The 68,433-nt window shown below is 54.1% G+C and overlaps 4 protein-coding genes and 1 long non-coding RNA gene across 7 annotated transcripts; 2 read left to right on the plus strand and 3 right to left on the minus strand.

Moving 5' to 3' along the window:
• Window positions 1-5,205: 5,205 nt before the first annotated feature.
• On the plus strand, window positions 5,206-7,059 carry VGF (VGF nerve growth factor inducible; the record flags this gene model as incomplete). Its single annotated transcript, XM_080830633.1, has 1 exon — window positions 5,206-7,059. The coding sequence occupies one exon, from the start codon at window positions 5,206-5,208 to the stop codon at window positions 7,057-7,059; it is 1,854 nt and encodes a 617-aa protein (XP_080686759.1).
• A 1,414-nt stretch (window positions 7,060-8,473) lies between these two features.
• On the minus strand, window positions 8,474-14,525 carry AP1S1 (adaptor related protein complex 1 subunit sigma 1). Of its 3 annotated transcripts, none has more exons than XM_080830122.1 (6): window positions 14,415-14,520; window positions 13,907-14,017; window positions 12,436-12,614; window positions 11,685-11,793; window positions 10,535-10,672; window positions 8,474-9,256 (listed from the first exon to the last, which is right to left on the minus strand). In XM_080830122.1, exons 1-6 carry the CDS (start codon window positions 14,415-14,417, stop codon window positions 9,209-9,211), a joined length of 588 nt encoding a protein of 195 aa, XP_080686248.1. In that variant the 5' UTR covers window positions 14,418-14,520; the 3' UTR covers window positions 8,474-9,208. The 3 variants fall into 3 exon arrangements, with proteins under 3 accessions (XP_080686248.1, XP_080686249.1, XP_080686250.1); XM_080830123.1 differs by having other exon boundaries at window positions 13,988-14,017; window positions 14,415-14,451; XM_080830124.1 differs by lacking the exon at window positions 13,907-14,017 and having other exon boundaries at window positions 14,415-14,525.
• Window positions 13,809-26,678, plus strand: LOC308359246. Its single transcript, XR_013968410.1, has 4 exons — window positions 13,809-13,914; window positions 14,519-14,651; window positions 24,744-24,934; window positions 25,896-26,678. It is a non-coding gene; the product is annotated as an uncharacterized lncRNA (long non-coding RNA).
• SERPINE1 (serpin family E member 1) lies at window positions 23,157-30,488 on the minus strand. Its single transcript, XM_080830121.1, has 9 exons — window positions 30,339-30,488; window positions 29,435-29,706; window positions 28,621-28,854; window positions 27,890-28,084; window positions 27,091-27,289; window positions 26,043-26,143; window positions 25,838-25,924; window positions 25,190-25,273; window positions 23,157-24,842 (listed from the first exon to the last, which is right to left on the minus strand). The coding sequence occupies exons 2-9, from the start codon at window positions 29,703-29,705 to the stop codon at window positions 24,805-24,807; spliced, it is 1,209 nt and encodes a 402-aa protein (XP_080686247.1). The 5' UTR covers window position 29,706; window positions 30,339-30,488; the 3' UTR covers window positions 23,157-24,804.
• A 21,449-nt stretch (window positions 30,489-51,937) lies between these two features.
• Window positions 51,938-54,478, minus strand: TRIM56 (tripartite motif containing 56; the record flags this gene model as incomplete). Its single annotated transcript, XM_080830460.1, has 2 exons — window positions 54,370-54,478; window positions 51,938-54,254 (listed from the first exon to the last, which is right to left on the minus strand). The coding sequence occupies exon 2, from the start codon at window positions 54,251-54,253 to the stop codon at window positions 51,938-51,940; it is 2,316 nt and encodes a 771-aa protein (XP_080686586.1). The 5' UTR covers window position 54,254; window positions 54,370-54,478.
• Window positions 54,479-68,433: the final 13,955 nt, after the last annotated feature.

Consider the following 68,433-nt stretch of genomic DNA (forward strand, 5'->3'; position numbering starts at 1 on the left):
GTGCCCCAGAATCAGGTACTCCAAGTGGCTTTTTGATGAGGAGGATATTTGATATGTCACTATGTATGCGTGGATGGGGAGGTAGGCAACTGTATCGTCGTGTGTGCAAGGCGTAGCCTGTGAGTCCCTGAAACCGCATCTTGGATTTTTGAAGTCACATTCCCTTAGGGTTTTTACCCCCTCCCACCATCCCATGTAAAAGGAACGAGGGCTCTCAACGCAAATCTCCATTACCCTGGTCACATCTTCAGCATGTGTCTGAGTGACACTGCCATGCTAGGTGTGATATTGTGTTTGTGTAAGTGGGTGTGTCTCAGAACATCAGTGTAACTCTGAATAACAGTATGTCTGTGTGTGACAGGTGGATGTTGGAGGAGGCTGGGGCAGAATTATGAAAGTACACAATTTGTTATCTCTGGTTAGTTTGTGGATATCATCTTCATGGCGCGTGTGTTTTTCCTTCTCTGTCTCTCCAGAAGCTGTCTCTCTTTGTGTCTCCCCTCATCTCTGTCTCTTTCTCTCTCTCTCTCATTCTCTTGGTGACTCATCTCTGCGGCTTTGCCCTCCCCCGGCTTGCTGGGTCTCCCATCCCCCACTCAGGAGTGGGTGGGGGTATGAGAGAATGGGACCCTGGGACTGAAAATCAGGGTGAGCACCCCCTTCCTACCACTCATCATTCCCACACCCACCAGTGGCCCCCAGCCCCCTCTTAGTCCCCTCCCCAGTACTCCCCACTGTACTGAACTGGGCTGGGCAGGGGATAGGGCAATGATGCTTTTTAATGGAGCCATTCTCAGGGGGTACCTTCAGCACCTTCTTTCAGTTCAAACTGGAGACCCCTGCCCCTCTCATAAAGTGCCCCCCTCTCTGCCTGTCCCCCCATCGCTGACGCAATGAAAGGCTGCAGAGGTGAGTCACCGGTTGGGGGGAAGGGAAAGATGGGGGGACGATGAGCTACGGGGTCCCCAAGCCCCTGCCCTCTTTTTCTCTTCCAAACCTTCCCAGGGAAAAGACACAGGGGTCTGTCCACCCCCCTCCCCTGGCTTTCCAAATCTTCAGTTTGGGTCACTACTCCATTGGACCCCATCTTCTCCTGCTGCCCTCTTGGAGAGTATGAGAGATTCAGAAACAAAGACAGAGAGAAGGATTTATACAAATAACTCAGAGCAAACACCAGGCATCCCCTCCAGCTCTCCATCTCAGCATTGCCTTTTCCAGCTCTGCCTCTCCATTATCTTTCCTCCCTTCTCCTTCCTCTACCGATTCCAGCCAACTGTCCTCAGGTCCAGCTCTTTTCCAGAAGCCCCTGGAGTCAGCAGGGTATGAAGGGCACAGCACATCTCTGAGAGGTGGGGTGTGTGTGAATGAGCACACCCAGGTAGGAAACTGAGATGAAGAGAGGCAGAAATAGACCCAGAGATTCAGAGTCCATACAGACGGGATCCAGATTGTGGAATCACCAACCCTATTGTGGAGGGGGGGAGGGAAGGGTGCCCTGGCTTCCACCTTGCTGCCCCCCTCCCCCACCCCATGGTGGCTGAGATTCTTGGGATGTCAGTGTCTGAGAAGCTCCCTTGGGCTCTGGGCTGAGTGGAGGAAGGGAAGGGGTGAAGAACTAGAGGAAGAAGGAAGAATAGAGGAACGCTCTGAAAACAAGGGGGCAAAGACCCGAACTTGGGGACTGCGGATGAGTGGCTTTACTGCACAGAAATCTAGAGATGGTGAGCGTGGGGGAGGGGCAGGCAAGATCAAGACACAGAGACATCCGTATAACTTCTAACATAAATCAGAAAGCATGGAAAGATTCAGAGAAATAAACAAAGATGCATATGTATACACACACACACACACACACACACACGCATGTGACACACCAAGCCAGGCTCACTTTTCGGACAGCAGCAGATACCCAGACTGGACACACTCAAAGCTTCCCAACCACACAGGTATACAGACACTCAGAAGGATTGGAACCCACATGCACTCATACTTATACAATGACATCTGGAAACAGGCACAAACATGGCCACATAGATTGCAAGAGATTTCATATTTAAAGTGGAACACTATCATGCCTATCCCCTCTATCTGATTAAATACACAACTGGTCTTCCAATTCCCTTTCTCCGCCCCCCCCCATGTTTCATTAAACTCTGCACACACGCAAACACACATGCACACATAGGTGCGTGTGCACATACACAAGCCCACAGGAACACAAACCGCTTCTCTAGGTGCCTGTCTCCCCTCATCTCACACTTAGTTCTTAGCCCCATCAGCCTCTCAGTCTGCCCCCCTTGGCTCTTTCCCTCCCCTCTTCCTTCTCTCTTGGATGGCTTCCCCTCCCCTCTCCAGATGTCTGAGCCATCTCTCTGATTCATCCTCCTCAGGAAGGTAACGTGACCCCCTCCCCATTCCACTGCTCACAGTAACCAGGCTGGGAAGATAAAGAGGAGGAGAAAAGAGGAATGTGGGGAGCCCCCAGGTTAGGAAGTGGTCCTACATAGTTGCGTGTGTTGGGGATGAGGGGGCGAGGCACAGCCTTGGGGTCTGCTGCCCCCTCCTCTCTCTGCTTTCTGTGGTATCTCCACAGTCACCTTGGTTCTCAGTGCTGTGTTTTTTTTTTTGGTTTTTTTTTTTTTCCTCCTTTAGCCTGTTCCTTCTACCTGTTCCAGATTCCTTCCTTCCTCCCTCCCTCTCCTGCTCCCATCTCTTCTCTCTTTCCTCTCTCTCTACTCCTCCCCACCTCTTTCCCTGCAGAGCTGATGGGCTTTCTTCTGGGAAAGTCGAGCCACTGATGGAACCAAGAAGCCACTGCTGGCTATAGAGGAAAGCACGTGAGTGTGTGTGTGTGTGTGTGTGTGTGTGTGTGTGTGTGTGTGTGTCAGAGAGAGAGAGAGAGAGAGAGAGAGAGAGAGAGAGGAGGGTCAGTGCTAGGAAGAGATGAGGAGGGGGTTGAGGACTGGCTCTGAAAGAGTCTCTGAGCCCCTGAGAGACAGCCCTGATCTCGGTTTCCAGAGTCTTAGGGTGTGGGTGCCCTGCGTGTGCCCACAGGCACCCCTGTGTCCGCAGTTCTTGTGTGTCTGGCATGTGTCATTGTCACTCCCCCCTTTCCCTGCCCACGCCCCCGCACAGCTCTCTGCCTGCACCGCAGCCCCCTCCAGCCTCCCTCCTCCCCTTCATTCCTGCAGTGGCTGCTCCCCTTGCCTTCCTCCCTTCTCCCCTGCCCCCTCCCCATTTCCGTCCTCCCTCCACCCCCGCCCACGGGCTGGTCTCCCTTCACTGGACCCGGCTCGCTGATGGATTCTCTTTGCGCAATCTGTGCGTCATCGCCCCCCCCCTCAACCTCTAGCTGTCCAAGCCCCCAACCCCAACGCCTTTGGCAGGAGATACGGACGAGGGGTCTGATGGTTAGAGAGGGGCTATCTCTGACGTTGCACACTCACCCCCCCCACCCCTCTGCAACGCGTTCAAACCTTCCCTTTAAGCAATGGAGAGAGCTGGAGTTGAGTCACCCCCCCCCAACCTGCACAACCCCCTCCCCACCTGGTCTGCTCTCGCCCTCCAAACGTCCTTTGGGGGGAAGCAGAGGGAGGGGAAGAAGCAGGAGGAGGGTGGGGGAGAGGTGGGCTGACAAGGGGCAAGCCGGGCCGCCAACATAAGCTACAGCGTGAGCTGGACAGAAGGACAGACACACCTTTTTCTCCAAACACGCACCGACTGTGAACAGACACGACATAGAGGCACACATCCTCAGTTTTTCCCCTTTCTTCAGACTCGGACCCTTTCCAACGGGATTACCAAAACCGCAAGATCCACCCATCTGCCCCGGCCCAGGGCCGGCACCCCGCACCGCAGATCCGCGAACAGCGCCAGCAGGCGCCCAGATCCGTCCCTCCTCTCTCGGGTTCACGCCGTCCTTGGGTGTGTTCCCCGTGAACCGTGCGTGCTGTCGGGGGGTGGGTAGTCCAGCCCCTTCCTCGGCTTTGGAATCTTTATCCTCCCCCTCCCCAGTATGGATCTCCTATTGATGCCCAGTCAGACCCTGGGAGTGCCCCCATTCTGTTCGGCTCAGCGACGCGGGCTCCCGCAGCTGCAAGTTGCTCTGTAACCCACCCTCCCGCCTTGGAGCGTCTCAGCATTCACCCTTCCATTCATTCTCCCATTCATTCATTCATCCTTTTCTCCTCGTCCCTCCTTCATTCATTCATAGCCCCCTGCCCCGCCCGCCCCGGCGATTTCATTCATTCATTCATTCATTCATTTCCCCGGTGCTAAGCTAGCGCACGCCCCTCCAGCCGAGGCTCCCGGCGCGCAGGCGCGGGCCGGGAGACGAACACCTTCTCCAATCACTGGGCTGCCCCCCACCTCGAGGCGCCCGCCCGCTTCCCCATGAATGAACATTGACGTCAATGGGGCGGGGCGATCCCACGTGACCCTGCGCTCTCCCCTTTATAAGGCGGCAGCGGCGCGGGCGCTGTCCAGCGTGCTGAAGCCGGAACGAGCGAGTCTCCCAGAGCCGCGCGGACCCAGCTGAGCCCAACCCACTGGACGCCAGAACTCGACCGTCGCTCCTATCCCAGCCACTGCTCGGAGCCGAGGCGGACGCGTCCCGATCTTCCCCTGTCCCCACCCCGCCCCGACCCTCCTCTCCACCTCCCGCATCGTGACACCAGCTGGTAAATACTCCGCTGTCCATCCCTCAAACCCTCGGCAGCCGTGGGCGTGAGGGAGGGTTCTCTCTCCTCCCGGATGGGGGTGTTAAAAACACAGCGGGGAGCCCCCGGTAAGGGTCCCTGGTAAATGGGGGAGTCGCCGCTTTTCTCTTGCCGCTGAAGTCGCCCACGCACCATCCGGGGAGTCCTGTGGGGAGGGAGCAGAGATTTTTTTCCCCTTATCTTAGCTGCTTAGTACGTGGGCGCTGGCAGTGAGATGGCTTAGGCATGGGGGCGAGGAGGCACTGGGGGGAGCGAGGGTTGCGGGCGTTTTCCCATTTACACGACTCCAGAGATCGGCACAACATCTCTCTCCTTTGCACCTAAACGTCCCTCTTCTGGGTAAGGTTAGGGGGATGAGGGAAGCCCTGGATTTCCTGATTAAAGGTGGGGGAAGGGGATATAGAATCAGAGAGCGGAAAATTCTTACAGAAACCCTCTCTTTCTTTGGTCCCTTCTATTTTTCACAGTCTCCGGCAGTCCTTTGGTCATGAAATCGCTCAGGTTGCCGGCTTCCACCCTCTTCTGCTTCCTTCTACTGATCAAGGGGTTGGGAGCAGCGCCCCCGGGGCACCCTGAGGCGCAGCCACCTCCCCTCAGCTCTGAACATAAAGAGCCGGTAGCTGGGGACGCAGTGCCCGGGCCGAAGGATGTTAGCGCCCCAGAGGTCCGAGCCGCTCGAAATTCTGAGCCTCAGGACGAGGGAGAGCTTTTCCAGGGCGTGGATCCCCGGGCGCTGGCCGCAGTGCTGCTGCAGGCACTTGACCGCCCGGGCTCGCCTCCGGCGCCCGGCGGCTCCCAGCAGGAGCCAAAGGAAGAAGCAGCAGAAGCTCTGCTAACCGAGACCGTGCGCAGCCAGACCCACAGCCTCCCGGCGCCAGAGACCCAGGCACCTGCGGCCCCGCCTCGCGCTCAGACTCAGGAGAATGGTCCCGAGGCTGGCGACCCCTCCGAAGAGCTCGAGGCGCTAGCTTCCCTGCTCCAGGAACTGCGAGATTTCAGTCCGAGCAACGCCAAGCGCCAGCAAGAGACAGCGGCAGCAGAGACGGAAACTCGCACGCACACGCTGACCCGAGTCAACCTGGAGAGCCCCGGGCCGGAGCGCGTGTGGCGCGCTTCGTGGGGAGAGTTCCAGGCACGAGTCCCGGAGCGCGCGCCCCTGCCACCCCCTGCTCCCCCGCAATTCCAGGCGCGTATGCCGGAGAGTGGGCCCCTTCCTGAAGCCCACCAGTTCGGGGAAGGAGTGTCCTCCCCCAAAACACATCTAGGTGAGGCATTGGCACCCCTATCCAAGGCGTACCAAAGCCTGGGTGCCCCTTTCCCCAAGGCGCGCCGTCCGGAGAGCTCACTCCTGGGCGGCTCTGAGGCGGGGGAGCGCCTTCTACAGCAAGGGCTGGCGCAGGTAGAGGCCGGGCGGCGGCAGGCAGAGGCCACACGGCAGGCCGCGGCGCAGGAAGAGCGGCTGGCAGACCTCGCCTCCGACCTGCTGCTCCAGTATTTGCTGCAGGGCGGGGCCCGGCAGCGAGGCCTTGGGGGTCGGGGGCTGCAGGAGAAGGAGGAGGAGCGAGAGAGCGAGAGGGAGGATGCGGAGGCGGAGCAGGAGAGACGCGGCGGGGCGGAGAGGGTGGGGGAAGAGGATGAGGAGGCGGCGGAGGCGGAGGCAGAGGCGGAGGAGGCTGAGAGGGCGCGGCAGAACGCGCTGCTGTTCGCAGAGGAGGAGGACGGGGAAGCCGGCGCCGAGGACAAGCGCTCCCAGGAAGAGATGCCCGGCCACCGTCGGAAGGAGGCTGAGGGGGCAGAGGAGGGCGGGGAGGAGGACGACGACGATGAAGAGATGGACCCTCAGACGATCGACAGCCTCATTGAGCTGTCCACCAAACTCCACCTGCCAGCGGACGACGTGGTCAGCATCATCGAGGAGGTGGAGGAGAAGCGGAAGCGGAAGAAGAACGCCCCTCCCGAGCCCGTGCCGCACCCCCGGGCCGCCCCCGCCCCCACCCACGTCCGTTCCCCGCAGCCCCCGCCCCCTGTCCCCGCCCCCGCCCGAGAGGAGCTGCCCGACTGGAACGAGGTGCTCCCGCCCTGGGATCGCGAGGAGGACGAGTTGTTTCCCCCCGGGCCCTATCACCCTTTTCCCAATTACATCCGGCCGCGGACACTGCAGCCGCCCGCTGCCTCGCGCCGCCGCCACTACCACCACGCCCTGCCGCCTTCGCACCACTATCCTGACCGGGAGGCCCAGGCGCGGCGCGCGCAGGAGGAGGCGGAGGCGGAGGAGCGCCGGATGCAGGAGCAGGAGGAGCTGGAGAATTATATCGAGCACGTGCTGCTCCGGCGCCCGTGACCTGCCCTGGCTCCGCCCCCGTGCGCCGCTGCCGCGTGCGCTGCCACCCCCCTCCGTGTTTCTCCTCTCCTTTCTCGGTGTTTGCATGCACCCCAGCCCCGCCCCTGGCCGCCTCCCGGCCCCGCCCCCGCGTCGCCCCGCCCCCGGGCTGCGCCGGGACCCGTCAGACCGCTTCCCGGATTCCAAGCCCGAACACCCCAGACTCACTCAAGGAGACCCCCCGGGGCCACCCCAGGCGGGCGGGTGGTTTGTGCGAACCGCCCCCCCCCCCCGCCACAACGGGCCTCTGTCCCCACCTAGTCCCTCTCGGGACGTCCCCGTCCAAAACCGGAAAAAGCTGTTCCAGTTAATTGTGTGAAGAAGTGTCTGTCTCCTGCCCTTTGGGCCTCCCAGGAGCCTCTCCACCCTCTCCAGATCGCTGTGAATTTACCTATTCTTTCCCTTCTCTGTTGTAAATACCCCTCACGGAGGAAATAGTTTTGCTAAGAAATAAAAGTGACTATTTTATTAGGACTTTGTTCTCCGTTATTCACCCGTCCCCTTGGGCCTCCGTGGTCCTTCCCAAGGGGCGGTGAGGGAAGCGCCGGCCACAACACCCATCGCCTCCTGTTCAAAAGCCAGGGTGGTGGAACCACTTTCAGCCGCATTTCGGAGTAGAATATGGCCCATATCTATGAAGAAAGCCCAAATTCCACTTTCAGCCTGGCGGGGGTGGTGGTGGTGGCCCGTGGCCGGTGGCGGTGGGTGCCTAGGGTGGGGCAGCTCCAGGCCACTTAGAAGCTTCTTCCAGCCATGATCCTCCAGCCTCTTAGGCAGTCCTGGTGGCTCCTCACAGCCCGATTCCAACCTCACCCACTCGCCTCCCTCCCCGGACCCCTAAATTCCCTGGTCTTGTGTATTTCACAGCGTACAGGGAGGAGGGGCCTCCAGCTACAGGAACACCCTGCTTTCGGCCACTCCTCAACCCTTTGGTAAGCATACGCGGTTGGCTATACCCTTGACCCCCTGATTGCGCTCTCCAAATAAAACTAAACCCCCTGAATGAAATCTTCCACAAAGGAATCTCCCAGGAGTGAAACCATGTCCCCAGGAGTTGCCCGTCCCTGGTTGAAGGTGGCTGGGGAGCTGGAGGTTACCAAGTTCAGAGAGGCACTGAGCTCACACATCTGAATGGAACAGGGGTGCTCAGCACAGGTTAAATTTTCACTTTGGATAAACAACGGATGTATTTTCATAAGAGGTGAATCCTAAAAATATTCATTATCATTCAAATTGAACCGGAGGTCCTCTGTTTGTTTGTTTTTTCCCCTTTAACGCCAGTATCCCAGTTGCCAGTATCCCAGTTCCCGTCCCCTCCTGACTGATCCCAGGGGCCTTTCCTTCCTTCACAGAGCCCAAGCAGACAAAGTCCAGAAACGCTTTTCCTTTTATTTCAGAGGAAAGGAAATAAAGTCAGACGCTTCCCACACCCCACCCCTTAGCTCCTCTCTGGAGCTTAGCTCCTGCCTCACCCAAAACACGGAGTGAAGGAGGGACAGTCTCCCATAGAGCCTGCCCTCCCCCCAGCCCTCACTTCCCGCAAAGTGGCAAGGTTAGAAAAAAATTAACCATGTTGTTCCTCCCCTGGCACTGGACAGAGTCCCCGCCGCGGCCGAGGAGGAGGAGGGTAGATGAGGGGAAAGGTCTTCCCTCTCAGTACTCAGAAATCCCCCCACCCCTATCCCAGGCAGAGGGGCTGCCCTAGCTGGCTACTGGGGCAGGGTGGAGGTAGGTTATGGGGCAAGGGAGAGGAGAAGAGCCCTGAAAACCTTTTCCCTTTAACCTGACGTATTTATATATTTACAGTTATAAGGGAGGGGAGAAAGTCTCGGGTAACATTAGTTCTTCAAAGGCAGGGAAAGAAAGCCAAATAGCACCCCCATCTTGGTCACATTTTCCTACCTCCTAGCTCCTAAAACCTTCGTCGGGGAAAGGGGAAAGAGGAGATAGAGGTGAGGGAAGGAATGTTTGAGGGTCCTGAGCCCACAGCTCACTCCAGAAGGTGAGGCAGCAGAGGAGAGGCGGCTGAGTCCCACCAAGAAAAGGGGCACTCGTGCCCTGCCTCTCCACCAGCTCCCCACAGCTCCACGGGCCCAGGCGGGGTGGGGGGCTATGCCAGCCCCATCTCCTCCAGCACACTGCGGGGCGACTCATCTTCCTAAGGCAGAGACAGACAGAGGGTGACGCAGAGACACCAGGAGAGGCAGACAGGGAATGAGGGAGAGGAGGGTGGGTAAGACAATGACAATCACGAGTGGGGGGGACACAGAGAGACAGGGGGAGGGGAGAGAGAAAAGCCAATGTGAGCTCCAAGCTGGAACAGTCTCCAGTCCCCAGTCTCCAGGGACCGGCCCCTAGAGCCAACTGTGGCAAGTAGGGGTTCCAGGTGGGGTCTGCCGCCACCCAGAGAACCCCAAACCAGAAGCTTAGGGCGCAGGGGGGCTCCGTCTCTGAGGCAGAAGGGAGTGAAGATGGGACTGAGGGGTGGGAACCCTGCTTCCTGGAGACTGGGGGTGCCAGATGGTTGGGTCCTTTGATTCAGAGTGGGGGCAGGGAGTAATAAGTTGGCATCAGGTCCCCGAGGGAAGGTGAACCAGACTGCAGAGAAATGAGTCATTAGGGTCTGAGCAGCGCACTAGTAACAGGGGTGGGTGTGTGTGCCAGGGCATGTGCATGTATGTGTGTGTGTGTGTGTGTGTGTGTGTATGTGTGAGAAGGGGAAGCTGGACCAGTGAGGTGCCAAGTTCAATCCTGCCCTTTCTCCTACCGCAGAGATGAGCCCCCATCTCTCCCCCTCCTCAGAGCCAGCCCAGGCCAGCTTGCTTGTCATTGCAGATTCTGGTGACTCATCTCCCTGCACCAAGTCTCAGCAGTGGCACAGCAGAGAGGGGGCAGGCAGTAATGGGGTGAGGGCGGGGGCGTCAGAGAGCAGAGAACCAACACCCAGGCACCCTCTACCCCAACCCCCAAAGCCCCATAGCCCCTTGCTTCTGAGGAGCAGAGGCATTTGGGTGTGTGTGCGCTGTTAAAAAAAAAAGGGGGGGTGGGGAGAGGGGACCCCACCTCCATGAGACACCAGGGAAAGAAGAATTACCTATCATGTGCCCCTCTCCGATTCCCTGAGCAACCCCAAATGCCAAGAAAAGTACGGGACCAAGGAGATCTGGCTGAGATGAGACACCTTGGGTCTCGGGAGAAGGAGGGAGAGTGGGCACAGGCAGGCTGCCTGCCAACCTGACCTCCCACCCTGAGCAGTCAGTCAGTGCTTGAGGGCAAGCTGGCCAACCGGGCGCCGTGGGGGCCAGACACCACAGGGAGGGGGGCTCCCTTGGCGGCCGGAAGGTGGCAGCTGTGGCTGGCAGGTGAGGTGTCCAGGGAAGGAAGGGTCCCCTGTGCCATGGCACTCTTCCTCCTCCTCACTGTCCCGGGCCCGTACCTCCTGCAGCAGGTCGGCCTGCTCGATGGCCTTCAGCACGCTCTTTTTGGAAGTGTCCTGGACATCACCCCCCATGAGAAATTCATCCAAGATGAAGTAGGCCTTCTCAAAGTTGAAGATGATGTCCAGCTCGCACACCTGGGGGGACGGGGAGAAGGCAGAGTTGAATGTCAAGGTGCATTCCCACCCCACCGGCACCCCAGCTGCCCACCTCTTTTCTTCTCATGGCTCCAAGTCTTCTTTGCGACCACTGCTCCCACCTTGCGCTCCTGCCCCAGGCCTATGAACCCCTGAACCCCAAAGCCTTAGTACTCGGTTTAACTTTTCTTTCTCCTTGTCTCGCCTCTTTCTCTGTGAACGTGAAAAATGAGTTGCCCTAATCTACCCTTGACTGTGATTCCTGCTGCCTTCCCCCCAAAATCTGTGTCATTGTTTCCCACCAGGGGCCGGGCTAGCCTCCCTCCCTGGGCGCTACGGGGCCGGGAAGGAGGAGATTCTGGATCACGGCTGGGAAGACTTGAGCGCCAAGCAGGGCTCTGCCACTACGCCACTAGATGGACATGACATTTCATTTCTCTGAGTCTGGTTTCTCATCGGAAAATTGAGATAACACCACCTACTCACAAGATAAAATGAGAAGCAGACATGAGAGCCTGAAAGCACTTTGTAAACTGTTAATTTGGAATACAAATGAGGGAATTATTACTTCTCCCCGTCTAAGGTCTGAGCTGACTGTCCATGCCTGGGCTATCCCCGCTCTCCCCTCCCATCAGTAAATCCAGACTTGCTGGGCATGGGACCCGACATCACTAATTAAAAAAAAAAAAAAAAATCAACTCTCCAGAAAATTCCAATGCAAAGTCAGGAACCACTGATAAAATCTGAATGTGGACTCCGTCCTTTTGTGAGACCTCAGAGCTGAGCTCTAGATGTACTGAGTGGCAGATTCTGGTGCGTACCGCCCCCCCTACTCCTGGCTGATTAAGGGATACGGCTAATAGGCTTAAGGCTTAAAGAGGGGAATTAATTACTGTTCTCACTGTTCCAACTTCGCCTCTCCCAAACCTTCCAGGCAGAGACTGGAAGGGTCCCAGGGTTTGGTAGAAAAAGGGGACTGCTGGGTACGGACAGGGCGGGTGGGGAGACTTACGCTGCCGAAGTACTTGTCCAGGAGCTCCACATACCGGTGGATCAGCTCCAGCGTGATGAGCTCATTGTCTTGGCCTTCGATAGCGCAGCAGAAGTAGAGGCTGGCGTATCTGCGGGCAGGGGCACAAGCGGGGTCGCTGGAGGGGCTGCTGGGCCTGCTTCAGGACCCAGGTGCTGTGCGCCCAAACCTCCCATTTCTCCTCATTCCCAGCGCAGGGTCTGTGTCCCTACTGGACACAGGTGGGGTGGCCCCAGGGTATGCAAATAGTAACAACTCACTCTGCCTCTTGGTGGCTCTCACAAGACAGGGGCAAACATGCAAGCTCTTTCCCTCTTGCCCTCTGACCTGCTCAGTTTGACTCAGCAAAACCCTGAGCCAACTAATTCACCTGCTCAGAGAAGGAACTGGACAGGGCGTGTGTGTGTGTGTGTGTGTGTGTGCACGCGCGCGTGTTTGGGGAGAGGCGGTGCAGGATCTATTATTGTTGAATGAGGCTGCAAGGGACACGTGTGATGGACAGGATAAGGCCTTGGTGACAGAGGCCGGTGTCAAGCACGAGCGAAAACAAGTGGGGAACCAGAATTTCGTCCAGGTAAGTTTGGAGAGTAAAGGAAGCTGGAGTTCCTCACTGCCCTCCCGATGGCCTTAGCTCCCAGTTCTCCCCGACCTTATTGCTCAGCCATTTGAACCCACTGCCAGATCCCCCCTCTGGCAGGATCCGGACAGCTATGGAAAGGAGGTGGCGAGTCACCTCTTATAGACGACTTTGAGATCCCTCCACTCCAGGAAGCTGCACATCTTGGGCTTGCGAGCCAGAACAACCTGCATAAGCTCCCGGACCATTTTCTTGCGCTCCTTGTCTGATGTGGCCAGGTACCATTTCTGCAGCCGCAGCTTCCCCTGCCGGCTGAACAGCAGCATGAATCGCATCTAGGGGCAGGAGGCAGAGCTGAGGGTCAGAGAGCTGGTTCTCGGAGTTGGGTTACTCCAGAAACACAGCTACGGATGCATCCCACAAATGCCTCTAACTCTTCTCTATTCACGGCTCCCAAGGGCTTCAAACAGCAGCCCTTGCTGTCTACTCTGGGTATGCCCAGCAGCAGGTGCCTTTCCTTCTGGGGCCTGTCAGAGCTTCGGAGTCTGTCATTTGGGTTCAAATCCTGGCTCCGGTAGTGGAGAAATTTGCCTCGGGTGATTATTCTATGTCTCAGGGCCTCAGTTTCCTGGTCTGTAAGATGGATGTAATAAGAGTACCTACCTGTTTGGAGGGATTAAATGAGTTGCTATACGCAATTGTGCCTGTCACATGGTAAGGGCTGTAACACCTTAAGTGTCACTATTATTATTCCTACTTCTATCTTCCAAAGGTCAGTAAAATGCCTAGTACGGTGACAAGCAGCTCATAGCTGAAGCCACAGAGATGTCTGCTTTCTTCTGTAGTCCCTCTACCCACCACCATGCTGAAATGGGGTATTTTGTCTCTCCAGAAGCTACCTCAATTCTCCACCCTATTCCTAGCCATACACCCTTGCGGATGTCCCCAGTGCACTGCCCTCCAGGGCCAGTCGTATGCCCAGGGGTAAACGGCACCCTCTTCTCTCCTCAGCCAACCAGGCCTCTGGCCACCGTCAGTCCTGTCTTTCTTCCTTTTAGGGTGCCTCCAGCTATGCACCCACTCTTCTCCAGATACCAGGTGACCGAAATTAATTTCCCTCTCAGTTCCTCGGTTAGGACACCGCCATCCTGGGTGGTTCCTGGAGCTTTGTGGAACAAAGTGCACGCTGAGTAGAGTGGGGAGGAGTACACAGCCCTCACTACCCCATGCACCCCCAGTTTCCCAGTTCCAGGGGGGCCAGTCTACACCCCGGAGTTAGCTCCTTCTCCCCGCACTTCTCCTCTCCCTGGGCATTACCAAGGGCTGGAATCCGTGGGTGTTTGAAACTGTACTTGTTTAGGAGATTAAATGAGAAATCAAGGGGGTCTGGTGGTGGGGAAGGGGACTGGCTGCTAGCGTGGCAGGAGGGCAACAGAGGGGCGCAAGGAAGCCCTTGGCCTCTGAGATTGGGGGGCGGGGGAGCGGGAAGCCAGCAGGAAGACGGAAGGCCTGGGCTCCGGAAAGAGAATGGGATGGGGGGCGGAGAGACGAGAGCACGGGAGCCGGGGATCTGAAGCCTGGGTCCCGCAGAGCAAGACCTCGAGCCCACTTGGCTTTGCCACCTCACCCCAGCCTGTAAGCGAGCAGGGCGATAAACCGAGGCAGGACATCCACTCCTCGGACCCGGAAACTCTCCGTTCCCACATACCGCTCTCCCCGGGCCCGCCGTTCCTCTGGGCTGCACGGGAACAGAGGGTCTTGGTGACCCGCCAACCCCGCCGCCTCCCTTCGCCGGCAGGCCCCCGCGCCCCTCTTCCTCGGGCCACTTCCTGCGGCAGTGGTCGGGACCCCCTGGACCGCCACCCGCGCGCTACCCCCGGCTCGGGACGGTTCCGCCGCCCCCTTGTCAGTCCCCTCTCGCCCCCCAAATGCGCCCCCACCCCGTCCCTTCTCTCTAAAGCCGTCTCCAGCTGCTCTTCCTTGCGAGGCCGGCTGGCCCACCCGCCCGGGTAAGCGGGGCCTCCGAGGACCGGAGGAAGAGAGGGCGGCCCCCACAGAGGGCGGCCCCCGAGGACCCCCGCAGGTGCAGCCCACGCCCCTCGGTTCCCCCTCCCCTCCCTCTCCACACAGCCTACCATCCTGCAGCCTCCGGCTCGGCGCGTCCCTCTTCGGCCACCGTACGCGCCAGCTCCACTCCCTTTCTTAACCTATCTCCTCCTTCCCTCCCTCTCGTTTGAAGCCCCGCCCCGTCCCGCCCCGGCTCCGAGGCCCTTCGGGAGGCGTACGGCGCAGGCGCCAGCTCTGCGGGGCGCGCGGGCGGGGCTGGAGGCGGAGATGCGGAAGCCATGGCAACCAGGTCCTCGACTTCAGCTGTGAGTAGCTCTGTCGTCATGGTAACAAGGCCGTCTGGTGGGCAGGTTGGAAGATGGGGGAGGAGGACAATGAGGTCCTCGCGCTTCGGAACCTTGGGGGGAAAAGGCGGGAAAGGGGGTGAGAGGTGGAGGGGACGACTGGTGGAGTTTGTGGGGAAACAGAGACGACTGATGGGGGCGCGGGGGCGATGGAGAGGGCGCAGGGTGGGAACTGGACGTGGGGAAGGAGTCCTGACTTGAGGGCTTGGGGAAGACTAGACAAAGCGCGGTAGTGGTGGGGGGGGCGGGGGTTGACATAAATATGGAGCCCAAAAAAGAGAGGTAACGAGAACCTGCCCGATGCGGCTCCCACCTGAAGTGAGGGAAGTGTGTAGGTAATGTGGGAGATGGGAGATAAAAAAAGGAGGGGCTGGTAGGAAAGTGATGTGAGGAAAAGGGAGAGGAGCATGAATGAAGGCAAAACGGGAAGAAATAAACAGAGCATCTTAAAAGGGCAGCACGGGTCGAAACTGAAAAAGGGCAGATGTAACCGGGACGCAAGGGCAAAGATGAGGCTGCGAATTAGTGAATTAGACGAGGCTTGTCGGCCGGCGGCGTGCGCGTGTGAGCATGCGCACCTGTGCCCGCGTGCTTCCTCGCGGTCGAGTGAAGCAATTGGCAGGTCGGGGTAAGAGAAGACCTTCCCTTTTGTCAGGTCGAAAATGATGTTATTATTTCTGAATAGCACTTGAAGCAATTGTCGCTAAGGCCTCACCCGTCTCCATTTTATGCTCTTTTTTTCTTACTCTTGGATATGAATTAATATGCTATCGTTGCAAGGCAGGGGGCCTAATTCGCCTGGGATACGGTCTCGTCTCTGACCCTTACTGGATGTGCGGCCTCAGATGAGTCATTTAGCCCTCAGTGTTCTTATTGGAAAACTGAGGATGGCCATACCTGCTTTGCAGGGTTGTTTTGAGGCTGTACAGAAAGTATCCGGCACATGGCCGACACTCGTCGGTATCCTTGCTTACTTTCTCCCTTTCTGAACTTCTTGCTTCTACTCTTTCTTTTTCCTCTTGGTCAATTCCCTTTCTCCTCTGTGTATACCTCCAGCTTACCAATGACGTAGACATTGGTTGGGCTGTCTTGTTGGGTTTTCTTTCTTTCTTTCTTTTTTTAAATTTGTTTGTTTAGGTCAAAAATAAGATCAATAAAGCCAGCTGTTGGCGTTAGGAAGGGTAAAACATTACAGAGTGAAAAGAAGGAAAGGAGATGGCATAAGGAATGAAAGGATATGTGCGCCTGGGGTGGACGGGGAGAGGAAGGTTGTAGATAAGGAAGTAAAGAGCCGTGAAGCAGAGAGGTAAAGCAGTGAGCTGAGCAACAGCGCTTGGAAATTTGGAAGCTCTAGAGATGTGAACTCCTACACTCCTTGGAAAGCTGATACTTTCTAGAATTCCTTGTCTCGATGTGGTATGCCTTGCTGCAGAAAAGAGGATTCAGGAGAGAATTGTTAAAAATATGGGTTTTGCTCCTGCCGAGTCCTACGCTTCAGGTGGTCCAAACCAGTCTGAAGACGGTGGACTGGATCTCTTTGCCAAACGTAGAACATCTGAGTTGGTGGATCCAATTTGGCTTGTGTCTGCAGAGGAGTTCAGATTTGAGGCAGTGGGCAGTTGGGAGTGGTTATGGTTGCCCGAGTTGGTGGATAACTTGGTGAGAATGGTTTTTAAGAAAGTTAATCTTAGGGCACCTGGGTGGCTCAGTGGTTAAGCGCGTCTGCCTTCAGCTCAGGTCATGATCCCAGCCCCACATTGGGCTCCCATCTTGGCGGGGAGTCTGCTTCTCCCTCTCCCTCTGCTGCTACCCTCTGCTTCTGCTCTCTCTTTCTCTCTCTCTCTGTCAAATAAATAAATAAAACCTTAAAAAAAGAAAGTTAATCTTATAGTAAAACGGGACAATTTGAAAGGATAAATGGAAGGTTGGAAGATCATCTTTAGGAATCCAGGCACAAAGATGAAATGGAGAGGGGCAAATTGGAGAGATGCTTGTAATGGGCACATCAACTGATATGGAGAACTCATCTGTTTCATAAAGAAGAAAGAGGAAGAGTCAAAGAGAAGTCTGGAGGGTTAAAGGGGAGATTGACCTTCATAAGTGATGACATTTGTATTGTCACCCTACAAACCATACTGACATCTCCCCAAGTCTGTCCTCTTCTGGTTGTAGGCGGTGGTTCCTGAGGTGGTTGGAGGGGTGGCCTGAAATCTTTCATCTCTGTGAGTTTATGCTCTGTATTTCTCCCTGTTGTGATGCCCCTGCGCCTATTTTTAAAAAAAAATTTTTTTTTATTTATTTGAGAGAGAGAGAACAAGCAAGGGGGAGCAACAGAGGGAGAGGGACAAGCAAACTCTATGCTGAGCGCAGACCCCAACGTGGGGCTTGATCCCATGACCCTGAGATCATGACCAGAGCTAAAATCAAGAGTCGGATGCTTAACCAACTGAGGCACCCAGGTGCCTCCGCACCCATTTTTTGCACATTCTTTGAGTGGTCCGTAGTTCCCCAGTGATGTCATTTGTAGCCATCTTTGGTTTTTGTTTGTTTTTAGATTATTTATTTATTTATTTTATTTGACACAGAGAGAGAGATCACAAGTAGGCAGAGGCAGGCAGAGAGAGAGAGAGGGAAGCAGGCTCCCTGCTGAGCAGAGCCCGATGCAGGCCCGATCCCAGGACCCTGAGATCATGACCTGAGCCCAAGGCAGAGGCTCAACCCACTGAGCCTCCCAGGCGCCCCGACTTGTTTGTTTTTTTAACTGAGCAGCTGGGACCTTACCATGTACTGTTCCTAAGAGTCTGGGCAGTTAGAATACCTTCTGTGGTAGATGTTTGCCATTCTCTTTTGCCTTCCAGCCTCTAACCCCACTTCCTAAGGTTTAGGAATCCCACCTTATGAGTCTAGGGGGAGACAGAACAACCCCCCAGTTGCATGTGTGGCGGTTCACAGAAGCGTGTGAAGCTTCTGACATTCGCTTTTTCAGCCTTCTTTGGGACCACACCCTTGGCATGTCCATTGGATTCGGCCAGTCCACACATCTGCCCAGACTATGGACTGGGAAGGAATGAGGTGATGGAGGGGAGGTAAGACTCTGGCAGAGGGTCAGAGGATTGAAACTTAGGGCGCCAGTGCAGCGGCACCAATGACAGTGTCCTGTGCCCAGTGAAGATCAGGACACGGGCACCGGTGTGATTTGGGGGGCGCTGTCTGTAGCTCGAGATCTCTCTCTGGTTCTCTGGCTCTCCCGGCAATTCCCTGAGGTCCCCAGTTTCCTTTGGTGTTCCCCTTAGCTAGAGTTGGACTCTGTTCCTGGGAACTAAGGACTCTGGTGACCTTGGTAAGCATGTCGCATCGTCCACTGGCTGCACCTGTAAGCCACCTTGTCTCTTCCACCGGATTGGAAGCTCCTTCAAGGATGGAATCTTATTCATCTCTTCTGTCTTCCCGGCATCCTCCCACAGAGTACTTGTGGACTGGCATCCATTATGATTGGTACCCACGGTCCTCAAATCTAGATGTTTCCCATCTTCTAATCCAACATATGCTACAATCTCATTTTGTATATGGTGGTAGCATGTCCAGTATAGTGGTTACTTCTTTTGCTGTTTCTACTGTGCCCGGCATGGTGCCTGACAGCAGCAGATACCCAACACTGGTTGAATAAGCGTACACGGGATCCGCCATTCAAAAATTCCATTGTTGGGATGCCTGGGTGGCTCAGTTGGCTAAACCTCTGCGTTCGGCTCAGGTTATGATCCCGGAGTCCTGGGATCGAGCCCCACATCGGGCTTCCTTCAGCAGGAAGCCTGCTTCTCCTCGTCCCTCTGTAGCTTCCCCTGCTTGTGCTCTCTTGCTCGCTCGCTCTCTCTCAAATAAATAAATACAATTTTTTAAAAAAGATTTTATTTATTTATTTGATAGACAGAGATCACAAGTAGGCAGAGAGGCAGGTGGAGAGAGAGAGGGGCAAGCAGGCTCCCAGCTGAGCAGAGAGCCCGATGCAGGGCCCCATCCCAGGACACTGGGATCATGACCTGAGCCGAAGGCAGAGGCTTAACCCACTGAGCCACCCAGGCGCCCCTTGTTCACGCTGTTTTCTGAAATGCCCTACCATTCCTGCCCCGCAGACCCAAGCCCACCATATCCCTCCTGTAAGTTTCCATCCTGTAAGTTTCCATCAAGCGCCCACTCCTGGTGAGGCTTATCCTCCGATGTAGGCCCTGGCGATCATTTTGACAGTGTTCCCTTCAACCATCTTTGGCAGGGACTCACGTAGCATTTCAGCTTTTTGGCGTCTACTCTCCTTAGGTAAGATAGTAAGAAAGATCACTTATGCTTTTTAAAAGGGCTTCACAGTATCCAGTATCAAGTCAAGCTTTTAAATAAATACTTGTTAAATCGTATGGGGTTCAAACTTGGCCAGATTTGGGCAGAAGCTACAGCTGCTTTGCTTCAAGAAGAGCTTTCCACTGGAGTCAAAGCGACATCTGGTGGCTGGGGAATAAAGGAAAAGACTCTGTGGTGGTAGGACGGGGGTGTGCAGGTTGAAGGCCGAGGTGTAAGGGCGTGCTGGTGGCTGGCACGTGGGGGCAGGGAGATCTGTGTTCACAAATGCCACTGAGAGGGACAGCACAGTGTAACAAAAAGCACAGAGACATCTGGGCTGTTACATAATCATAGTAATAATAATAATAATAATAGTAATAATAATAACAATGACAAGTTTCTCCACCCCTCTCTGCCTGGTTTCCTCATCTCGACATAAGCATTTGCTACTATTACAACGAAACTTACTTGAGGAACCACCTAAAAAAAAAAAAAAAAAAAGAGTGGCTTGGAAAACAGATGGTGTCTCCTTGACAAGTTTCATTCTGATGGAATATTTTTACCATGGAGGGATTTACAGAATGAGTCATACTCATTGCCCACACGTGGGCAGATATATAATTCCACTGTGTGAGGTTTATAAGAAATGTGCAGTAATGATGGCTGGAAGCAGATCTTGTTGGCTTTTCATTTCTAAGGAGATGGAGGAAGAGAGATTTGGAGGGGTGGAGGAGGGGGGCCCCGGGTGAAGCCAGGCAGGGGCGGGCAGGCTTTGTACTGGGAGGGCCGCATCATCATCTCTGTCCCCAAAATATCTGAGAAAAGCAGAGGGCACAGTTAAATAGGGCACCTCCCGGAGCAAACTCTTTCTGCGGGGGTGCGGCCTTCTGATGAACCCTTCTCTTCTGAGACTTCTCAGCAGGGATGGATGGTTTTTTGAACTGTACCCTGTCAAACCAGGCTAACTTGCTCTGCTTTTGAGATGCTCTCGGTTTCTGAGCAAAGCTGTTACCGATGGGTAAATCCTCCACAATCAGGCCAGTGCATGGAATCGGTCTTATTTTCAGGAGGTAAGGAGGACAGAAGGTCTATCTGGGTCCCTGTACCCTTGCATTCTTGGGCCATTACCGTCAGGACTCCAGCTCCCCACTACAACCCCAAAGGGCAGGAAGTATGCTTGCAAGAAGAGGAATACTTTAGTACCAGCTTAAGTTCTGGCTACAAATCTCAGTGATCTCATGAACTGGACCAGGCCACGTCTAGTTTGGGCATCTCTGGTCTGAGCCAGATAGAAGCAGGCCAAGTGGCCTCTATGGCTCCCTTTCTCTAGTTCTGTGATGAGTTTCTAGTCCATCTTGGTCCCACAGAGCTTGCCAGAGAATTGGAAAGAAGGAGCACTCACTGAGGTTGAGAGCATCTTTCGGAAGCTAAGAGTAGCTTCAGTGGGTCTCCTTTCCTTTCCCCCATCCTTCCCTCCATCTCCTCCCTTCCTTCCCTCCTTCCAAAATTTACATTTTAATTCCAGTATAGTTAATCCATTGGCTTTCTAAGGAGAGAGGAAGACCAGGTTCGATTGGGCTTTGGGGCCCCTCATACTCTATGGACCCTTGGGGAGAAGAGAAAGCCTGAAAAAAAGACGAATCCAAAGACAAGAATCCGGGGCGCCTGGGTGGCTCCGTGGGTTAAAGCCTCTGCCTTCAGCTCAGGTCATGATCACGGGGTCCTGGGATTGAGCCCCGCATCCAGCTCTCTGCTCGGCGGGGAGCCTGCTTCCCCTTCTCTCTCTGCCTGCCTCTTGCCTACTTGTGATCTCTGTCAAATAAATAAATAAAACCTTAAAAACAAACAAACAAACAAACAAACAAAACGAAGACAAGAATCCATAAGGAGAAGGTGCCAAACAACCACATCCCCTTTGAACATCTTAGAGCACCATGTTGGAGGCACCCAAGGAGGTCTCTAACTGCCTCTCTAGCGGGAAACAGGAACGACAGGGTCAGGGAGAAGCCCTTTAGCGAATGTTGAATGATTGGGGAGTGAGCAGGCTGAATGAACACCCTTTCTGGATTAACATCATAATCTAAACTCGCTCCAAGGAAGTCTAACACAATTTAGAGAAAATTATAATGTGAAGTTTCCTTTAGTTCAAGGCCTGAAATCTATCTTTATTCACACCAGTGGGCTTATTTAGGGAAGTTGTGAAGGCTTATTTAAGCTTGAGAAGAAGTAAGATTCTAAGCAGGCAGAATGATCACTTTTGACTGTCTGTGCCTTTTGAGAATGTTTGTATTACCAGAGTCACATGACTGCAGGGTTGAGAGGTTCTTGAAAGATCCTTAGTCCCGCTGCTAGGAAACTATCCTATGGACGCACGAGCACACGTGCACTGGGATGAATGTGCATCCCAGCCTTGCTGGTAACAAAAATGACAATAAAACCATGGAACCACCAAAATCCATCAACGGGGGTTTAGGAATTATAGTTCATCTATGTATGCAACTGGTAAAGGGGATGAGGGACAGGTGTGTAGGCTGTATCATTGGGTAAATAAAGCAAGTTGCCGAACACTGTGTGTGTGTGTGTGTAATGATCTCATTTGTGTGAAAGTGAAGAATATTTCAAATATGCTTATAAATGCTTAGTGAAGTTCTAAAAGAACACCAAAGAAACTGGGGACCAATTAAGTTCCTATTTTTACCTTTCAAACTGAGTGTCTTCCTATGAGCTTGTGTTTGGTATCCCTTACACAAGTCACCTGACACCTAAAATTAAATTTCGATTAAAATATACATTTTAAAAAGTATACCCTGCCTGCAGAAGCTAGCACCACCAAGAAGTCATCCTGTCTGTCCTTAAACCCTCCCAGTGATGGAGAACTCACTGCCTATTAACTGTTAGAGGGCATTTTGAACAAGCCCCCAGATGGTAATCAGTTCCTATTAAGACAAGACCTAGGGGGGGCGCCTGGGTGGCTCAGTGGGTTAAAGCCTGTGCCTTCGGCTCAGGTCATGATCTCAGGGTCCTGGGATCCAGCTCCGCATCGGGCTCTCTGCTCAGCAGGGAGCCTGCTTCCTCCCTCTCTCTCTGCCTGCCTCTCTGCTTGCTTGTGATCTCTGCCTGTCAAATAAATTTTTAAAAAATTAAAAAAAAAAAAAGGCAAGACCTAGGGATTGGCTCAGTCTGAATTCACTCTCGATCACGAGTTCATGAGTTCAAGCCCCACGCTGGGCACAGAGATTCCTTAAAATAAATAAAAATTAAAAAGAGAGAGAGAGAGAAAAGACCTAGGTTTCCAAGGGGCTGATGTATCACGCCTGTCTTTAGGGTTCTGGAGCTGGACAGCATACAATTCCGACAGCTAGTTCTTGGCATTTTTTTCAGTTTAAAAGATTATATATTTTTTGAGGATATGAACAGAAACTAATTGGGGGAGGTATGTCCCCTGGCAAGAGCCTTCAAGAGACTAGAGGAACAGAATAAGAGACTTTCCAGGATGTCGTTTTAAGGAGGATATTAAGAGTCTATATCACAAAAGAGCCTTGTTTCCAGAGGAACCCGATCTGTACATGGGGATGGTACAACTCAGAGCTAAAGAGCACGCATGAATACGAGCACTGTTACATGGCCGGAAAAAGAAATCTTGCTAAATGGCAGGTAGAGAGTGATGGTCTGGACCAGGTCACCCGTGGGGAGCGCCAGGTCAAGGAACCGGGCTTGGTCTGGGTTTTGAGAAGTGGGGAGTGGGGTAGGTGCAGAGGTGGGGGCTTTTGGCAGGAAAGGCAATGGCATGAACCAAGATGGGAACCCCCAGGGACAGTGCGCATGAGCAGGCATCAGGGCAGGTGGAAGGTGTTGGGGGGACCCCTCTTTGCTTTTAGAGGGTGACACCCAGGGGGAGAATTATGCCCTGCACAACATGGCCTGTGTGCCTTCTTGCAGAGGCCCGGTAGTCAGCCCCGTGGACTTGCCCAGGGCAGGTCTTTGTGCCTTGGGCTTGTGGGCATACGTTTCATAAAGACCCCCTTTACTGGAGAAGTCTGTGGACTGATGGGATTCTGATTTTCTACTGCGTGAAACGTGGGAAGTAAAGACAGGGACTCTTTTGGAATATTTTAATTAACTTATTTTATTATTTTTAAAAAAGATTTTACTTGTTTATATATCAAAAGTGAAAAAGCATATGATTCAACACAACTTCAAGAATGTTGGACCCCACACTTGGGTATCCTTCATGGGGACTGTGTGTAGCTGTCACTGTCCAGTGCATTAAGAGAAACAAACAAACAAAGAACAAAGAATTTTCACTGAAGAGCATGGGGGTGGGGGTTGGGGGGGAGGTGATTAGGGTCCTGTTTGGGTTACATTCATTCATTCAACATCTATGTGCAATTCTTCAGCAAACTGGGTCTTCATACCATGCCCCCTAGCTCGTTGGCTTTCAGAAAGATCATCTAGCTAGGGTAGTTAAGTCCGAGCTCGTGGTCTCTCTCATTCTCCTCTCTCTCTCTCATTCTCTCTCCCCCTCTCTCACGTGTCCACTGCTCGCACACAGCAGCCGGAAATGACACATCGAAGTGAGTCACCAATGCGGCTGTGAATCACCCTGTAATTGGGGAAAGTTCTGTCCTGTTAGGTCGTGCAGCCCCTTGCTCTCCTGTTCCTAAATATATTGGAAAATTTTGGAAGCACGCTGTCCTCGCTGTAATCTCTCTGACCCACCACATCCTTTTGGTCCCTAAAGTTAGATCATCTTGGCAGGGGTCTTCGCCATCGAGTGGAAGGGCCAGGACAGGAGAGGAACCACGGGGCTCAGGAAGCCACAAGGTGGCAGTGTGGGCCCCACCACGCTTGCCGCCCAGAGGGGCAGCTAGTCAAGGGGCCAGACCCCTGAGAGGCAAGACACAGACCACCAAGGAACATGACAAGCAAATTCATAGACTACGATTTTCTTGAGAGTCCTCTTTCTCTCTCACAAGCACACAAGGACGAGGATGTGATTAAATACCCAAGCACACCCCTGGCATCCCACCCTCCCCACGGGGAGATTAGAGCCAAGAACCAGGCACGCATCTCGCCTCTCTTCCTCCATTCCTGCAAAATAAAGTTAGTGGGAAGCAGAAACCTGCTCCTATGAGTAAACAAGTCACCTACACTCCAAAATAATATATGCACACTATTTCTGGGGAGGGCGACGGCCAGGTCAGGGCGGGTCTCCGCCCGGGGCCGCGAGACCCTCTGATCTGGGGCCGCGCAGACCTCGAACAGAAAGGGTGCCTCTCCCACTGGCCTTCTTTGGCCCGCCGCCAGCCTCCTCAGCAGTGGCAGACAGTGCAAGAGTGACAGCTACGTGCCTGGAACACAAATCGTTTCCACCAAGCACACAAAAGCTCCCGCAAGCCTTGGGGTGCCATCCTGCCGGGGTCTCGGCGGGGTCCAGGTCTGCAGACCCGGATGGGCAGAGCAGCTGTGCCAGTGGTTGTCCGAGGTTTACAGTCTGGTGTGGAGACCCAGCTGTGCTTCGGAGGTCTCTCCGGGGGGCTCCACCATGGAGTTTTACTGAAAGGTCCTCTTCCCCATTCCTGGGAGAGGCTGAGGTCTGGGATGCAGATTCGAAAGATTTATCTTTTTTTGTTTTTTTTTTTGTTTTGTTTTGTTTTTCCCTAAAGGGCAAATGCCTTCTTTTTCTCCAGAAAATTAATTAAAATATATATTTTTTTCCTTTAGAGTTCCTTCTTCTTGGATGTTTCTCCAGTTCTGTCCCAGATGAGGGCTGCTGTTCTCGCGGTCAGGGTTCCATCACTTGGCCCATGAAAAGGACCGTTCCTGAGGATGGAAGATGCGTGGGAGATGAGAACGGGAAGAAAAGGCATGGCTCACGCAGCCCCATGTTTATGGATGAACCGAGATGTGAGAACGTGAGTGAGCTGTCAGGAGTCACAGCTGCTGTTGTGACTAAGCTAGGGCTGGGGTCCTGGCACGGTGCTCTGTTGGTGACAGAGCATTGTCCCTGAATGGAGGAGGTGAACCAGAGCTCTGGATTCTTTGTCTGGAGTCCTCCCGGGGTAGGAGGGAGTGTCTACACCTGTCTAGACTGGTGCCTGAGGGGAGAAGAGGGGTGGGGGGCGGGGGGCCAGGGGAGAGGGTAGGGGAGCATCGTGGCCTCGGCTCACCTGTGGGGTTGTGCCGCACCACGAAGAGGAAGGGTCTGTCCATGATGATCTCCTCGGGGGCCATTCGGGCTGAGACGATGATGGCTAAGAGAGAAGGAACAAGGTTCTAGAACAGAGGGACTGGGCGCTGGTGCCTGGACTGATCAGCAGGGATGCCCTGACACCGGCCTTCTGATGGTAGCCCTGGGGGCTGTCTAGGAGGCTTGGCTGTGAGCCTTAACAGTTGAGGGAAATCCTCAGAGGCCTGGTTGCCTCCAGGAGTTTCGCCGAGACCTGCCAGCTCCTCACCAACAGCCATTTATGTAAGCCTTTGTAGAGCGTCTTGGTGAGCAAGTTCCTTAAGCTGACCAGCCACTGGGAGAAGAAGCCAGGCTTCCTTTGGGGGGGGTGGCGGGGTGTGCTTTTCACCTTCAGGGGACCTCTGGAGCCGTCGGGTGAGGGCCTGGGCTCCGAAGCCAAGTGGGCCCACCTTCTAGGCTGAGAAACTCTGTTGGGGCCGGGGCGATGCCCTTGGCATCAGGGCAAGGAGGGGGTGTCACTCCATGAGGGGAGCCTGGTAGAGCAGGGCCACGGGGTTCATCCCAGATGTAGGCCCCTCCTGGAAGCCTTGGGCGGAGACCCCCCAGGCCTCACCTGAGCCTGACTCACCTGTAGAGGAGGACGCCACCGTGCCGCTCTCGTTCACCTCGATCTTCACTTTCTGCAGCGCCTGGGACACGTACAGTGCCTCTTGATCTGAAACACAAGCGCATCCCAGGGTGGATCAGCTGGGGTTCTCAGAGACACGCTCCTTTGTCCCCTTGGGGGGCCCCACAGTCCGCCAGTGGAAGAAAGCGGAAGGAAAATCTCCTACCTGAAAGACTGGAGAAGTCCGCCTGGTTTGGCCTGAACATGTCAGTCATCCCCAAGTTCTCCAGGGGCCCCCTGAGGTTGACTTCGCTCTCCAGGGAGAACCTGGAAACAGGAGCAGGAAACGGCTCAGGCTCGGGCCTCCCCTTGTAGCTTCTCCCAGTCCCTGCCAGTGTAGCCCCCTCCGGACCTGGCGGGCGGCCCCGACAGGAGGGGGACAGATGTGAAAAGTGGAGCGAGGCTGGTCTTTTCAAATCTGTGTGGAAGGTCTAATAGAAATGAACATGGTCTGCCACCTCCCCGCCGGCCCCCTCCTCCTCTGCCGGAACCTGGTCTGTAGACTGTGCTGGGGAGCTAATTCTGAAGAGGACTCCAGCTCTGGGTTCCCCCCTGCTTCCCATCAGGGCTCTCATTACCTCCGGGTTTCACTTTATAGGGATGTGGGGAGGGGGCGGGGCAAGAGCATGCAAACCAGCTAAATTCTCTCCTTTCCCCAAGCCTGGCATTACAGCATCTGGAAATTTGGGGTCAGTGCGGTGGGAGGCTTCCCTATAATTCCGGAATGACCCAGCCTCAGCTTTCTCCGCCCTCTGTGCTTCTGCGGAAGGATTTAAAAAATCTCCTTTGTTGGAAGCCAGCTAGAAGCTGTTCGGGCTCCTTTTGTCTCCATTGTTTGGATGTTGACTTGAGCCGAGGGGGGTGGGAAAGGGTCTTTCAAAGGCCGATCTGGCCCCCCACCTCCACCATTTCTCGGGCTCTTCCTTCGGCTGGCTTTGGCCCGGTATGCTGAGGGTGGGCAGGGTGGGGGCACGGTCTAGAAAGACTCCCCGCCGCCCTCCAGTGGAAACAGGAGGAGGGAGGATGAGAGGAATCTTAATCAAACCCAGGCCAGAGTGTTTCCCATCAGCTTCCCACACATGTCCCTGCCCTGCAAATGTCACATCTGGGAAACTGGAGGTGGGCCTTTCAGGGAGCCCTGGGGGAGGGGAGGGGGCAGATAGAGGGGGTTGGGGGGGGGTTGGCAAGGGTGGTGAGAGCGAGGGGTGACTTACTTGGGCAGAACCAGGAGGCGGAGTCGTCTGGTCATATTCCCTTTCCACTGGCTGATGAGCTGGGCATCCAGGATGTTGGTGAGGGCAGAAAGAGGCACGTCTTTTTCATACGGGGCAGCAATGAACATGCTGAGCGTGTCTCCATGATAGGGCAGCTCCAGGATATCGTAATAATGGCCATCGGGGGTAGAAAACTCGGCTGCGAAGACACCGGATTGGCGCACTGAAAATGGCTTCTGCCTTTGTTGGTTCTCACCCAGCACTGGGTTTTCAACGAGTCCGGTCTCCTCCGCTCTTTCTGGAAGCCAGCTTTCTACCCGGGCTTTGGAGGCTCCCCCAGTCAAAGTTTTCAATCCCCATTTCCCTCCTCTTCTGCCAATTCAGTGTCTTCTGGCTGCCCTGTCTCCTCTTGGGCTTCTTGGCCTTTACTCCCATGTCCCCCACACCCAACCACTAATTCATCCTCATTCTTCTCTCCTTCAACTCAACGTCCACCTGTACAGGCCTTCCCCCTGTAGGCTTTGTGAGCCCCGCTTTGTAATCATACTAGAAACACTCGGGAACTGGAGACAGAGGTCAGGTGGTCATGTGTGGGCTCGAGGGACTTTCTGGATGTCAGCTTTGTCTTGCATGAGCTAAAGCTACATTTGGCTGTTCCCGCTATCCCAACAGCTCCTGCTTGAGGAGTCTTTGGCAGAGCTGGGCTATATTTGGGACTTTCTCCTCCCTGGGAGGGGATCACCCGCGGGGGATGAGGTACAGCAGTGCTGGGACTTTTGGAAGAAGGTCTCGAACTTACTGTAGTTGAACTTGTTGGTCTGAGCCATCATGGGCACAGAGACGGTGCTGCCGTCAGATTTGTGGAAGAGGCGGTGGTGGGTGCTCGACTTGGGGAAGGGGGTCTTCCACTGGCCGTTGAAGTAGAGGGCATTCACCAGCATCAGGCGCGTCAGCTGGTCCACAGTCCCTCTGCCCAGCAGGTCGCCAATCATGCCTGCGAGAAAGCCAGGTGAGCGGTGACGGGGTCAGATAGGTTTCAGTCCTATTAGCGGGTCCCCTTCAGTCCTCAGATTGGATGTGTGTCTGTGAGGCCGACCGGGGGTGTAAGTGAGCGGGGCTAGCTGTGTTCTGCCTGTTCTGTCTTCCTAGGAGTCTCAGGAGAGCGTCCCGCCCAGCACACGCTCTGCTGCTGGGATCCCGTCTGGGGTCAGACTCAGAGAGAAGTCTTCCCCACCTTTGGCTTTGCCCTCGCTTTGCTCCCTAAGCTGTAGTCTGGGAGAGCTGTGCGTGCTTCTTGTGCTCATTACTGTTCTTAGGACATCTCACGGCCCTTTTGATCGCTACCCCTAGAGAGAGCCCATGGGAGGAGGGCCTCCTTATGAAAACACAGATGCTCTGATTCTTAGAGCGCCTGACCCGTCTACGGAGAGGAGCACGCTGGCAAGGAGAGGCTGGGGTGCCAGGGATTTGTTTCCAGATCCCCTTCCTCTGCGGGCCCTCGGGCCCGGCCTCCTGTCCCTGCCAGCTCACCTTTTGTGTGTCTTTTCACCCAGTCGTTGACGATGAACCTGGCTCTCTCCACCTCTGAGAAGTCCACCTGCTTGACTGTGGTTCGGAACAGGCTGAAGAAGTAGGGCATGAAGCCGTGAACCAGCTTCAAATCCCGCTGGACGAAGATGGCGTCCGCAGTGCTGATCTCGTCCTTGTTCCACGGCCCCATGAGTTCCTTGTACAGTTGGCGGAGGGCAGGTGCCATGCCTTTCTCTGTGCCCAGACAGGACAGAGAGGACACATTAGCTTTTGGTGAGCCAAGGGCGCCCCTTTGGGCCAACCTCCCCGCCAAGAGAGGCCCAATCCTGCCGGTCTGGATGGGGCTCTTCTGCTTCCTGGGGACCTCTGGAGGGAGATGTCCTTCCAAATCTTAATCTCTTCTTCATCTCCCTCTTAAGCTCAAAAATCTCAGGCCCCCACCCTTTTGTGGGTTCGAATATTTTTCTCTCCTTTTAAGTCATGGACCCTACATTTTTTTCTTATCGGCATAATCGCGATGAGAAGCATTTCACCCGCACAATTCGACTGAACCCTTATGGCAGCTCTGTGTGGGAGATAATTTTATTGTCCCTATTTTGCAGATGAGGAAACAGGTCCACGGGGGATGAAGGTTGCGCAGTTAATAAGTGGTAAGCCATATCCCCTGGCCCGTACTCCTGGTGACCGACTCGGCCCCATGACACAGGGTGTGCTGGGAAGATGGGGCATAGGAGGTGGCTTGGCTCAGCCGGGGCTGGCCTTCCCCCTGCTTCTAGTTGGTGACACCCCTGTCCCGCTCTGACCCATCTCTCACCATCAATCTGGAACCGCATGGCCTCTTGGATCTGCTGCCGGGTCTCTCCTGCTGTGGTCAGCTGCAACATGGCCAGGACAGAGGCCACCCCATAGGGGGAGAAAACCATGTTGCGGTCCTTGGAGGCCTGTGCCACCTGCTTAAACACTTTCACTCCGAAGTCTGTGGCCAGTTCCGCTGCCCGAGTCTTGTGGAGGTAGGAGGCCGATGCTTCACCAAAGATGAGGGCCAGGCCCAGGGCTAGGCAGGCAGAGACTGTAGACATCTGCATCCTAGAGCAAGCGGAAAAGAATCTGGTGAGGGCAGAGTTCTGGAAGAGGGGTGGGTGGGGCGGGGAGACGGGCCTCCCTGCCAGGGGTCAGGCTGCCTGTGTTTGCCGTGGGCGGGTGATGCGTGAACACAAGGAAGAGACCCTGAGGGCCCCGAATCTGAGACTTCCCCTCCGTCTCAGCCCCACAGAGTCCTCAGTGCGGTTCTACCTGTGGGACTCCAGCAGCCCCTAGCAGCACCCTGCAGTGTCTCTCCCTTTGGGGGGGCGGGGAGGGCAAAAGGCTAAATTAGAATACTGCCTTCGATTTGCATAATGCTTTTAATTCTCTTCTAATGTTTTCACCACTATTCATTCATTCAAGTTTGCAGGCATGAAAAGCCCCTTCCCAGAGGAGGGCGGGGAGTCCTAATGCAGAAGGACAGAGAATCCAGGCCCTTGTTTCGGGGCAGGGGGTTGTGGGTCCGGCCCCGCCACCTTACATCAACTCAGATCTGCAGGTCTCTCCAGCGGAGAGAAAAGAGGAAAAGTGGGGATTGTGGATGGAAGGTATTTCGTGGGAGGCGTTTCGTAGAGGAGCCTTCTTGTCCTTAGTCCGAGGAAGAGACGGAGAGGTTTGGGTTTTTTCTGTCTTACCTGAAGTTCTCAAAGGTGCCTGGTGATTGCTGGTCTGTCCTGCTGCTGACGGTGGCGATTCTGCTGCCCCAGAGGAGGTGTGGCTCCCTTGACAGTGCTCTTGGCCCCGCAGCCAGACGCAGCTGTGTTCCTCGGCAGCCTGCTACCTCCCTTTATACCACTGTGGGCAGGAAATAGATGAACTCATGGCTCAGCCCCACCCACTTTCTGGATCTGGAAGTCCGGCCAGGCCCCCTCTGCACCTCCCTCTGCCAAACTCGCTGAGGCATGTGTGTGCGTGCTGCTCTGTGTGTGTACGTGTGTGAGAGGGGTCAGGAACAACTGAGCAAACCCTACTTGCCTTGGCCCAAGGGCTTCCCTGGACTTGCCCCCCTCTGCCTGTGCCCTTCTCTTTTGAGATGATCTGCTAGCTTGACCCCTGGCAGGGCCAGACGGCCCCAAATACCCCGTGTTTGCAATGACCTGCACGGGAGAAACGGTTTACATTCCTTCCTTTTCTTTCGGAGAAACGGCTCGCCTCCCTCCTCTTGGCCTCATCCCAGCGGCCAGAGGGCACGGAGCGTGCCATGTGATTGTCTGGGTTTTGATTGTCTAGGACATGAGCACGCAGAGGACTCCCTTCCACTTTTTTTCCTCTTCCCTGCCGGGGGCCCGCCAGCCCGTCGATGATACACAGCTGACTCTCCCACGTGTCCAGACTCTCGAGGTGCCCCCTGGGCTCTCTTGTGTGCCAACAGCTGTGTCTGGAGGGGGGTTGAGTGTGCTGGGTGGGGTGATGGAAGGTGAGAGGGACCAGGGGTTAACGGGGTAAAGCCTTGGCAAGGAATTTGGAGCCTGGGGAGAATTACATCTTATCCTTTCCTCGAGACGCAGACACCCGCAGGGCCGGAGCGGCCAGCGAGAGAGTCCATTTGTGGCCTTTTGTTTGTGGGGTGCGCCTTTAGGCCTCTCCACTTGGAGGTGGAAGAGGGACCCAACAATCCTAGAGAGGGTGGAAGTTGGCCAGAGGCTGCTGTGTGGGACCGAACTCGGGCATCTGGGGACTTAGCGGGGTCCGGCCACGTGCCCAGGCTGTTGTGGGCAGAGGGGGTGGCTGGGTGGGGAGATGAAGCCCTTGACCAGCCGGTCCACACACTGTCTTGCTGGGTGTAGGCGGTGGCGTTCAACTGGGAGTATCCATGGAGACATCCGATAGCAGAATCACAGGAAGTTTGAGTGGGTGCAAACGTCGGGGTATTTGTTTTGGATTTTTTCAGTAAGCAGATGCCAAGGGCAACCACAGCTGGACGGCTTTCCCCACTTGTACTCTGCCTCCGCCTCCGTTTGTTTTGCCCCCGGGAGTCAGCTGGGGAGGGGGCGGCACGGAAAGAAGGGCAAACCTCGGTCGGAAAGTTAGGGTCACCCACCCTTTTCCAGTACAGGACCGTTCCCGTGTAACTTCTTGCTTATGTCCTTCTCCCCTGCTGGTCTGGTTTGCAGTCCCTGAGAGAGTGGTTAAGCACGAGGGGGCGGTTACTCCCGACCTCTCTCAAGGGGAGAAGACAGAAGCGCAGCCCCCAACCCATCTCCTACCCCAGGAAATGTCCCCCATGCCCCGCCCCCCACCCCTGGGGGCATAAGGGTGAGGGGGACAGGGCCGTGGGCGTCAGGGGTGGGTGTGCCAAGCCTCAAGTTGGCGGGGCAGTGGTTGGAGATGCGACTGGAAGGGGGTCCCTGGGGGCACCCTGCTGCCCGTCCTCTGTAGCCTCCTTCAGCTGGGTCTCCTTCCCTTCTTCCGTTGGCCATACCGGGATCCATCGTCCCTCGCCTGGCCTCGCCCAGCCAGGCCTTAGCCTAAAAGTCCCTGCTGTTTTCTGTGGACAGCTTGGGTCCTGCCAAGGCAATGACCGGTTCCATCCCTGCTCCTGGACCTGACGGATGATCCTGACGGCATTCCAGAAAAGACCCTCTGTCCCCAGGCCTGGAGGGGAGCAGCTCTGTGTCCCGTTGGGGAGAGCGGGGATGCAATTTACGAGGGCTGACTTTACGAAGTCAGTCATGGGTATGAATGGGTGTGAATTAGAAACTGAGGCAAGGTCGTGTCACTGGGTCCTGTGTTGGGGTTTCTGACTCTTCCTTTGACTTTCTGAGGAGCTAGGGCCGCTAGATGACCAAACCCAGACTTGACCCAGGTCACTGTCACTCCTCTGTGGTCAGGCCTTGCTTCCTCCCTGTCTGCCCTCTGGAGACCTTCCACATGTCTTGGTGCAGCTAGGTCCCCCCCGCTGTCCCCCAGCAGACGTCCATGTGACGCCCTTCTCAGAATCCATCCTGAGTCAAGGGGCCGTCACTTTCCCCCCTTTTCCTGAACCCCAGCCGAACAGCCTTGACCTTGTTTAAGCCATAGCTCTTTTGTAAGGGGTCAAACAGAGAGAAAGAGAAAAGTCCCTGCTTTTGTAATTGCTTGATTTCTGATTCTCAGAGGGTCAGAGATAAGAGGGTGAGTTATAAGACTGTGAATTTCTGGGGAAGTTTCAGTTCCAGCCAACTGGGAAAGATGTAGCCATCTGTCCGCCAGCAGGTGGTTCGTGACTAGACCAGAGTCACATTTTCCATGACTGTCCCCCACCCCTCACCCACAGACCCCAGCAGCCCTGGTTCGCTTCTGGCCTCAGACCAGCGGGTCTTCCCCTACCCCTCACCTCCTGCCTTCCAGCTGCCCTCTGGCCCTCTCTTCCTCTTTGCTTTCCCTTTGCTCTCCCAACACCACCCCCCCACGGGCTTTTTCACTTTCCCTTTCTCCCCCTGGGACTCCCTCTTCTTGACTTCCCTGTTCAACCCTTCCTCAACAGGTTTCCAACTCCTACTCCAGCCACGGGAGATCTCTTCCACTTTCCCCCTTTCTTTCTCTTCCGCTCTGACTCAGTCCCCCCTTCTCTGGCTTCTCCTGCAGAAGCCCTTTTACAGTCAAATGCTCTGCTCCAAGTCTTCCTGTGGGGAGGAGAGCGCTGCCCCCTATCAGTTACACAGGCTCCCTGGAATGCTGGGGCCTGCCCTGCCGATGCTTGGTGATTTCACTGGGAGAGCCGGGGGTGGGAGAAAGACAGGGTCCTTCTAACTCACAGCACTATTTCTGGCCTGGTTGCTTTCCAAACAACACAAAGCCAAAAATAGCCTGTGTTTGGGCTGGCCTGGCGCTGCCCCTCTCCCCGGAGTGAGCTTGGGTGACTGGCCTATCTCCAGGCCTCTCCTCACTTAAGATCATGCCCCTGGGACCCCGACAGGCACGTGCCTCCTTGGCGTGTCCCGGGTCCCTTCTCACACAGGTGCCATGCCCGATGTCCCCTCCTCTGCCTCCACAGCCCCCTCCCCTTCTCTGGCCGCTGCTGGTCTTCTTTCCTTACACTCCTATAAACCTACGGCCTGAAGAAAACAGAAGCCCCAACCCGCCACCTAGCCCCAGCCCTGCTTGTCCGTGGCTGCTTTTTTCCGCAATTCTATCCCAGTATTTCTGAGCAGGGGACACTGGGAACCACTTAGTCTGGTCTTTCAAATGTGCAGGCATGGGCCCTGCCGTCTACAGAGGGGGCGTGAAGTGTGTGAGGCCACACGGAAGAAGAGCGGTCACGGCCAAGGACAGACCCACCTGGACGCGTGGATCTGACACCTCGCTGGTTAAGTGTCCTCAGGCACAACTTAACCTTCAGATGCTTCAGTCTTCTTTTTCTTTTCTTTTCTTTTTCTTTTTGGAAGATTTTATTTATTTATTTGACAAACAGAGATCACATGTAGGCAGAGAGGCAGGCGGGGGAGTGGGGGAAGCCGACTCCCCGCTGAGCAGAGAGCCCAATGCGCGGCTGGATCCCAGGACCCTGGGATCATGACCTGAGCCGAAGGCAGAGGTTTTAACCCACTGAGCCACCCAGGCGCCCCTCAGTCTTCTTTTTCATAGATAGGCGTGTAGATGACAGTTTATAGAGAGGCTGAGAACGACTCCCACCTTTCGAAATATTGCCTGTGAGCTTGTGGCATGTTCTAGGCTCTCACTAAGTGGCAGCCGGCCACGCTTGGTTGGGACAGAGCCAGAACAGGAACCTAGACAGCTCGAGCTGTTAATCTTGATACAACGCGAGCTCCTTGATGTTAGATGTTCTGTTTGCCTCCCTTGGCCCGGGGCGAGTGTTGGCATCAAATGCCAGCTGCCCTCGTCTACTCTGGGCCACATCTTCCCACTGCTGCCCCCGGCCTGGTGGGGAACCTCTGACTGGTTTTGCCGATTTTAGATCTTGGGAAAATGTTGCTCTCTGGGCTGTGGGGTCACATGTGGACCTTCCTGACATTCGACGCTTGTCCTGACCCCTGAGCATGCAGGGAAGGAGGGGAGCTTGTTTTAGCAAAAGGTACAAATCCAACAGAGCTTGGGGCGCCTGGGTGACTCAGTGGGTTAAAGCCTCTGCCTCCGGCTTGGGTCATGATCTCAGGGTCCTGGGATCGAGCCCCGCATAGGGCTCTCTGCTCAGCAGGGAGCCTGCTTCCTCCCTTCTCTCTCTCTGCCTGCCTCTCTGCCTACTTGTGATCTGTCAAATAAATAAATAAAGTCTTTTAAAAAATCTGTATAAAAAAAAAAATCCAACAGAGCTTGACCAACTCTTCTAGACCGCCCTCTTGACCCATTCTCTGCCACCCACGTCCCCGGTCCCTTGTCGGGTTCCCATACTCTTCATCCTTAGTGCACACTTCCCCTGTCCCACGGTCATGTCTGTACTCAGCAAGCCTATTGTGCTGTCACCGTGTTTCATTGATTTTTATGTCCTGGGAGGGCCCTAAGGGGCCGTATCCTCTTGGGGGCTCTCTCATAATGTCGCTGTTCAATGAGCACCAAGACCCCCACATCCCCCAGGCAGAAGTGAGCCTCCTCTCTTGGGGGAAAGAGGCAGAGGGAGCCAATGGGGCCCAGTGTGGCCACAAGGGGAAGTCTGATGAACAGGGAAGGGTGGGGTGTGCAGTTGCTGGGGTAGTTGTGACCGCAGGGTCTGCTGGTGTCAGCCAGAACGAAGCAGTGCAGGCCTGTAGGGCACCCCAGGGACACCCCAGGGCCACCTTCCATTTTTCTTTACTCACGTATGTGGATTGTCCAGCTCTGATTCACTTCTTTCATCCTTACCAGAACTTGTTCCTCGTTCTCTGAATTCCTGAAACTCCCTTTGTAACTTTCTCTGGACACATCCTGTTTTATTTCACCCGGGCTGTTGTGTGAATCTTGGCTTCTCTGAGATGGCCAGATATTTATTGACAACAAGGGTTAGTTGGTGTGATTTCGAGAAAGAGACACTTCTCACTCCCTGAAGGAACGGCCACGCTGGGACAGATTTAATGTGTACGCGATCCTTAGATTAAAAGCTACAACCGTCTCTATGCCAAGCTGTGGGCCAGGGTGTTAGGGCGCAGGCTCAAATGTGGGGGGAAGGCTCCCCGGAGGCAGAGGGACTGGTGCTGGTTTACAAGGGAGAGGCAGCCTGGCCTCGGCGGGGAAGCAGGGAGGTCTGGATGGGGTGGGCCCAGGAGGCCCAGAGCTGCATGAGCGAAGGGAAGAAAATGTGCCCACCCTCTCTCCACGCCTTCCTCTCCAGGGACCAATTTTTTTCTCTTCTGGCTGAGGCTTCTTGCTCTGTCTTGTCCTCCCAGAAATGAGCAGGCCTCTGCTCTTTCCGTACCCGCCTTCTAGCTCCTTGAAATAGATGTACTTGTTCTAGTCTGGTTTGGTTCCGAGTTCTGGACACCACAGCTCCCCTGAGTGAATGCCCAGAGAGACGGTGACTCCAGGTCAGTGGGGGGACCTGTGGGTGGCAGAGGACCCAGGGATGAAGCAGCCTGCATGATATCGCCCAGATGGAATTTGCCACTGGAGAGTCAGGGACCTCTCGAGTCACTGACCATTCCTCTCCCTCACTTCCTTGCCATATGGAAGCAGGCTCTCTCTGCATGTCTTTCTCTCTGAGTCACCCCGGGCCGCTCGGTGAGCAGCTGACTTGATGAGCAGTGATGCACTCGGGCTGCTGGCGTGCTTGGCTATTCCAGCGCCCACGACCCTCCCCGTAACCTTCCCAGGATTCGCAGCTGGGTCCGGGAGAATGGGCGCAGCACGCTTGCTCTCGACACAAGGTTCTCTGATGCTCAGCCATGCAACCGGACGCTGCCGGCTCTGGTTATCCAGCTTCCTTCCTAGAGCCTCCTTCTCCCTAAGACAGACGCCACGACTCAGAGCCAGACGCCTTCTGTAGAAAGAGGCAGATGTGGCCCGAGGACGAGCAGGAGCGTCTGGGCAGCTTCCTTGGTCCCTCTGACCCTCCATTTTTCTCTTCTGCGAAGTGGGGAGGAGGATGCCATTTTCATGATAGCGCCGTTAGGATTTCAAAGGAGAGCATGGGTGAAGTGATCGAGTGTCTCTGTCCATACAGAGAAAGTGCCCCGTAGGTTTCAGTTGACTTTAAATCCTGCCTTCCTGGGGCGCCTGGGTGGCTCTGTTGGTTAAGTGTCCGACTCGACCTCAGCTCAGGTCTTGATCTCAGGAGCATGGGTTCGAGCCCTGCGTTGGGCTCCATGCTGAACATGGAGCCTACTTTAAAAATAACAACCAAAAAAACTTGTATTCTTCATTTTTCTCCCGTGTGTCCTCTCCTGAGCCACTTGGCTCCCAAGCAGAGGCTGGGACCCCTGTGTCAGAGGGGGACCAGCGAATCAGGCCCTCAGGAACCCCAGAAGGTCAGCTGATAGGGCTGGACAAAACCCCCGCTGGGGCAAGGAGAGCCATCAAGGGTTCTGGCCCATGTCTGGCACTGGCAGGAGGGGACCAGCCTTCCCGTGGATGTGTGATGAAGCACGATCATCGTGTTAAGAACTTGGATCTGAAGCGGGTGCTTAGGGCTGGCAGTGCCTGCCGTCCCTTGTCGTCCAGGACCCCGAAATACACGATGCCCTCCTCCTGAGTCCCTTGCCTAGGGGGCCTTGGTGTGTACCCCCCCCCCCCAGCGTGTCAGGAAATAGCAGGACTGGGAGTAAAGGCTGATGCAGGCAGAGTGAGTAACTTACATCACAGCTCTGCCTTCGGGGTAGGGGTGCTGGGGGAAGGAGCTGGGGCTGCAGAGGGGAGGGGAGCCATGGTGGCAAGGTGAAGCAGTTCAGACCTGACAAGGGCTCCAGGCCTGGCGGGGCAGGCTGACCTGGATTGCCTTTAACTCCCCGGGAATCGGACTTGGGCTCTTTCCTGGAGCCACCGTGTAGGCCAATGTCTAGGGCAGGAAAGAGGAGGCATGAGCCACCCCCACCCACACCTGCCCCTTCTTCTGGCTTTGTGCAACCCCCCAGGAAGTGCCAAGGGCAGGGGAGTTGGCGTAGGCTGGGCAGTCCTGCCTGTCACCTCCGCCTTCCACCCCCTGCCCTGCAACCCCGTTGGAGACTGGCTTCAGTCTTGGCCCATCAGTCCTCCCTGAGGCTGGGGGGTCTTGCAATAAATCTCAGGGCCAACCAGTTGGGGATTATGAAGTCCCAGGTTAGAGGGTGTGTCCCAATCTGTGTGAAACCTCTCCGTGTGTCCACCCCAGGCTTGCTCGCTGGGCTCACACGGACCCCTGCAGGGGGAGGCTCGCCCGCCCACGGCGGACACGCCGCAGGCCCCGCAGAAGAGGCCCGAAGCCCTGACCAAGGAGGAATTCAGCTTCCCACTTCCTGCTTCCCCCTCCGCTGTCCTCAACCCCTGTCCTCGCCACGAATGGTCGAGGTCCTGGCCGGTGGCCAGCACTGTCTGGACAGGAGGAAACCGGGATGTGAGGCCTGGCGGTGGTGGCAGCAGCGGAGTGGTTAAGACAGAACACTGAGTCCTCAAGAACAAAATTCCACCGGAAAGAAAACAATTCACGGGAGACGGAGTCACCCTCCAGAGAGCAAGGGGCGAGGAACAGGACAGGGCCTTCCTGCCCCGAGCAGGTAAACAACCCGTAGCCTGGGGAAGCCCCCTCGTGAGCTGTCTGCCAGGTATGGATGCTGGCGTGGAAAGCGAGAGGTCTGGGTCCTGCTTTGTGACAACTGGGAGAAATGGTCCCTGGCTCCCTTTCTGGCCTTCTGAGGCCGATGAGCGTCTGTAGGGGAAAAAACAGGATCTCCTGCCAAGGTCAGGAGGATCAGAGGGAGGCCAAAGGCAGGACTAAAGGAGCATCTGGCAAAGGCGGCCAGCCCTGCGGAGGCTGGGATAGCCCCCGCCCCAAATGGCCAGCGGGCTGCCGGAAACCAAGCGAGACAACTCTAGGTTCTAGGGCAGGATTTTCGGAGGTCAGAGCCCATGGGGGCTCCATTGGGGATGAAGGAGGCCAAGCCAGGCCAGGGTGGAGGGCAGCTTAGGGTTCCCCCACCGTGTGCAGTGCCAGAGGTGGGGAGTTTCCTTCCTCCTTCAGAGCCCAGAAGGAGCTTCCATCTGGAAGAGATGGAAAGAGACATCCCAAGAGGGCCGCGGTGGCCCTGGGATGCATCCCAGCCTCCCACGCTGGTGAAGCTGGGGGAAGGAGGATGCTGAGCATCTGGAAACGCCCGCCGGGCTGCCTGGCTGATGGAGTTAGGCAGTTTCAGACCTGTGCATCCACTCATTCCGAAGGTGTTGGGGGGTCTGCATGCCTCTTCTTTAGAGGTTCAGGGAAAGTCCCTTCCCCAGGCTGCAGTGGTACCGATGGCTAGGTTGTGCAGAAAGGTGGCTGGCTGCCAGGCCCTATGGTACGCTCAGTACCTGCGTTCATTCTCATCCAGCTCAGAGACCGGGAGTGGCCCTGTCCGGACCCACAAGGGACCTGGAGCTCTTGCTCGAGGACACTCAGCTAATGAGAGGAGATGGCTCCAGCACCCGCAGCTCTCAACCTGCCTCCATTCTGCTTTTTAGTGCCCCAGGGGCTGTCCCCCTGGGGTCCCCTGCCCACCTGTTCCCCTCAACCCCCAACCCAGGATGGGCCCAGGCTTCTCCTTTACTAGGTCCCACGGCTCCCCTTCCCACCCCTGACTCCTTCCTTCCCCCCAGAGCTGCTGCTGTGCAAGAAACTGGTCCCCACTCTAGCTGTGATGACGTCACACTCTCCCTGTAATGACGTCACACTCTCCCCGGCCATGCTTGCTCGGGAATGGTGATGTTCTGGGTCTCGGTCCAGGGGCTCTCTGGGACTGAGATTACAACCTGAGACATCCCCCCCCCGCCCCGCCCCCCGTGAGTGTGCGATTTCAGACCCTTGTGGCTCTGAGGTGGTTTTTGGAGGCAAGGGATCTCGTTGCATTAGGAAGAATCTGCCTGACAGTCTTCCCCGAGGCCTTGAGCCTGGGCCACCTGGGGACAGGGAGCCGTAGCCCCAGGAGAGGGCTGGGGAGGAGAACGTGCCATGCTGCCCTTTGACCCATCTGCTCTGTTAGCAGTTTCTGGGTGCCATTTCTGTTTGTGGCCTGGTTATCTGTTGACCTTGGACTTCAGGCTGGACTTGGAGATGGGTGGGAAAGGTTAGAGAGGAGATAAAAAGCTGGCCGGTCCCAGGCCCAGAGGGACCGTCTTCCACTTCAGGGCCAGAGAAGCCAGGACGGGCCTCAAATGCCTCAAAGAGGGACACAAGAAACACTCAGGAAGGCCCCTGTGAGCACCAGCTCGAGAGCTGGATCTGTAGGATGTCACTATCCTCGCTGTCATCTGCAAGCTTTCCTGGACAGCAGGTTTTATTGCCTTTCCTGTCCATGGGGCAGGTAAAGGTGCTGGGGCTGGAGCCAGGGCTCTGGCCCTGGAGGGATTGAGGACCCTGTTCTGGAGAAAGGCAGTTATAAAGGCAGGGAATTCCGAGGAGGGGTGTGCCAAATGCCTCTTGAGTGATCTGGGAGATCAGGCATCCAGCCAAGGGATATCTGAGGCCTGGGGCAGACAGTGAAGGGTCCAGGGACCCGACCTTTGGACTAAGGCAGAGGTGCGCGGTGGAGAGGACGGGGAGGAGGTGTCAGTCTGGAGAAACAAGAGTCATGTGGGGAGAAGGAAGGGCCTGGGCGGGGAGAACACCAGAGAGCAGGCCGACGGATTCGCCCTGCGTGTAGGTGCCTGGCGGAGCCTCCCTGCGCCGTGCCCGTCACCCACCCGTTCAGACCTGCTCTCTTAGTCAGTCCCGGTGCTGGGTACTCCTGCCCCGCAGCTCTGGGGTGGCGATGAGGCCCCCGTTATTCACAGCCCGGACCGACAGCTGGCTCCCTGAGGCGCACTCCGTGTTTCCCAGAGTACAGCCCAGCCTGCCAGCTCACCACCCTGGAGGGCTGGCCCCAGACCCAGACGGCCTCCGTGGGTCATGCCAGGGTCGGCGGGAGCTTGGGCCCTGCGGCTGGAGACCGCTCCCTCTTCCCGAGGCCTCCACCCTGCACTGGCCGGCCCTGTCAAAGATCTGAGGTCTGGGAAAGCAGAAGGGCAATTGTCTCAAGTCCAAGGTCTTGCACCTTCAGAAGGGACACCAGTGGAATTACGGAGAGACCAACAGGAGAGCTCTGGGGTCTAGGAAATGTAGCGGGGAGGCCTTCCCGCTCTGAGCTTCTGTTTTAGCTCCCGTGCCGACAGAACCTGTTAGGCTCTGGAGGTATCAAGAAGGCTGGACTCCCAGGACAGCCTCAGGGGACCCGGGTCCTCAAGTGTTGATCCTTTCAGGAAGTGGCCTGCCATGCTCTCCGTGGCAGTGGCCGAGGTGAGAGACGGCAGAGGATCCCGGATGGAAAACCCCGGACTCAGAAACTCCCCGTTATCATTTCTGCGAAGCCCAGGGGACGGTAGGTAAGGGGAAGAGGCCCTGTTGTGTCTGGCACACTGAGCTGGCTTCCGGGCTGAATCAGGCCCACAGTCAGGGCAGCAGGTGGAAAACGAGGGGCTGCCGCGTCTGGTCTGGGGCAGAGGCTCCCCTGCCTGCCCTCTGTCCGGGTTTCCGGCTGGTGGATGTTAGCTGTGTGGCAGGACCGGGCAGGCAGGTGGGGGAAAAGGAAGAGGGGGTGGGGTGGTGGCGGTTGGGGGGATGGGCACCTGCCAGGTCTGTGTTAACTGCGGGGCCTCCCTAGGCCTGCTGGGCTTCTCTACAAACCCCGTTCCTGTTTGGGGAAGGTAGCAGGAACAGTGGGAGAGAGACGGAAAGTGGGAAGGCATTCATGATGGGGACAGGATCTTCTTCTGCTCGATCTGTCCCCACCATCTACACCACCTGATTTCCCATTTTCCCACCCATCTCCCCTGCCGTTCTTATGGGTATCAGCCCTTCACAGAGCCTCCCAAGGGAGCTTGGATCCTCCCTTTCCCCCAAAGGCTTCCCAGCCTCCTCCAGGCCACCCTAAGCTGTCTCTCCTGTGAACTTGAACGCTCTTAAGATCAGACCCACAGTCAGACACACCGCTCAGCCCTGGCTCGTTCTTCAACTGTACCACCCGTGTTCATCTTGTTTTCCTTACTGGGTGGTGCACCATTTAGTTGTAGGAACTGTTTGGATCTACACTTTCCTCCTCTGGGCCTTAATACTGCCCCACGGGGGCGGTACTTGGGCCTGACAGCCAAGTACCTTGAAGTTAACATTGCCTTCTGAGAATTCAATTAGGAAGAAACACGGGTTAGGAGAGGATATTAGCCCTCTGTAGAAATTACCTAGGAGACTGTCTGTCTGTAAATATCCCAAATTCAATTAAGGAGACCTGGGAAAATCTCAGGACAGATAAGATTGCAAATGATTTTAGGGACCTAACTGCATTGTCTTCTGCCTGGGTTGTGGGGGGGATGCCAACAGAGGGGAGACTTCCCCCTCATTATGAATGGGGCTTCCAGGGAGATCCAAGTTGGGGCCCGGTCTCTAGGCTATGTGGGACAGTTGGTGCTCTGTCCCCAAAACCCTAGGGATCAGGCCGTGCGGTTGGGTTGTCCCGAGATGGTGTGGATGCCTCCGGCTATGATCCGGTCTTTGAAATCATCCCATGCCCGGGCCTTGTTCCGACCCCATACTCGGCCATTCGATTCTGATGCTGCCGGGAGAGACGCGTCCAGGTGCCTGGGGTCTGTGTCTCTATCGGTGAATTAATACGCGGGCGTTTGGTTCATAGCACTGGTCTTCATGCTCCGTTGCCGTTTGTTGGCCCTGAGCTGGCTTTGTCTGTGGTGTGCACACGTTAGCAGGGAGCCAGAGGGACCGTGATGGACGTCCCCGATAAAGTCCCCCGCCTCTTTGCCCAGCTGGCCGTGTCCTCCCTCGACAATTTTGCACTTGCTGTTTCCCTTGGTCCCTTAGAGGAAGGGCCCAGGAAATGCCTTCTGTATGGTGGACCGATGGATGGGTGCGTGGAGGGAGGAGGGGCGAGGGGCAGGGGAGGAAAACAGCTCAGCCCCGGGGCTTTGTCCCCAGAAGGTGTGGGGAGAAGGCACGTGGTCCTGAGGGGTGAGGGTAGGAAGGAACGATGAATTTGAACATCTTTGTGCCAGGTGCTGGCTGGGGGGCATTTACATTCTGTATCTCATTTCTTCATGTGGGGGCCCCATGACGTCTCACTGCATCCGTTATACAGATGAGGAAACAGGGTCCAGAAAGGCTAAAAAAAAAACCTATGCGGGGGTGGGAGACGGGTGGCGGCGCCTGGCTGGCTCGAGCAGTTAAGTGTGAGCTCAGGTCATGATCCTGGGGTCCTGGGATCGAGCCCCGTGTGGGGCTCCCTGCTCAGTGGGGAGTCTGCTTCTCCCTCTCCCTCTGCCCCGCCCCTCTCATCTTCTCTCTGTCTTTCTCAAATGAATGAACGGAATCTTTAAAAAAAAAGGAAGAAAGAAAACTATGCAGGGGTCACCCATTAATGAGTGCTAGAGCTGGGGTGAATTGTGGCTCTCATCATCCTGAGTCCCTTTCTTGGAGGAAAGGAGGAAGGACCCCAGAGGGGAGGCATATAACAACATCCTGTGGTAGGAGAGGGGCTTCTGGGTGGAGAGGTGGACAGGGCTCGGAGGTGCTCCTGGAGGGCTCTGCTCCTTGCCACCCCCTGCCCCCCTCCCCCCGCACTTGCCCTTGGGGGGCAGATTCGGCAGCTGTGGTCCTCGACTGAGGGTTTAATGATAGGAAATGAGCTTCAGGGAAATTCCAGTCTTGATTCTTTGATGAGGCGCAAGCTGGCACGGAGCCTGCCTGGGAACACCCTCCCAGCAAGCCTCCCCCCCTCAATGTGTTTACAACCCCCTCTCTCCCACAAACACCGGCGAGGATGCTCGGCTCCAGCCACATGCAGACACCCATATGTGAGGCGTGGTCCTGCTTCTCTAACATCTGGACTCAGATTCTCCCCAACAACCTCCGATCCAGCTTCTACCTCCCCGGCCGACCCACTTCGCGATGTTGCTCAGACGCCCCAGCCTCTTTCCCTTCCTCTCCCGCTGCCTCCCTGAGCCCCTGGATGTCGACACAGGTGCTGTGTCTCCCTGAGCATGGACGTGTGTGTCCTCAGGTCTCTGCAGGCTTCCTGCCCCTCCTGATGTTCCTGGGTCTCCGGGGAGCAAGGAGCTGAGCAGAGGCCAATGCCAGCGGCCAGCTCTCCGTCACTCCCCCAGGGAGGCGCTGTCCTCGGGGCCTTCCAGAAAAGCCCACCCCGCTTCCTTCATTCCTTCTGGTTGATGCTTTTCTTTATCACTCTTCTACCGACTTCCCCCATCACCCCGTCCCACCCCCAAAAGATATCTCTGCCCTGAAGCACAGCGTTTCCTCAGCTTCCAGACTCTTCCTGGCAGGAGAACCACAGAGGCCTGGGGGCTGAGAAGGAGACTGGGGGGTGAGGCGGGAGGTGAAAGGTCTGGCTCCCCCTGCCCGGGCCCTGCAGAGCCGCCCCGGGTGAGGAGACAGTGTCTGCGAGTGCTGGCACTCTGGAGTGGGCAGGGGCCTCCCTGCGTTCTAGCTCAGTTCCCAGCAGTAGGAAACCCATAGAAAGTGATCTGGGGGAGTTCTGCCTCCCCTTAGCTTGGGGCTGGGAGCCTCCCACACGATCTCAGAGAGAGCAAGAGGGGAGGTGTTAGGGAGCGGGCTATGGAAATAGCCCTGCCCAGCTCTGTAGGACCCAAGCTCCCTAGTCCCCTTCTCTGTCCTCAGGAGCTCTGTGTGGTTCTGCCAGGAAAGGCCTGGATGCTGGAGTGCTGCATCAGGGCAGAAATATCTTTTGGGGGTGGGACAGGGTGATAGGGGACGTCAGTAGGAAGAGTGATAGGGAAAAACATCGACCAAAAGGGTTAGATGAGCAGGGTGTGGCTTCCCAGGAAGGCCCTGTGGGCAGCGTCCCCCCAGGCCGGGGAGGGGCTGATTGAGAGCTGACCCCAGACAAGCCACAGCTGGCCTTGGCCTCTACCCAGGCCGTTGCCCAGCTCTCAGCGATCTTGTCTGCGTTACATCATCTCCAACCCCAAGTTCCCCATCTTTGAACCAGGGATGATAGCAGTAGCTACCTCCCAGAACCTTTGAGGGCACTAAACGAGGTCATACATGCAAAATGCAAAGCAGGTAGGAAGGGACCCGGCTCAGAGGAAACGCTCAAAAGGTAGCGTTCATTCATTCATTCATTCATTATTCAGGATCCACTCTATCCCAGGCACTGTACTATGGGCTTGGATAGAACAGTGCACAAAACAGGCATCCTTCCCAGGGTGGCAACTGGAGAGGACACAAGCAATCAATCAGCAGGATAAACAATGAAATGAAAACAGTCCCGTAGAAGTTGGAAGGACCGGGGAGAAAAGAAAAAGGACAGTGGAGTGGGGTTACTTTTTCCCCAGCATTTGGGTAACTTCGCTCTTATGCATGCCTCCCTTTTAAGGAGGAGGGATAAACCTCTTTAGCCCCAGGGCCTGCGGGCCGTGGTGTCACCTGCTCCTCCCGCCACTGCTTCACGTCCCAAGTGAGGAACAGTGACTAGTTTCCAGCATTGATTCGCTCCTTTGTTCTTTCACCCAATAAATATTTACCGAACACCAGATCGCAGAATGCTGCGTGTGAATCAGGACTTCTTGTCCTGGGGAGGAGAGGGCTACGTGTGAGTAATCAAGGTGAGAAAGTGATCGGGGTCGCTGGCAGGGACAAGAGGGTCTGTGTGTCCTGCGTGGCACCCTACAGCCTCTGTGTCCCACCCCCACCCCTGGATTCGGGGGGACCGTTCCATCTTGCCTTGCTTTGGGTGTTTTCTGCAAAAACGGGGTAGGGACGGTCTGTCCCTACCTTAGTGTTAAGGGAGACAGTTCTCTATGTCTGAGGGGAAGAGACATTTTCTGAGTTGACCCTTGAGCAAAATCAGGGTCAGAGAGCCCCATTCCCCTGCCCTCAGCAGTGAGGAAGGATGCTGTGACCATCTGTCCAGTCGTGTGCCCAGCCTGGGCCACGTGCCCATCTCCCTGCCCCTACAGTGAGGCCTCTGCTGCCCTTAGAGGGAGGCTGGCCTCACCCCGGCAGCACAGTGCAGGGGAGAGACGCCCCTAGCGTCTGTGACCATGGCATCCTGCTGCAGACCCCAAGGCCAGGGGGGAAAGGGGACAGCCCCGCTATCTCTGGGGCTGCTTTCTCAACGGCAGACTAGGAGAAACCCAGGTCTGAGGGAGGAGACTCGGCCGCATGGTTAGGAACCCCAGGCCGTGTGTGTGTCTGACCACAGAGGCAGACACTCCGCCTTGGGGTCTGGAGCTGGGAACAGGCCGTTCTCCCCACAGTCACCGCTCACATGGACTGCGGCTGTGTCTCCTGCGCCCGGCCCCCTCAGCTGCTGAGTCACGCTCCCCGGGGTTCAGAGAGGCGCCGGTCCAAAGCCCGGGCTGAGTCATTCGATGATGAATTGTGGAATTCTTATTCAGGCTGTCACCGCAGCAGTGGTGGGCCCTGACCGCCACCCCCTACTTCCCCACCAAGCCACTCAAAACATTCTCGGTTCTCTTGTCTTCTCCATCTTGCCTCCACCCCCAGCCCGGCGCCCTGTCCCCACCCCCGCCGGTCAGCACTAGACGGTGGGATGCTGAGAAGCATCTCTGAGTTTCCCTTCCTGTGTCTAGATTCCAGACCTATTATAGGGACAAGGGCCTGGTCTGTGAGCTTAGGGAAGAACCTCCCATCTCCTTCCATTCAGCTGTCATTGACGGATGCAGGAAGAGGGATACGGGCTTGGGAGTCAGAGCTGGTTGGAGTCAGAATCCCAACCTGCTTGTCACGAGCAAGCGTGCCCACGTTCGGAGTCCCTGTCCAATCACGTTAAAGATGTCTACTTTGTAGGAGTTGAGGCTTCTGGAAGCCGATGGGGAGGAAGCACAAGTAGACGGGTGCTCCGTAACTGCTATTCTGTCTTCCATGGGGAGGCCTGAGGTTGTGTGGGTGAAGCACCTTCCCCTCCTGGCTCGGCACAGCTGGTGACAAGGGGGCGGGAGTTCCTCGAGGGGCTCCAGAGACACGGTCAGAGGGGCTGGGTTGGCCGGTAGGCAGACATCCCTAGAGCCCCGATACCTCCCAGCCCTGCAGGGCCCACCATGCGTGCTAGAAGGTGCCCAGAGCTGCTTGTTCGGCTCCTCCAAACCAGAAAGCAAGCAGAGACCAGTGGTAGGCGGGCACAGCCACCCTGACCTGGGCCCCTCACCCGCCTCCCCCCACCCCACCCCTTCATGCAATCGTACCCCACCTAAGTGTGCCCACATGCAGTCCCGCCGAGCCAGGTCACCTGCTGGCTCCCACCAGGGGTCAGCCTGGAAGATCTGTCCATGTCTCTGCCCAGAGGCCCCCCTCCCTCTATAGGCGGGAGTGGCGGGGAGTAGGAGGGGACCACACACGGTGACTGTGGCGGTCACCCTGCTCCTGCAGTGTCCCCCAAGGACCATGTGTTGGCATCTCTGGAGCTACAGCAGGGGCGATCATGACATCCGGGGCCTTTCGCCCTCTGGGTTCTGGTGTTGACTGGTCCCCATGGCCATGAATCCATCTGAGAGAAGGTTCACGTTTTTTTTTTCAAAAGAATTTATTAGGAAACAAAATAAAGATAGGAAGTATTACACAAAGGAATGAAAGCGTCCCATGTAGACTCTTCAGCCCACGGCAACTAAGACAAATTTTGCTGGGCTGATGCCATGGGTACCGAGGTCCCGATTCTGTTTTCAAACCCATCTCTCTTGGCTGCTAAGCCAACCAGTTCAGACTCTCTGGAGACAAGTCAGGTTGTCTTCCCAAATCTCCCCAAAGCTCCTTCCTAATCGCCTCTTTATATACAGGCCCTTCTCTACCTGGTCCCGAAGGCTCCTCACCTGGGGCTTTAGGTGAGGTCCTGCCTTGACCCCACCGTACCTACGCCACTCTCCTACCGAAGGCCATCCGTGGTCCCTGGAAAACCTATTTTTGCTCCTGTCCTGATCCATTTCATTAAACAATATTCACGAACCAGCTGGGCAGGCTGGTTCTGCTATCTTCTTCAGTCAAGCTACCTGTGTCCCTAAGCCTGCGTTTGAACTTGGTCCTTCGCTGCTAGGAACATCTTCCTAAGTATGTCCCGGCCGCTCTCTGCCCCAGCGAGTCCAAAATTGCTTTCCACGCCAAAGCAGACCTCTCTGCCCTGTCCAATCTCCCGCTTCATTTACAGGAGAGCCGTAGCCATCAGCTACCCTGCCATGGACAGATGGTCAAACACCTCGCTCTTGGCACCCACCTATCGAATCCTGCCCAGCCCAGATCACCAACCTCACCGATTTCCTCGGAAGATTTCTGACTTCCCTCTCAGACCTCTACCTCTATCTCTGTAGCTTGTGTTAGAATGACATGGCTTTATAGGTACAGTAATAACAAGATTACAATGACAGGAGAGCTAGTCCCTCCCCAATTATATTTCCTCTAAATTATCAAAAGATCGGGCCACGCTTGCCGTTCTGAACTTTTCCTAAGTGTCTATGGTTATCAGTCCTTCCTTGGCACAGGCTGGGTCTCAGCTGGCTTTTAGGAACAGGACTGAGTCTTAGCAAGCTGGCCATTGGTCCCTTCTGCTCCTACAGTTAACTGCTGTGTCTTACACATATGGCTTCTGCAAATAATTGCTACAAAGCAAAACAAAACACCTCCTCCAAAGGAGAAACAGGAAACAGCTCTACACGGATCTTCTCGAGCTTTGACCTCACAATACGTGCAACTTATACCCCCGCGCAGGCTTACGCCAATGGAAGAGTCCGTGTTAGATCAGGACAGATCGGTTGAGCCTGTACCTAACCCATACCTTGGCCTTGAACTTCCTGGTGCACAAAGCACTTCCCCGTGCTCCTCCCCCAGGACTCACGAACAACCCTGTGAGGTGGGCATAGGGCCTGTTGTGGTCCCTGTTTCACTGAGGTCCTAACTGACGTTCGGGGAAGTTAGGAAGCTAGCCAAGATCACACAGCTATTTCGTGGAGGAGCCCAGGTCTCTGCGACCTCATTCCCTTCCTTTATTAGACACAAAGACTATGGAAGAGGTTTTCTACTCCCTCTCTCTCTACCCGAACGGCATGCTTCTTTCACCAGTATAAGCACAACCTGGAAAGTTCCAAACATGAAATGGAATGATTGATCAAGTTAACAGTCATAGTCGAATGCGGGGGCTGTGTGTGTGTTGGGGGTGTGTGTGTATCTTTCAGGATGTTCCTGATTTCTTAACATCTGTAGTTTAATAACCAAGAACTTCCTCGTGGGCCAAGTGGGATCCCTAGGTCACGGTTAAGGTGCTGGGGATTTTACCCCCCAAATTATGCACAATGCTGAACTTTCCTTCTGTTTCACCTTTGGCCAGTGTTCTGTGCCTTGCTACCCCTGCCCCTTAGTGAGGAAAAGTTAGTACTTCCGTCAGTCTTCCAATGCCAGGCCTCCCAGGATTCCTACAGCTTCCTGGAAAGTCACATGGTCCTGCAGCTCTGACGCATCTGTGGGATTCTCTCAGGTGACATTCCCACGGTTCCCATGCCACTCTGCAAAACCGTTTTTCTAACCTGAAGGTGTAAGATCTCCCAGAGCCTATGACTCACCGGGTCCCCCTTCACAGACAAGCAAGACACCCCAGTCTCATCTCCTTTGTGACTCAGCTGGGCCACCCCCTGGGAGGCAGATGGTGGCCTGTGTCCACAGTGTCCCCTACCAGAGATTTCCCACAAGCCAAGGTTTTGGACAACTTGGTTGGCTGGGGCTTAGACATCTGAGATGGGAAACCTCTGGAAAGAGTCTTCCCACTCTCCTGTGCTGCTTCTAGCTATTAATTCATTTCACAGACGTTCAATGAGCACCTACTATGAGCCATCACTATGCTCTCTGCAAATAGAACTGCAAAGAGGAGACGACACTGTCCCCGCCCCGCCCCGCCCCCACACAACAACCTGATACTAGTTGGTCCCCGAGAAACACCACTCGCTCTGAATTAGTGGGTGAACTCAACAGCACCTTCCCTTGCCTTGTGCACACCCCACAATGATCTGATCACACCGGAGGACTCCCTGACCTCTGCACACCTCTCCCCCTCACCCCGGGCAAGTTCCTCGGTCAGTCACCAAAAGGGTCTCTGCTCCGATCGCCCTTCCTGCTGGGGCTCCGGCCAGCTGGGAATTCTCCTCCCGCCTCTCCGCCTCTCCACCTCTCCTTCCACCGGCCAGCTTCGTTGGTGCTGATACATTCATTTGCAAACCCAGTAGCTCTTCTCAAATATCATCTATAGAGGTTATGCTTTCGAAGTAAATATTCAAGCGGATGTGTTATTTGATGGTCAGTTATAACTGAAATAGAAATGTGCATATATGGGTAACAGCACGGAAGGACCAGAACCCAGTGTCCCAAATCACTATTTACAAATGTTGAACCTATTTCCACTCAATAACTATTCAGATGTACTTTTACCTTGTCACTGTCATTACGTGATCATAATTCCAAATTCTCTCTCTCTCCCTACTTGGTTATGATTGCCTCACACAGCACCACGTTCTTTAGAATAGTTTTCATAGTTGTCATATGTAAAGGCAACAGCTCATGGCCCTAACAGACCACAGTCTACTTGGCTGTCCCCCACAGCCGAGCAGTTTCCAGCCAATGACTTGACATAGAAGTGGCCACAAATATCTCTGTGCAAATACTTTCTTTCTTTTGAGTTATTTTCCCAGAATGTATTCCCCAAAGTGAGATAACTTCGTCTTATCATCATTTCTTTCTACCTTGGTCGAGTATTACCAAACGGCTCTCCAAAATGCGTCTCTCCATCGCGCCGGGAGTCTATCACTCCACGACGTAATTTTTCAATGTATTTTTGGCGAATGCGAGGGGTTGACTTTATTTGCTAGCTTCCTGGTGCTGGCCTGCGTGCGCTTCCTCCTGGGTGCCGTGCCAGCCCGTTTGGTCTTTGGAACCAAGTACATCTCTCAGTCACTGTTTCTACTGGAGGCTCAGCTCTTACTCAGCCCAATTCTACATAGTTTCCTCCTCTTAACTGGCCTCCCTTTCGTTTTTCATTACTCTTTGCCGTGCAAACGTTTGAAATTTTTACGTAATTGAATTTGTCTGCTTGAACTTGACGATTTCCCCTATCCCTTCAATGAGCAAGCAATGACCTCTCCAGAAAAGGGGTTTCTTTCCCCCACTCTGAATGCCCTGCACTTTCCCTGGACTTGCCCCAAATCCCTCTTGCTCCCATGAACATTCCATCGTCCACAATCCCTGCATTAAATTCCCTTTGCTCATCTCACGACAGCCCCTGGCGCGACACGTCCACCTGGGTTCTGGCGCTGCCCTGTCCCATGCGGAATCCTCCCCTGTGGATTTCATTCCTCACCCGGCCCGGCCCCGCTACTGACTTCTCAAGTTTTCCAGCTGCTTTTTTGGCCCCACAGTCCCACACCTGGCCTCCAGGGTTCGGGTGAGGCTGTTCTCCTCAGCAATAATGGCACATCTGAGGGTACATGCCTTCCCCTCAAGTTCAGCCAAACGAAGGCCAGATTTTTTCTGTACTTGGCTGGGGGCCACTCTGACCCAAGGATCTCTACTTCCTGGCTGCAGCTGTGTCAAAATCCCTGGCCTCTTGTGATCTGGCCTGTCCCCCTGTTGTAGTCTCAGGGGAAGCTGGGTTCTCAGCTCTCTTCCAGAAGGCACATGCCTGACATCCTCTGAGCCTTTCCTGGCCTCTCCTTGGCTTCCTTCTGCCAGCACACCCCCCTCAACCCCCCGCAACACACACAAACTCTCCCCGGGCCATTCCATGAGGAATGGTCTGGAAGAATGCAAATCAGCACAAGCTTACAAATTTCAGAAACCTGTGGTGGAGGCAGAGAGGCCCCCACAAAAAGCAGGAGGCACGGCTAGCTCCTGGCGCACCCCCCCCCGTCCCTGGCGCACCCCCCTCCGCCCCTGCTTCTGAGAGTTGTGGTCACGCCACCACCCTTGGTCCCATCCCTGCGCACCCGAAGACGGATGAGCAGTTTGGCACGTCACACTGAAAGGTTGCTAGCCCCTGCCCTCTGGAAAAATGCCCTCTGCCACCACATCCCAGGCAGCCTCGCCTCCCTCACCCCTCCCCACAGTCCTCCCCCCACCCCTCCCCCGCCCCGGTCCCTCCCCAGTCCTAGCCCTTTAACTCTCAGGAGGGCGAACCCGAAAGACGTGGATGGTCCCGTTACTGAGGGACACAACCAGGTGCCTGCCATCCACCATGGTGGTCACCCGGGGCTTTTCCAGGCCGTGATAGGCCGTCAGGAAGTCACCGAGCAGTGACCCCTTTGGATCCAGGATCACCACTTTGTTGACCTCGCGAAGGGTCAGAAAGATGTAGCCCTTCTTATCCACGGACACAGAGCCTGGCTGGCAGCCGTGCAGGCCTGGCCCCCGGTACTCCCCGATCACCTGACCCAGCCCATCACAGACCACCACGCTGTTCTGCTGCCAGTCGGACCCCACAAAATTGCCCTGGGGGCTGGTGGTCAGGAACACCAGCGCCCGCAGGCCCCTGTTGGCCTTGCCCCCCGGGATAAACCGGGTGGCCAGGCTGCCTTCCATGTTGTATACCTCCACGTGGCCCGACACGCTGACGGCCACCCGGTCCCCGCTCGGCATCGCGGCCACGGCGTGGCTGGCCTGGGATAGGCTCAGGGCCCGGCGCCACTGCACCTCGCCATCGGGGCTGATGAGGTAGAGCCGCGCCCCAGCCGAGAAGGCCACTGCCCCCTGCAGGGCGGCCACGCTGCACGGGGAGCAGCCCTCAGGGACGGGCACTGCACCCCTGTAGTCACCACTGAGGGAGAAGCGCTTCAGTGCCCTGTTCTGCTCATCAGCCACCAGGATCTCCCGGGGACCGAAGGGACAGAGCCCCGTGATCCGAGGAGACCGCTTGTCTCCAGGCATGCGCGTGGGGAAGCTGCAGGAAAAAATGGGCCTGGGGAGGAGGCCGGAGCCCTCCAGGTTCAGCCCAGGTGCTGGGCTGGGCTCCCGGGAAATGGACTTGAGCCTGCCTTTGAACTTCCTCTTCTTGTTGGATCTGCTGCCCCTTGGGGTCTGGGCTCCTTCGTCTTCTAGGGGTGTCTGGGCTCTGCCCTCTTTTGGGGTCTGGGCTCCCTCTTCCTGGGGCGTCTTGGCTCTCTCCTCCTTCGGGGTCTGGGCTCCCTCTTCCTGGGGTGTCTGGGCTCTGTTCTCCTTTGGGGTGTAAGCGCCATCCCTGCTCTGGGGCTGGATTCCACCTTGTCTCTCCGACTTGGCTCCCCCCTCTCTCTGGCTCTGAGCTTCATCCCCTCCCTGGCCTCCAGCTTCGTCTTTCCCACTGTCCTTCTGGGGCTGCTGCTCCTCAAAGCAGAGCCGTAGCAGGTGGCAGTTCTTGTCCAGGAGCCCAGGATGCAGCTCCAGCCGGGGCAGCAGGCAGGGGGCCGGCCCAGGCATCCAGGGGCAGCCCTGCAGCTGCCGGAGCCTCTGGGCAATCGCCCCTTCCAGCGAGAGGATCTCAGCCTCGCGGCCCAGGCTGAGCACCCGCCGGGCGAAGGCGGCCGCCGCCCTGGCCACCTGCTCCCGGCCCTCCAGCTCCCCCAGTCTCTCCCGCGCGGCCTCCTCCGCAGCCTCCACGTGGGCCCGCAGCTGCCCCAGCACCTCTTGCTTCTGGGCCAGCAGGGCCCGGAGCACCCCCTCGGCCACCTCCTCCACCTGGGTCCCCACCCTAGCCGCCTGCTCCCGCAGCCGGGCCAAGGCTTCCTTTTCCACCATCCGTGCGGACTCGAGCTCCGCCAGGTTGTTGTCCACACCTGCCAGCAGCTCCTCCAGGCCCGGCCTCCGGGCTCGCACGGCCTCGGCCAGGGGTAGGCAGGGGTGGTCCAGGTGGGGGTCCAGGCGGCACTCACGGCACAGCAGCTGGGAGCAGGGCTGGCACAGGAAGCGCAGGGCTTCCCCAGGATGCTGGGGGCACTGGGCCGCCTGGCGCTCCCGGGCCTCCTCGTCGTACCAGCCTGCCCTGTAGCCCACCAGGTCCACCACCCGGTGGGTGTGGGTCTGCCGGGTGCAACGGTGGCCGTCGGCACACGCCTGGCAGAGGTCGTCCGCACAGTCCAAGCACCGGGCCGTGGCCGGCCCCCCGGTGCCGGCCCCCCCCATCAGGGGACACAGTGCACAGGCAGGCTTCCCCGCGCGCAGGTCTCCGCCAGCCCGGGCCCTCACCAGATCCAAGAGCCCGTTGACAAAGAAGTTGGTCTTGAAGGCGGCCACACCCTCGGGCGGCACGGGCACGGTCTCGCGGCACTCGGGGCAGCGCAGGTGGCCGCCGTCTGCCAGCTGGGCCAGGCAGTCCTGGCAGTAGGTGTGCAGGCAGGGCAGCGTCTTGGGGGCGCGAAGCTGCTCCAGGCATATTTTACAGGCTAGGAAATCGCTGCTCAGGGCTTCCAGGAGGGAGGGCGAGGATCCCTGGGAAACCATGCTGCAAGCGAGGGCTCGGGGTCAGAGGGCAGAGGGTGCCTCCACGGTCCCTCCAGCCTACCGTCCTGCCTCCCCCCACCAACATCCTCCAACCCCGCCAGGTCTGGGGGTCTCACCTGAATGGCCAGGAAATCTTCTTCTGGTCTCCCAGGGTGTGTGGCCACTTGCTTTTGAGCTATGCGGTTGGGGATACGCAAGAGGAACCACCTGCTTGCCTGGTGCCTAGGGCCGTGAGAAATGAGTCCAGGAAGCCCAGCCTGGGGGAAACGACCGGGGTAATGCTCAGCACCGGGGCGGACAGGCCTGGAGCAAGTGTGGCCCAAGCACACCCCCCCACGCCCCCGCCCCGGTGTGCAGAGTGCTGAGGTCCAGCGGGGAGCAGGGGCTGGGGTGGGGGCAGGCAGAGAAGGGACACAGGGAGGGTCCCGGTGGGCAGAGTCACCTTGACTCCTGGCAGCTGGGGCAGGATAAGGGGCCCCAGTTCCTGCAGCCCCCCACACACAGGTCTTCTAGACCCAGGGAGCAGCACCGGGGGATGTGGGGGCCCTACTTCCTGCGGGACTAACTTGGTAGGGGTTCTGGAGCAGGAGGCAGGCAGGCTGCGGGGAGGGGGCTGCCCTGCTGTCCTTCCAGCTGTTAGACCTCAGGGTCTCCGGGGCCTGTGTCTCATCCCCTTCCTGCCTGTCTGCTTTCCTAGAAGCCTCTGAGTTGTGTGGGTCCATCTGTGACTCCCCCTGCCCAGATGCTAGCACAGTGGCAAAATCCTCCAGGAAGAGACTGCCGGTGGGGGGAGGGGTCGCCCCCAAACTTCTGGGGGTGGGGCCGGGAGGACAGGCCACAGGGAGGGGGTCTTTCCCAGATGGGTGTCAGGCCTCTGGTCCCAGAGCGGGGAGCTGGCGGGGTGCTCCGGCCCACCCACTCCTCTCCTCCCGCCTTCCGGCTCCCTCCCCTCCCCCTTCCTCTTCCTCCCGTTCCCTTCCCCCCACTCCCTCCAGCTCAGCTCCTCCTTCAGGTGCCCTCCCCGGCCCTCCTTACCAAGCCTGAGCTGACCTTGGCCTCCAGGATGGGGAGTAGGGGGACCCCCGAGGCCTGGACACTGCTGTGGCTGGGTGCCTGAGAGAGAAACAAAACTGAAACTAATGGTACTTCAGCAACTTCCGTCCCCAGCCCGGGACACCGACTAGCACGGCCTCAGGCCCCGCCTTCTTCCCTACCCCAGCCTGGACCTCTTCCTCAGGAGGGGGGCCTCCACCCCTGGCCGCGGGACCCCTCCTGCAGGCCCTGGGGCTCCACGGGCCTCCTCAGGTTGGTCTGTCCTCTCTAGCACCGGGATCTGCTCAGCCAGCTAAGTGTGTTTGTCAGGCACATGCAGAGGAACGGCCTGAGGACACGTCCTCTTAGGGGAGAAATTAGCGATCCTCTGTGATCCAGAGTCATAGCTACAAAACCAGTCCTCCATGGGGGGCCCCCTCAGGCCTTTGCTGGGGGGGGGGCGAGGCATGGGAACCAGATAAGGAGCTTTGGAACTCGCTTAGGGAAGGCTTCCTGGAGGAGGCATCACTTGAGATGAGTTTGAGGGGCACACAGGGGTTTGGGAGGAAGAACACAGGCAAGAACGTTCTGGGAATGGGGAACAGCATGACCGTGGGTGCAGAGGAATGAAATACCCCAACTCTTCCCGGTGGCTTCATAATTTTGGTTGGTTTTTGGGAAGGGGATATGGGAGTGGTGGCAGATGCCATTATAGAGGGAGGCAGTGGCCAGATGGTAGGGGACCTTATGGTCTCCGTGAAGGAGTCTGAGTTTTCCCCAGCATCTCATGAAAAATTTGAAGCAAAGAAAAAGTGGAAGGAATTGCCACAAATACTCATATACCTACCACTTTGATTCTACAGTTAAGACCCGATAGCGGATTTATTAGCTATCTGTCCGTGTATGCAACCCCTCTGTTCACAGGGACCCAAGGAGAGCTCCCTGTGGCAGCAAGGTCCAGAGAAAAGGTGGAGGGCTCTGAGCCGACACCGGGGCCACGGGTCAGAGAGGAGGGTGGAGGGTAGGATTTTTATCTGGGAGCTATCGGGAAAGACCGCGAAGCCACGGCTCTGGCAGGCTTTGTAGGTCTGGAGGGTGAGGCTGACGACACCCAGGCTTGCAAACTTTCTGTCCTCTGCTGTGGTTCTGATGAAGGCACTCAACAGTGCCCAAAGCGAGAAGAACAGGGCTGAGATGGCCCTGTGAGGACCAGACACTTAAGGGCCAGCGGGGGTGGGGCTGGGGGTGTGTGTAGGATGCTGAGCAGTAGTGGTGAGAGGAGTAGGGGGAGATCCAAGAGAGAGAGCGATCCCAGGAGCCGCTGCCTTCCAGAAGGTGGAGGTGGTCAGTGCTGTCGAAGGCCGCAGACCAGACAGGCCAGCCAACAGAAGGACATATGGGTGCAGGTGTGTCCCCAAACGTGTGCACACACCCGCACATGCCTATGGCCCCGTGTGTGCTTCTTTGTGCACACTCACGAGCGATTCACCACATGTATGCTGTGGCCAGACAGCACGCGGTGGGCTACGGAACAGACAGGAAATAAACAGGATATGTTCCCCGCCCAAGAGGAGTTTTCAATCAAACAGGGGAGGTGAGAGTGTTACGTGTCGCAAGAGGAGACAGCAAGGCAAATGCCAAAATAATCATCACGGTGGCTTCTTTTTGTTGGGCGTTTACCATAAGCTTGGTGTGGGGGCGTCAAAAACACAGCCTGGTTTAATCCTCACAGGAACCCGCTGACATAGGTGCGGTTATCGCCTCCACTTTACAGATGAGGGAGCTGAGTTACAGAGAGAATAAGTCCATCTGCCGCAGGTCACGGCAAGTGCTAGGCCAGCAGGAGAGAGGGGGAGTGTATGATTTCTCCTGGAAGGGTGGTGGCGGTGTGGCAATCCGGAGGGCTTCATGGAAGAGGCGGCATTAACATGGCCATCCTACCCTGCCTCCCCAAACGCTGAACAGTTGTTGAACAATGTACGCTCAATAAGACGGTTTCCTCCCCAGAGAACAGACTCCTAAGCTAAGGGTTAACTCACCTCCAGCCCAAGTGATAAATGTTAACCACAGAGACACATGTGGGAGTGGGGTGTGCAGATTCTCCCCAGACACTCCTGGTTCCTCAAGATAAGCCCAGGGGTGGGCAGGCAGAACAAAATGAAAAATTAACCTGCCTAGATTCCTAGAAGGCCTTAACAGAACAAGTCACTGTTTATAGGATTTTTGTTAAGCAAGTTTGACCTTTGTTCTGTAGGAATTTGGGGAGGCTGAGCTGAGCAAACGTTTTTAATCTTAATGAATACAAATAATAAGGATCCTTTAAAGTAAACTTTAAAACACTCCTAGCATTCACTGTAACAAAATAACCTTTTTCCTGTGTTTATTTCCTTTGGTCTCTATCCCTATGAATTTTTTTTACCATAATTGTATCCACAAGTGTGCTTCTACTTTTTGTTTACTTACCTAACTTAATGTTATGTCAACATTTTCTGTGTTCCTTTTTTTTTTTTTTTTTAAGATTTACTTACTTACTTTGCGAGGGGTGGGGGCGGGGGGCAGAGGACAGATACAGGGCTCTATCTCAGGACCGTGAAATCATGACCTAAGGCGAAACTAAGGGTCAGACACTTAACCGACTGAGCCACCCAGGCGCCCCAACATTTGCTGTTTCTATACATCCTTCATAGTTATTATTGTTAACATCTGCATAAGCTTTATGCTGTAATTTACTTAACTATTTAGAAATATGCCAGTAAGCGAGCTTCCCCCCCTTAGCAATGTTCATGATGTAAATAATGGTGTAAATATTCCCATCAGGGCTGATTTCATGCTACCAATAATTTAACAACTGGCTGCGAAATTCCCAAAATTTAACAATGAGCTTTCAGGAGCCAGTCGTCTTTGGAAGCTTTTAGAATCTTCTCTTTGTCCCCAGTGTTCTGGTTTTCACAATGAGTACCGTCGTGCTGAGCATTTATTGGGCTTTTTCGGTCTCAAAGCACGTTTCCCTTCCAGTCTGGGAAATTCTCCTGTGTTGTTGAGGATTCTCTCCCCTCCAATTTCTTCTCCGTTTCCCCCCTCTGGAACTTCCACCATTCAGATCCTGGACCTCCCAGATAGGTCATCCAATTTTATCTTTTCCCTCATTTTCCATTTCTGTCTTTTCGTACTGCTTTCTGGGAGATGGCTTCAACTTAAGCCTTCTAACTATTGTGTTTTTCAAATCTGCTGTCAGTTTTAATTCATGAGTATCCTAGCTTTTTTTTTTAATATCTGATTTTTATTGCACTGATCTAGCATCTTCTCCTACGTTTCTGAGCACATGAATGTATTGTTGTCACTCGTGCACGTACGTGTGTGTGTGTGTGTGTGTGTGTGTGTGTTTCCTTTACTTTGGGTGGTTTCTGTTTACCCCCAAGTTACTGTTTCTTCTTTCCTTCCGTCCCCCACCTCTCCCTGCCCCTCCCTCCCTTCCTTCCTCTCCTTTTTGGTGACTGTACTATCTATTATTTTATATTTCAGAATTAGCATTCTGAGGTATAATTGGCACACAGTCAAAATCACCTATTTAAGTGTATGGTCCAGTGAGTTTTGACAAATGTATGTCGTTCATAATTATCAACACAATCATATGTAGTACAATATAGAAATAAGGAAATTGACATTGGGACAAAAGCAAATTAACTGGACTGTAGACCTTATTCATTTTTCACTGTGTGTGTGTGTGTGTGTGCTGTGTATAGTTACGTACAGTTTTATTACAAAGACAGACGCATGTAACCAGCAGCGTAATCAACAGACGGAACTGTCCCATAAACACTAAGAAACTCTCTTCCCCCACCCCTAAGCCCTGGCAGCAGGCGAGCCGTTCCCCAGCTCTATAATTTTGCCATTTCAAGAATGTTACATAAATAAAATCATAATCTATGAGACTTTTGGAGATCCACCCAAGTTTTTATACACAGGGCAATATTTCATTCCTTTTATTTCAGGGTAATATTCCATTGCCTGGGAGTTCCCTGGTTTGTCTATCCATTCTCTTGTTGGAAGACATTCAAATTGTTTTTAGTTTGGGTTATTAGATAGCTACTATAACCGTTTCTCTATTGGCTTATCACAAAGATAGCTACTATAACCACTTCTCTAAAAACCAGGTTTTTGTGGGAACCTAACTTTTCGTGTCTCTGGGATAAATTCTTAGAAGTATGATTTCTCAGTGGTGAGATAAGCATCCGTTTAATTTTACAAGAAACTACGCAATTATTTTCCAGAGTGATTATATCATTTTACCTTCCCATCAGGAATGAATGAGAGATTCCTTTTCTCCACATCATCACCAGCATTAAGTATTGTCAGATTTCTTTATTTTTAGTTCTAAAAAGAGTGATATCTCATTTATGGTTTTAGTTTGCATTTCCCTAATGGCTAATGATGTTGACCGTCTTTTCACATGCTGATCTAACCATCCATGTATCCTCTTTGGTGAAATGTCTGTTCTTTTGCCAGTTTTTTAATTGGATTTTTTTTTTTTTTAAGAGGAAGATGGAGGGGAGGAGGGCCTGGGCAGAAGGAGAGGGAGAGAGAGAATCTTAAGCAGGCTCCATGCCCAGCACAGAGCCCGACATGGGGCTCGATCTCACAACCCTGAGATCATGGCCTGAGCTGAAATCAAGAATCAGATGCTTAACTAACTCAGCAATTTCCCAGCAGATTTCTCAGCAATCTTTTCCAGTTTTCATTGTGCAGGTCTTGAACTTTTTTTTTTTTTTTTTAACTGTGAAACAGTATTCTTTTTTTTTTTTTTTTTTTCAGGTTTTTTTTTTTTGTTGTTGTTGTTTTTGACAGAGATCACAAGTAAGCAGAGAGGCAGGTGGTGGTGGGGGGGTGGTTGGAAGCAGGCTCCCTGCTGAGCAGAGAGCCCCATGCAGGGCTCAATCCCAGGACCCTGAGATCATGACCCGAGCTGAAGACAGAGACTTTAACCCACGGAGCCACCCAGGCACCCCGAGGTCTTGAACTTCTTTTGCTAAATTTGTTCTTAAGTATTTTATTCTTTTTGATGCTTTTGTGAGGGGAATTGCTTTTTAAAATCTCATTTTTGACTGCTTCTTGCTAGTTTAGGAAACTATAACTGGCTTTTATATTTTGATGTAGGATCATACAGCCTTGCTAAACTCACGTATGAGTTCCAATAGTTTTTTTTTTTTTTCCTTTTTTTAAGTTCCTTAGGATTTTCCACATACAAGGCCATGCCATTATGAATAAAGACAGTTTAATCTCTTCCTGGGATCAGTTTCTTTAAAAGCAATCTGTCCACTTCTAATTTTTTTCTTTCCTTTTTGTACTGGCTAGAATCTACAGAAAATGTCGAATAAGAGTGGTAAGAGCAGACGCCCTTGTCTTGTTCTTGGTCAGGAGGAAAAGTAGTCAGTCTTCATCATTAGCTTTGATGTTAGCTGTATGTTTTTTGCAGATGCCTTCCATCAGATTGAGGAAATCCCCTCTTTTCCTGCTTTGTTGAGAGTTTTGAAGTTTTCAAAAATCCTGAGAATTGAATTTTCCAAATTCTTTTTCTGCATCTGTTGAGATAATAATCACGCATTTTCCTTTGTTCTATTAATGTGATACATTACTTTATTTTTAGAGTGAAAGCAATGTTGCATTCCTAGAATAAACTCCATTTAGTCATACTGTATAATCCTGTTTATGTGCTGCTGGATACGGTTTGAAAATATTTTGTTAAAAATTTTTGTGTCTGGGGGCACCTGGCTGGCTCAGTCAGAAGGGCGTGCGACTCTTGATCTTGGGTCATGAGTTCGAGCCCCACGTCAGGCGTAGAGATCACTAAAAATAAATAAGTAAAAACTAAAGAAAATGTTTGTATCTATGTTCCTGGGTCATACTAGTTTACTATTTCATTTTCTTGTCGGGTCTTCGTCTGGCTTTGATATCAGGGTAATATGAACCTTATGAAACAGGTTGGGAAATGGGCCCTTCTCGTGTGTTTCCTGAAAGGGTTTATATAGAGTTGATATTATTTCTTCCCTAAAAGTTTGATAGAGAGGTGCCTGGGTGGCTCAGTCGGTTAAGCGTCTGCCTTCGGCTCAGGTCATGATCTCAGGGTCCTAGGATCGAGCCCTGCATCGGGCTCTCTGCTCAGCGGGGAGCCCGCTTCTCCCTCTGCCTCTGACCCTCCCTCCCTTTGTGCTGTCTTTCGCGCATGCTCTCTCTCTCTCTCAAACAAATAAATAAAATCTTTTTAAAAAATACTCCCACCATGATTGATTTCAGGCTATCAATGTGAGGCCCCGGAACACGAAGCTGGGGAGAGACAGCTACCATTGGAGCTACCCGCTGGCTCCAGTAACACCTCTCTCTGCCTCTTAGCAATTGTGATTTTTGTGTTTGTCTCTTCATTCAATTCCAGATATTTTCTAATTTCCCTAGCTTCTTTGACTTACAGGTTACTTAGTACATTGTTTAATTCCCAAATATTTGGGGATTCCCAGATTTCTTCCTTTTGTAGATGACTAATTTAGTTCTGTTGTTGTTGAAGAAAATACATTGTATGATTTCAATCCTTTTAAATTTACTCAGACTTGATTGATGGCCTAGCATGTGGTTTATTTTGGACAATGTTTCATGTGTGCTTGAAAAGAATTGATGCTTTGCTGTTGCTGGGTAGAGTGTTGTGTATATATATTTGTTAGATCAGGGTGCCTGGGTGGCTGGATCGTTAAGCGTCTGCCTTCCGCTCAGGTCATGATCCCAGGGTCCTGGGATTGAGCCCCGCATCGGGCTCCCTGCTTCTCCCTCTCCCACTCCCCCTGCTTGTGTTCCCTTTCTCGCTGTGTCTGTCTCTGTCAAATAAATAAATAAAATCTTTAAAACATATAAAAAATTAAAAATATATATATTTGTTAGATCAAATTGGTTAATAGTGTTGTTCAAGTCTTTTTCTTTTTAACTTTTGTTTTGTTTTGTTGTTTTTTTGGTCAGAGAGAAAGAGCGCACAAGCAGGGGGAGCGGCTGGCAGAGGGAGAAGCAGACTCCTTGCTGAGTAGGGAGACCAATGCACGACTTGATTCCAGGCCCCCGGGATCATGACCTGAGCCGAAGGCAGACGTCCAACCGACTGAGCCACCCAGGTACCCCTACGTTTACAGTTTTTATAGCTTCTTCATATAATTATGAAATGTTCTTCTTTGCCTTTATTTTTGCTTTAATTTTAAAAATTTTAGTAAGAAGTTGATTTAAACAACAATATACTTGAAGTAAAAAATTACCTCACATCCTCTAAAAGTAATGTATCACTGTGATACACACACACACACACACACAAACACACAGTGGAATATTACTCAGCCATTTTTAAAAAAGGAATGGAATCTTGCCGTTTGCAACAACATGAATGGACCTAGAGGGTATTACGCTAAGTGAAATAAGTCATTCAGAGAAAGAAAAATACCATATGATTTCACTCACCTGTGGAACTTAAGAAACAAAACAAATGAACAGGGGCGCCTGGGTGACTCAGTGGGTTGAGCCTCTGCCTTTGGCTCAGGTCATGATCTCAGGGTCCCGGGATCGAGCCCCGAATTGGGCTCTCTGCTCAGCAGGGAGTCTGCTTCCTTCTCTCTCTCTCTGCCTGCCTCTCTGCCTACTTGTGATCTCTGTCTGTCAAATAAATAAATAAAATCTTAAAAAAAAAATCAAATGAACAAAGGAAAAAAGAGACAAACGACAAGACCTCCGGACTCTTACATATAGAGAACAAACAGGTGTCAGTGGGTGGGGGATGGACGAAATAATGAGGGGATGAAGAGTGCCGCTTATCCCAATGGGCACTGAGTAATGTACAGAATTGCCGAATCACTATATTTACACCTGAAACTAGCATGACCCTGTATGTCAATTATACTGGAATTTTTTTAAAAGATTTATATATTTATTAGAGAGAGAGAAAGCACAAGAAGGAGGAGCGATAGAGGGAGAAGCAGGCTTCTCACTGAGCTGGAAGCCCGGGGTGGCGCTCGATCCCAGGACCCTGAGATCATGACCTGAGCCAAAGTCAGAGGCTAAACTGACTGAGCTACCCAGGCATCCCAGGTATACTGGCATTTTAAAAATAAATAAGTAAATAGGTATTTTTTACTGAAAAAGATTTATAAATAAAAGTAATTTATCACTACTTAAAGACACTGCCGTACGTGTAATACAGCTACATAGAAATACATAAATTTGCCTTTGATTTTACAGTGGCAAATGAAAACCATTGAACATCTCCTAATAAGATAGGCAGGAATTTTTTTTTTAAGATTTTATTTTTAAGTCATCTCTACACCCAGTGCGTGGCTCTGACTTATGACCCTGAGATCAAGAGTCACGTGCTCCATGGACTGAACCAGCCAGGTGCCCCCAAGATATGCAGGAATATATTTGTTACTATTTTTGTTAAATCAGTGAGAGCTAATAACTTATTGGAATATAAAATTAGAGCTATTGTGAGCATGTTCCTGATGGAGAAAGATGGTATTTTTACAGAAACAATACTTTTCCCTAATTATTCTTCACCTGATGTTGATGAAAATCCATCATTGACCATTTGGTTAAAAACAAAAAAACCCGGTGCCTCGGTGGCTCAGTGGGTTAAAGCCTCAGGTCATGATCCCAGGGTCCTGGGATCGAGCCCAGCATTGGGCTCTCTGCTCAGCAGGGAGCCTGCTTCCCTTCCTCTCTCTCCGTCTGCCTACTTGTGATCTCTATCTGTCAAATAAATAAATAAAATCTTTTTTAAAAATTAAAAAGAAATAAAAAAATAAAAACAAAAAAATGACAACAACCACTACCAAAGCAAGATGCTTGTGCATATGCCCCGGTCACTTCATGCACAATAGAGGAATGGAGGAGAGCAAATGAAAGAATAGGAAAGCGATTCAAGATGTGCAGCCAAACTGCAGATTTCTAGTTGAGAACATGTTCTTGGCCTGTGGGAACAGAGTTCTGCACTAAAGGAGCAGTTAGCAGATACTTCCTGGCCATGATGGAATACGCCAATTGTACCTTTGCCCTCTGTTTCCAACCAGGCAGGTGTATCTATCTCATTGATGGGCTGCCCATGAGATCAAAATCCGATCTGCCTCCTTGGCAAACCTAGTCATCCACAATAGGTTTTCATCAGTCTACCAAGTGGCGTATGCTTCTTAATCTTCAGCTGCCCTGCAGAACCACCCTGCCCATTGCCTTCACGTTATCACCACCGTTCTCAGTCTGGACCTCTTGTGTTTTTCATCAGAGCTAGGACGAGCTACTTCCAGGATCTCCACCTGCGCACATAAGCAGTACCAGGACTGGTAAATGATGAGGAAAGTTATTTGCATTTTAAAGGATATTTTGTTTCTGCTTCTCTGTCTCTTCTCCCTCCAGGCTCCTTGTTAGACGTATGTTGATACGTTTACCGCTGTCCCTTGGTCTTTGAGGCTCTGTACATTTTTCTTTAACCTTTTCCCTCTCTCTTCTTGGGATTGGATCATTTCAATCCATCTACCTTGGAATTGACAGATTCTTGCTCCTGCCATCTCAAATTGCCCGTCGAACCCTTCTAATGAAATTTTCTTCCAGTTAGAATTTCCAACAATAGAATTTCCATCTGGTTCTTCTTCTTCTTCTTTTTAATAGTTTCTGTTTTCCTGCTGAGATTTTCTAATTTTTGAGTCGCTCTCATCAGTGCGATCCCTTGAATTCTTTGCAAATATTCCTAAGAGCGGCTTTGAAGTATCTGCTAAGTGCCACACCTGGGCCCCCGCAGAATTGGTTTCTGTTGACCACTCTTTTCTCCTGAGCGGGGGTCACGCTTTCCGATCCCTTTGTGCATCTCGGAGCATTCGATGCTGAGGGTTGTTGCCTTAGTAACTTAGCTAGACTTAAACTGGACTTCGTGTCTCCAGACGTGTGTGCTCATTGGTACCTCTACTTTGTTCTTCCATTCTTATTCACTCTCGTCTAACTTTGGGATCTCCTGGTATCTGCATAGCTCAGTTGTCAGTCAGCCAGTGATTTGGGCAGAGGTTGCGTTCATGCACCCAGACCCTGTAAGGCTTCTGCCTTCTGCCAGATCACCAGACTGTAGGCTGTACTCATGTCTTCCCCCACTTTTATATTCTGCCGGGCTGCCTCAGTCTCCTGGAGGAAACCAACATGCTGGCATCATGGGATTCTTAGCAATCTTTATATCCCAGAAAAGGGTCATTAAAAAGAACCATTAAAGGGGCACCTGGGTGGCTCAGTTGGTTAAGTGTCTGCTTTTGGCTCAGGTCATGATCCCGGGGTCATCTGATGGAGCCCTGGGGTTGGGTTCCCTGCTCTGTGGGGAGTCTGCTTCTCCCTCTCCCTCTGCCCCACCCCCCTGGTCATGCTGTCTCTGGCACACTCACTCTCTTTCAAATAAATAAATAAAATCTTAAAAAAAAAAAAAGAACCATTCAATTCTAAAGGCAGCTATGCTGCAAAATAGTTTAAAATGAAATGATTGTGTGACACTCACTTAAAAGCAAAATTATAGTGCTAGACCCTGCCTGCAGCCCTGACTTTGGTGCTTCTGCCAACCAGCAGAGCAGACAATGTGGGTTTGATGTCTGCTTCAGGTCTGTGTGTTTCCTGAACCCTTCAGGCTGGATGTGTTCACTTCCGATGAGAAGCATGACTGATCCATAGCTCCTGCTCCAAAGAAATCGTTCTTACCTCTGGCTGCCCAGGTGAGACCGGGAGCAGCGTCCAACTTCCGGCCCACCTTCTGGATAACAGAGCTGGAGAACTCAGTCCTGATATTTGTGTTGGCACAAAGCTGGAATTTGGTCCGTCTTAACAGGAACCCAAGTTGCTCTGAGTCACTCAAAAAACCCATCCTGTCACCGGCCAGCCAGCCCTTGTGGCCTGGAGCCAAAGGCCCCAAGATCAGGACCCCAGTGACAGAAAAGCTTGCCCTGTGGCCCAGGGTTGACATTAGCTTCTTTTTACCTGTTACACTCCCCAGCCTCTTGGACGTGCTGTTTATTATTTTTTTAAGGTCCCAGACTCGCAGTGGTAAAGAAGGGCACTTCTGGATCGTCAGACCCTTCAGAATGTCAGGAATATCCCTGAGATGAGAATTCACCTGACTTACAGGCTCTACAGGTGAAATTTCACAAAAGGAGTTTCTTGGCCTTGGTCCTATACTCAGGGTAGAAGAACAATAATAGAGACTTTTAAAAGTTCAAGCCTTAACTCCTTTAGGAAATTTCCACATAGAGATCATTTTTTCGTCTTAGTTTGGAAAATACCATATGCCTGGAGAGACTTACATGTGTTGATTTACGCCTCTTGTGGCTAATAACCTGGCCAGAGTTAAAGGAGGCCTCTCGGACATCTGAAACCATAGATCACTCGCTTCCTTCTCAAAGCACGCTCCTCTATCGGCGGCGGCCTGGCCGCCTCCTTCTCTGACCACTCTGGTCTTTTTCAGAGCTTCTGTACCTCTGCCCCCTCCTGGGTCCCGGCGCCCCTGCACACCCCAGACCCTCCCGCACCATCCTCTCTGAGCTGTCTTTGCCACCCAGGCCCACCAGAGGGCGCTCTGTCCCCGCTGAAGCTGACTCTCTAGTCTGGGTCACGGTCCATTACCAAGCCGCCCACACAAACCACTGATACTGGGTTCTGCTTTGGGGGATGACTGTCAGCCTGCGGGCTGCTCCTGCCAATCATAAGAGAGGCCCTGTGCCCTCTATTCTGATACACCCGCCCCCACTCGAACCTCCTTCTACTAGGAAATCTCGCCCGAAGATTCCCCTCCATCCTGCTTCAGGTGCAAAATCTAAAAAAGCACCAAAGAACACAATAATCAACATACATAATATTTTAATGCAATATTTAAAAATCAAAATCAATGCCATAAAAATCCATAATGAGCCAAATACCAAAATTTTGAGTAAGGTTGAATGAGTACTGCTGATTTTTCCTCTGGCCTCTGGCTTCCGCGTGGCTCAGCCCTGCACTGCACTGGTAGGGGGTAGGCCCACCCCCTACCACCTACTCAAGGACTTGTCTTCTGTGTTTGCCTCTGTCCCGCAAGGTCACCTATTCCTCTCCCACCTGGATCCTCCTTTAGCATGTTTCCTGTCTTAAAACAAAAGAAAAACAGTCCCTGCTTGACCTCACATGCCCCGACTATCATTTCTCTGCTTTGTTTTCCTCTTTCTCTTGAACGGACTACAATTGGGCTTTTGTTCCCAACACGCCCTTGGAAGCTGGCTGGCCAAGGTCACCAACGACCTGCACCCTGTTGGTGCTCCTCTCATGTGGTTGAGGATTGGGCAGAGGAGATCACCCGCTCCCTGGAACTCTTTCCTCTTGGCGGGTTGGTCCCCTAGCCCTTTTGGTTCCCTTCCTACCTCGCTGCCTGCATCCACTCTGGGTTCTCCTGTCTTTCTAGAATCTAAACATCACAGCGCACTGAGACCATCTCTTTGTCCATACAACTTCCCGAGGTGGTCTCACCCAGGGCCATGGCTCCCAATGATGTGAGATCCTTGATAGGATGGCAATTTCCAAACCTCAGCCCCAGACCAGAGTTTTCCGCTCACTTCCAGACTCGGCGTGACTGCCCCACTGGACATTTCCACTTGTCAATCAAACAGACTTCTGTTCCCGACGTGCTCCCCTCCAGCACAGCCTGCTGCCTCCTCCCCCGGCGTCTCCGTCTCTGTGATAGGGAGCCATCTTCCAACTGTTGAGACCAAGAACCTTGTAGTCATCCTTGATTCCATTTTTCTTTTCTTTTTTTAAAATTGAGATACACTTAACATAGAACATTGTATTAGATTTAGGTGCTGTGAAAAAACAAAGCTGAGGGGCACCTGGGTGCTTCAGTTGGTTAAATGTCCTACTCTTTTTTTTTTTTAATTTTTAAGATTTTATTTATTTATTTGACAGAGATCACGAGTAGGCAGAGAGGCAGGCAGAGAGAGAGGGGGGGGAACCAGGCTCCCCACTGAGCAGAGAGCCCGATACGGGCCTCGATCCCAGGACCCTGGGATCATGACCTGAGCCGAAGGCAGAGGCTCAACCCACTGAACCACCCAGGTGCCCCAAGTGCCCGACTCTTAATTTTGGCT

Source organism: Martes martes, assembly GCF_963455335.1.
Source record: "Martes martes genome assembly, chromosome: 18".
In the NCBI taxonomy this organism is placed as follows: Eukaryota; Metazoa; Chordata; class Mammalia; order Carnivora; family Mustelidae; genus Martes; species Martes martes.

Coding starts and splice junctions, on each gene's coding strand:
- AP1S1 (XM_080830122.1), bottom strand. Junction 11,794..12,435: donor CTCAAAGTCGTCTATAAGAG/GTGACTCGCCAC, acceptor CCCTGCCCGCAG/ATACGCCAGCCTCTACTTCT. Junction 10,673..11,684: donor TGGACAAGTACTTCGGCAGC/GTAAGTCTCCCC, acceptor CCGTCCCCCCAG/GTGTGCGAGCTGGACATCAT.
- SERPINE1 (XM_080830121.1), bottom strand. CDS start 29,705: ATGCAGATGTCTACAGTCTCTGCCTGCCTAGCCCTGGGCCTGGCCCTC. Junction 26,144..27,090: donor CGCCTCCTGGTTCTGCCCAA/GTAAGTCACCCC, acceptor TCCTGTTTCCAG/GTTCTCCCTGGAGAGCGAAG. Junction 25,925..26,042: donor GGACTTCTCCAGTCTTTCAG/GTAGGAGATTTT, acceptor CTTGTGTTTCAG/ATCAAGAGGCACTGTACGTG.